Genomic DNA, 72089 nt, shown 5'->3' with positions numbered 1-72089 from the left:
TTATGCCTCTTCGTTGTGTGGTCCTGCAGATTGCAGTGAACCTCCACCTACAGTTTGGCCTGTCGGGCTTTGCTTTACGCCGATGAGCCGAATGAACACTGGAGACTTCTGTTCTTTAAAAGCTCTATACAGTGAAATAGCATGTTTCTTTCTGAAACTGGCACTCCTCTGGTTGACTCATCACACAAAAACAGTTGCAAGGCCGGTGCAAAACAATCCACAACTGCTGGATGACTGCTGCATTTGTCTGGAAGGCCTTCAGATTTGAAATGGGGTGCTTGTGGACAGATCAACCAAGATCATTTTGCTCTGTCTGCTTGGTGATGTTGGGAGTTCAAACTGTCATATATGCGAACCTCGTGGGTTCACAGAAAATGTTGCTGGCTGTGATCCAGTGGTTGTCATTTATGTTCATGACTTGCACAAAGAGTGTCTGTGGTGTCGCCAACCACCCCTTGGTGAAGATTCTGATACAGTAGGCAGGACTGAAACCCATCTATATAAGGGAACTTCTGGCGAATGTAAAGCGAAGCTGCATCCACTTCGCCATGCTGAGCCAGGTTTGAGGTGCAGGATGCTTATAATTTCTTCTTGCTTGATTCTGCTTCTTTCATCAACTTGAGTGGCTTGAGATCATTTCGCTTTGGAGGTATGTCTCAAAAGAGTTCCATCAGGCTTGTTTGCTGTTTGTGTTGAAAATGCTTATATTTCTCACCATGGTAATATTGTGCTTATATGGTAACACCAAAACTATTTCTGGAGGTGAGCAGCAATGTTTTTGCAATGAGTCTAAGCCACCGATCTCACAGTTACAGGAACAGAGAATCAAGGATGATCTTTTTGCTTGCGAGGAAGCCTTTCTCCCTCTCTGTCCACACAGCGCCAAATATCTGATTCTTCCTCAGGGCCAGTTTGGCTAGAGTCTTTAGAACTGAAGTGTCTATAAAGATGTTTCACATGTTGTGGAATAAAGATCTGATCATGGCTTTGATCAGCTGCATTTGGTGTCATGTGCGGTGGATGTTTTATGGGTAGGCACGATGAATATTTCAGTGTTTATTTGAGTCCATTTACACACACATTTAGTCAAAGCCAATTCATATCCTAAAGTCTTTGCCAAAAGCAAAAACAAAAAACAAAACAGCAACTGAACATTTCCTCCATTTTTGCTTAGAAAAATAGAAGTTCCTTGTCGTCACAATATATGGGGTAAGAGTTTGTCTAAGAGCAAGCTGACATTAGAAGCAAAACATCCAGATACACTGAGACTTTTTGGTATTTGACTACACACAGTATTCACTTTCCCTGATATCTGAGATAGACATAAAGTGGGGCGATTGGGTGGTTTATCTGGACACATTATCATCAGAAACTCACACAAATGAAGATCCAAACTCACACAGACACTAATGAAGACAAAACACAACCACATCAGTGAGGAAGCGCAAACCCAAGAGAACAAGAACGATGAAAATATAAATAATCTCAATTCAAAAACATCTTAATCAACTTAATTTTTTCTTTCCCAGGACATCATTTCTTGTTTTTGCATTTTTCTTTTACATTTTTTTCTCTCTTCTACATGTGGTTGAAAATTTGGGAAACTTTTTTTTTAACAGTACGTTCCTTTTAAATTGTGTTAACAGTACGTTCCTTTTAAATTGTGTTTTTTTTACAGCATTTTGCTTTTCAATTCAACAAATATCTGACATATGTTTCGTATAATTCTTCCAAATATTGTGAATCTCAGCTTGATGGAGTGGAAAGCGTCATCTGCTGTAATCTCTCACGAGAACTCATGCAGTGATCTGTATCATGAATCTGGTTGTGCAGCTCTTGTTCACAGAAGCGTAAAGTTCATAGCCTGACTCATTTCTGTTCCTCTGATGTGGCGTAAGTCACTGAATCATCTTGATCCTGAAGAACAGCACAGAGTTTCTCCGTCAGTGTTTGAACCACAGCCACATGTTGATAAAGCTTCATTTATCTGAGATTCCGATTCAGAACTACCTCTCAGCAGCGTGAGAGAAGCTGCTGTGCTTTTCTCTGAACAGCAGTCAGTGATGAAGAACAAGAGAATGAGCTGCTGTCTACTCACTTTGGTGATTTTACTGGATTTTTACTGGAACAGAGACTTCAGAGTAAGATCACATCATCTGTCTGCTCCTAAACATTTAACACAAGGCACAGACATGTCTGTCACTGTAATATTTCAAAAAATATGACATTATAGAACAGAACTGAATGTCCTGTGGTTTTTTTCTTTGACTCTTGCGTTGTCTCTGCGCGGCAGCAGGGAGTGGACATGTTGATCGTCTCATCGTCACTTTATCTTCATTCTCATCTTTTACGACCTTCAGATACAAACAGTTAAAACTGATGAATCACACTTTGTGCGCTTTTAAAGACAGAAATCGAATCTAAATCACTGTTATTACTTTGAACTCACCACCGATTCATCAGTCTCTCTTTTATTACCTGAAAAACAGTAGTACTTTCTCATATGATTACTTATAATAAAAGACACATAAAGAAACACAGAACGTTCACAAAGCTAAATGATGTTGAGGCAGAAGCATTAAGTGGATAAACAATGTTTGTTTGACTTGATAACTCTTTGAGATTGACATTACAGGAATAAGCTGAGTTTGAGAATCTCAGAGTCACATAATCCATGTTTCTGTGATACACACAATCTGACCATGATGTGCTTGTTTTGCTTTGTTGATCATTACGAGTGAGATCTGAACGGTTTTTAATTGTTATAAGGAGTAAATCTGAAACTCACCAGCTCTTTTTCTGCAGATCCAGCCAGAGAACAGCCAGGAAAACAGCAGGCGCGGCAGCAGCAAGAAATCCACTAGCACTGAAGAAGAGACAGTCATGATGCAGGGGCGGGGCGGCCACTGATCACCATCATACTCACAGTGAAAGACAAAAAACCATCGCAGCGTCGGTGGAGGGGAGGAATGTTTCAACCACTGTGACCTCTGACCTGATTGATGTCCTGTGACTGATTTATTATCTATTGCTCTTCTTCATGCAGCTGAAATTCAGAGCTTTATGCTTTAGATCTAGGCCGATGTTCTGCTGGAATCATCTTCACTTAATAACATGGGATGCAATCTGCCTGTTTATGTGCCCCCACCTCACCACCATTTAATAAGACGCGGCATATTTCATTAATGTTTATGGGATGCGGTACCGAGTGTAGAAGTTACTGGTGTGTTTGTAGTTGAGTTTGTGCTGTTGACTGGAGTCACTGCTGTCGTTGATTTAGCTGGATCTGTAAAAAAAAATGAATGTTAGTTCAGATGAAACACACTGTACAATATGACAATCATATTTTAATCAGTTAATACAAGATAACTCTAGCATGATGCACTGCTGGAGCTATGATGATGACAATGTACCTGTAGTTTTGTGTGTGTTTGTAGTCGAGGGATGCTGAGTTTATGACTGCTGTCATTGTTTTTAGCTGGATCTGTAAAAGATGAATGATGAGTTCAAGATGCATACAATAGAATATGACAATCATATTTTTAATCGGTTAATACACAACATAACTGGCATGATACACTGCACAAAAGACTATGATATTGACAATGTACCTGTAGTTTTGTGTGTTGTTGTAGTCGAGGGGGATGCTGAGAGGTTGTGACTGCGCTGTCATTGTTTTTATCTGGATCTGTAAAGATGAATGTTAGTTCAAGAAGATGAATCACTGTAGAATATGACAATCATATTTAATCGGATTAATACACAACATAACTCTAGCATGATGCACTGCACAAAGACATGATGATGACAATGTACCTGTAGTTTTGTGTGTTGTTGTAGTCGAGGGATGCTGAAGGTTGTGACTGCTGTCATTGCTGACTTATCTGGATCTGTAGGAATGAATGTTAGTTCAGATGAATCACGCGCCAGATATGACAATCATATTTTTAATCGGTTAATACACAACATAACTCTAGCATGATACTGCACAAGACTATGATGATGTTTCAAATGTACCTGTAGTTTTGTGTGTGTTGTTGTAGTGAGGGATGCTGAGAGGAAGGTTGACTTTGCGTAAATTTGTTTTATCTGGAGCTGTAAAAGATGAATGTTAGTTCAGATGAATCATACAGTAGAACAGGGATCTCCAAAGTGTCCACGAAATCATTTTCTATACTGTATTTTCAGTTGCCTTTTTTTTAATGATCTGAAATGTGCTGATTTACTTTCCAAAGACACTTGTATAATGCACAAAATGGCAAATAAACCATAGACACTTAAAGTACACGCTAAAATAAACATTTTTAGTTGTCATTGTTAATTATTTCTTGTTTTGGCGAAGCGACATTACTACATATAATTAGTTGTTTGAAGTATTTAGACCAGAGTATATTAAAATCAGTGATTGTAGAGATAACAATGTGTTTGGAGTTTTGTAAGGGAGGAGCCGTTGGAACCGTTGAGCAGCGGTGATGTTTTGAATTCCGTTCATTCAGAACCGGTTCTGGTTTTTTGAAAGAGCGAGACCGTGAACAATTTCTAAGTTCGGTTCTGGTCGCGACCATTGACCAGCTGTGGGCAGCCTTCGCCGCTGTTTCCTGTAAAGGTGTCACAAACAAATAACAGAAACACCGTCCTGCTCTTTAATTACTGAGCACAGTGATTTCAATGTGGCCTCCACAGGCGCGCAGCGTAACTACGGTACACATGTTTGCGACTGTACCATCTTGGCGCCTTTGATAACTGCGTCGGACGCAAAAGCAAAAAAAAAGCAATATGTTATTGATCGTGTAAAGACATCACCTTTGAAGCACATGCTGATTGATGGACTAACGTACTCAGCATTGCTTTTACCTTCCAGCAGCACACATTCAATGAAGGTAAAATAGTAAAAAAACATAATAATAGTTCATTTTAAATGGAACCAGAATGGAAATTGTATACTTTCGTAAATATCATGTTGAATTTTGACATTGCCAACCTTTAAATTCTTGACGATGGTAATAAGCAGTATTGAAGCATTGAGTATTATGCATTTTCCTTTCCACTATATTTTATAATAGTTTTGTTTAATTATTTTAATGGAAATGGAATTAAGGTCGGAACAGGAATTTCTAACGATTGCGGGGCTGTATATTAAAGTTAATAATGCTGCAAATGTTGTTCAGTTCTTGCACAGACGGTTGTTTTGCTTCATATTGTGCTATTAGTGTGGTTCGTCGGTTGTGTAATGGTTAAGTGATGGTAGCCATTAGCATTAAATGAAATCACCAAGGACAGAGCTAAAGCTCATAATATTTAAGGTTCTACTGAAGAAAAACTCAGCTGCGTCTTGGATGGCCTGAGGATAATGTAAATTAACAACAGATTTTTCATTTTTTGTAAATTGTTTATAATGGAACATCATAAGTTTCTGTTCCTACATTAAAGTCCATGTTACCAAAATGTAAATAATCCTCCGTGAACAGAACTCAGCAGTGAAAACAAGAATGCTAACATTACTGATGGTTGCCAAATGATAAATTTCGTGATTGTGTGCTCTTATGTTGTTAGACTCTGAAGACACTAGAATCCTCTTCATTGAGCACGAAGGTGACATGCTCTCATCTTCTCTCCATCTCAGTCCAGCCTCACTGAAGATTATCATTATCAAGGAGAAGTTGTGATGGACAATATTGATGACTTGCCAAAAAGCTATATGTGCATTCTGAATGGACTTGCACGCACTACACATCTCAACTATCTAAATCTATGAAGAACACATTTCATCAACAGGTACTTCTCATGTTGGACCAAACCCAGGCCCATAACACTAAAAAAAAAAAAACACAAAACAAAGAAAACAAGAAGCTTTAATGAGAAGCTACTTGTGTTTTTTTTTTTTTTCAAAAGGTGTTCTGTCCTCTATATCTGTGTATGTTAGTGCTCAGTTAATGTGTGTTCTGGTCTTCAGCCAGTTTAAAGTTACAGAGGCTTGCCTCACGTTTTAATGCATGCCCAGTCTTTAATGCATATCAGGCATTCTGGGGACCATAGCATATATTACTGAATACTGTGTTCATGACTGTTTTCTACAAAATAGTTACAATTGTTAGTAAGCTGTTTCAAAGCTTATTTTTACTTATCTTGTGGCTGAAAAAAATTGTGCATTGAGAGTATTTTTCTTTTCAATTTATTTGAAACAATGTTTAAGCCAGAATAAATCTCAAAATCTGTCTAGTACATTGACATTACACTTGGAATATAACATTTATCATTACTAAAAACATTTGTTAATGTTATTTGCTAAATATATATATAGTAGTGTATGGTTCAGTGCAACAGGTTTCTTAGCAAATTTCTAGTGAAGTCAACTAATTTGGGTTAGGCACTAAAGAAGGTTTTTATAGCTACTCCTTTCTCATGTCTGGCGAGCATTTCACTGATGGTTTGGTATCACGTGAAGATAGTTTGAGGTTTCAGTTTTTTTTTTTTTAGTGACTCTTAATTTTTATAATACATATGGCTGCAAAGAAGTTGGACCAAACATGGAGTCTGAGACAAGTGTCATCTTGACCAAAAATAGGCGTTCTTCACTGTTCACAGTTATTTCCAACAAACATGGAGTGTGAGACAATCCTTAATCACTTGTTTTATATAGCAGCCACGATGTGTGAGACACTTTCATTCAATCACATCTGATCATGTTTCAGTCGTTCTCACTACTCTTTTTCTTGAGTAATAAACACAAACAGGCTGAGCCAGTGAATAACGATGATCATCTAGTCATAAGCTCATTTACACTTTCTCAGAAACTCTTCCCTGATTCTTTGAAGGGGTCATAACATGTTATTTATTTTTTAAATATACAAGGAAAGCCGTCATTGACAGATAAAGCATTATGAAAGGTTTGCACTGCAGCTGCTGTTAGATCTTAATTGACACACATCCTACTTACTTTACGACTTAAAATAGTAAGGAACCCCAAAAAAAATAAAAAAATAAAAAAATAAAAAATAGAAAACTGTTGCAGGATGCTGACCACATTTCCAATTTATCATTGACTGGTTTTATATAAGGGTCTATGTTTTTGGATGAATATTTTTGGTGATCTGCAACTCTTGAAAAAAATATAAAGCATTTGGTAAGATAGTCGTAGGTAGTTGTGGCAAGTTCTTATTCTGCCCGAAAGTCATGTGGCGTCTTCATTCCTGATAAAAAAGGCTCGAGGCGACAATGAGTTCTCTCTCTGTTACTCTGCTTCCCTTTGTTCTGCTCACAAAGCGTCGCCTCTTGGAGGCTGTGTATGTTGTTTGGTTTATGTTATGCTCAGGTTTAACTTGTAAATTTGTGTTTTGATGAGGTGGTATATTTCTTATTTATCAGTAGCGGGTGGTGTATTTATTTATCAGTTCAGGTTTTGTTTATTTAGTAGAACTGAGGCGAGGGGGAAACAGCAGAGACTCGGAAGACTCACCTGTTTGTGTATTTTTTTATTTAGGGAGTCAGATGCTTTATTTTGAGAACAGGTGTAGTTAGGAGGTTTTAGAAATATTCTTTGTGAATTGTTGCACAGTATTTTCTGAATGTTTTGATTTTGAATTCCATAAATTAATTAGAAATAGAGGCACCTTTAAATTCACATCAGGGGTTGTGCTTCTTTTAATATGTTGATTTGTGCTTTGAGTTTAATTGTTTTGAATTAACGAGCCTTAAAATGATTATGGGCCATAAACCAAAAGGGTATTCTTAAGACAGTATAATGATGCATAATGCATTATAAAAAATCTTATAATATGTTATATCATTTCATGAATAAACATAACTACAATTATAATACATTATAATATTTATGTATTTGTGTGGTTATAACTTTTAAAGGTATGATTATTTATAACACCATCTACCTTTACATGTATAATGAACTATATCATATGCTGACAGGTTTATTTAAGATCTGCAGTTTCTTACAACTTTTATCTTGTGAGTGGTTGAGTGTTGAGTGTTATTTAAGAAGTGTTTTTCTGTTTGAGGCTAATGTTCATTTTTATGTGAGCTAGTTAATACTTTCAAATGAAAAAAATACCAAAATAATCAAAACTGACATTACAATAAAAGAAATAATTAAAACAACAACAAATGTGTCACATTACATTCATCTGATCTGATATCTACGATCTTTAAGGTTGTTTGAGAAACAATTATTAGTAGTATTACTTATAAGTGGTCTTTGTCTGCTTTAAGTAAGTAACATAAAGTAACATGGCAAAGATATGAGACATAATACATTATTTCTATGAAATATAATCTATTTTAAGTGGATGCAATGTGTTCATTGGTATGAAATCATCATACTCTTAAAGAGTTATAACCACAAATAAGAAAATATTATAACACATTAAAACTTATCAAAATAAAATACATGATACAACACAACATACAATACATTATAATACAATACACAATCAACAAATCATAATGAAAATACAATAACAATATAATATAAAAAAAATACTCACATAAAATGTAACCATAATTTTTTTTTACACCCAATTTTTTTCCACAGTAATTTTACACTTGTCTAGAATTAAAATGCATCACTATGTTTCATAATTACCCAGTGTATCGTTTTCTTTATTTACCCTCAAAAAATGGAAGTGAAATGTGACAACATGCCCTGTAGGTGGGGTACATTGTAACATGACCATATGACAACTAAAATATTATCTGATCTAATGAAAATAATATACAAGACAAACTAAAATATTTTGTCAATAAAATAAAATTATTAACTTTTTTAAATAAAAGAATGGCGTTTTTTAAGGATAAGGATCTGATTTTAGAGTTTGGCGATGAACAAAATTGCATCCATGCTGTGGCGGTATAAGCGAGCAAAAATGCATATTTCTTGAAATAATGTTTTACAAACATTAAACACTGGCTGTCAGTCTTTATTCACCTGTTCCTCGTGGTTTCTCATTAAAATACATTAAAATCAAACAGTGTAAATTACATCGTTAAATGTCTCAGAATATCAGACTGTAGCATGGTGTTGCCGAGCATCTGTGCAACTGTGATTTAAAACTGATTTTGTCTTCTGCCTTTAGTTATCAAAGCATTAAAAACAATCTAAACTGATAAATAACATATTGGAGATTAAAATAATAGCAGATTTGGCCTCATTTAAATGAACATAAAAACTGAGATGGAAAATGGCTTTTAATATGGTAAAATACATGTTCCGTGATATCTTCAAAAGATTTTTTTGAGTTTTGTCTGGTTTTCCTCTGCTAATACTACATTGATATAGATGATATGGCCACTAGTAAATACAGTCAATTTTGTTCTGCTAGCATGTGTGGAAATATTCCAAACCGTGTGTTACAACCTAACCCTGGATTTACTCTGTGCCACGGCTCCCCCTACAAACCCTGTATAATAAATAATAGTTCAACAAATGAAAACTTCGACTTCACGCTGAAAGAGGAGAGCACTCTCGGTTGGCTTTAAATACCAAGCCAAATACAAAAACTTATTTAAAGTAAATGTTGTTTTGTAATGAATGGCACTATAGGCAGCCTATAATTTTTTTTTTTTTTTAATTTATCGTATATTTTTCCATTTTATTTTCTGTATTGAATACCATTAAATGTAAAGGATTTGGAATGAGGGGAAGTAAAATACATATTTTATAATGTTTGTTAATGTTTAGTGTTATTTACTGGTAGGACTGTTTTAAATTTCCTCTGAATGTAATAATAAAAATATGACTTCTACCCGATGAGACTTATCTGTTTCTGTTGTTCTTAGTTTTTTCTATCAACAACTCAAGTTTGACCTGTAGAGACTTATGTTCTGGAGAATACAATATAATATAATGTGGACCGTTTGTATCAATAAAACAAGCGCAAGCGTATGTTCAACACTCCCACCATTAACTTTAGTCTTAAACTCTGGTATAATTATCAGGGCTTTGGAAAGGTTTGGTCCCGGCTCTAAAAATTGTCAATCATATTTTAACTTTTGACAATCATATTATCATACTACAATCATATTTTGCTTTGATCACATCACATAAAGGAATTAATTTTTTGTAATCAGGATTTCATTTCCTTCATTCCCCTGCAGCAGTTTCTGGACTGTTGTTCATTCGTTGCAGCAGTGCTTTGAGTTTTCTCGTCTGTCAGACTGAAAGAAGCTTTTGTTCCTCAGTTTTTTTTCTGCTTCAATGGCACTAACAGTCCTTAATGTTAACATTATAGGGTCTAACACTGATTAATGAGCTTGTTTTCTCACCTGAACTCTTGACAGTGTATGTGACTGAGTCTTGAGTTGATCTCTCTGAGGAGTAACATTGCATCTCCACTCTCTATTGTTGTGATCTTCATTCAGGGTGTTATATTCAGAGTGATGATACAGGGATCTGATGAGGATGATATCTGATAATAATCACGGAGTCCTGATATGTTCAGTTTAACACCAGCCTGTTCACCCAGAACAGCTGAATTCTCTCCAGAAACGAGGGGATCCCGATACATCACAGAGACTTCGAGGATATGAATACAGCTGACAGAAGAGAGTCTGAGAGAGACCTGCACTGATCTCAGTCTGTGAGACTGAAACACACAATAACACACACATCACACTCTTCAAATCATCATGAGAGATTAAATCAAGGAATTTGCTTTTAAATTTTTTAAATTGACCAAATAATCATAAAATTACCCTGAAAGAACATGCAAGAAGGTAAACACGGCGTCAGTTCTTTGTTTGGGTCCATTCACGCGAACCATTGTTGGCAGATGTAAAGATCCATAAAATCTTCTGTTGAGATGTTGTTGATGTTCAGAGAGCAGTCAGACCCCAGACTCAGTCTCTCATGTCTCTGTGTGTCTTTCTTTTTCCCTAAACCAATCAGTTCATCTGTTCCTGAACGACTGAATCCGTTATAGAGCCATGTAGTTGAGTTGCAGTCATGAAGAGTATTATTACAGGGCAGACGGACATTTTCACCAGAACTGATGAACACGCTGAGGCCTCATCTACACTCCACTGGCACCTGAAACACAAAAAGAACATCCTGAGTGATCATTATGTTATATATTAATAAATGAAAACATAAAACATACCATCATAAAAAGCAGAGGTTCAGATCACAGTCTTTTTCTCCGGAATTACAAACACACTCTCAGAATAAACTCTTGTTCTTCATCAGAGAGCTAATCACAAACACTCTTCATATGAGAATAATTCAGAGGCGTTTGAGAGTGAAACTGTCCTGAATTTTAGTGCGTTCCGGGAATAATGCAGTCTGTTCTGTATCAAACACAGAATAAACTGATGGTGTTCAGATGAACTGCTGCACCTCGAACTGAGTCACTGAATGTCTTGAAGAAAACACAGATTTCTTTACCTGTGAGAAGTGAAGAAGCGATCAGTCCCAACGAACACGGTGACACTCAGACATTTCTCTTTCTCTGTCTTTCTCTTCATGATTTTGCTCTCAACTCTTTCTTTAAATACTCTCAGCTCCTCCTGTGGTTTTAACTTTCCTCTGATCTGACTGACCGGTGTTTAGGGAACTGCTAGAGCTTTACTATATGTCTGGTATGTAATGAGCGTGCTGCTTTTACATTGTGTGGCTCTGTTTGCTTCAGTGTGAGAAAGTGCATTCTGTCAAAAACACATATGCTCTGAGGCTGCTGGTTTATAAAACTATTCTTTCCTTCTGCACACGAGTGTTTCACTGATAGTTTACTGATAGTGTTCTGAAATGATTAGCATCAGTTATATCTTGATACACAAGCAGTAGCTACACCTGGCCGTCAGTAAAGAAGACATTGACTGCTGGATATGTGCTGTGGCTCAGGAAAGTTGTTGCATCAGCCTGCAGTTTAAGAGCTTCAGAGATGATTTTCAGGCGTGTAATAGACTTTCACTTTCACAGACTCTGATACGTTTCAATTTTAAGAATGACACAGTAAAATGATTTGAAAATGAAACCCCAGTCATGCTGGGGACATGTAGTACAAGAGTCTGGTGGAATTTGTAGAAAACAATTTGATTTTGATTTTTTTATGAATTTTCAAATATGACTGTATTGTGAACATGCTAGCATTTGTCATGATTTTGGCATGCAATTATTAAGTAATGATACAGTACATTTACATGAAAATCACAAACACTGGTTCTTGGGGATGTGTAGAATAAGTGTGTGGTGAGTTTGCAGAAAACAATTTGATTTTGATTTTAATGAATTTTCAATATTTGACTATAGAGTGAAAAAGGTACCATTTTTTCATGATTTTGCATGACATTATTAAAGAATGATACAATAAAATGATATGAAAATCACCACAGTGGTATGTGGGGACATGTAGAACAAGAGTCTGGTGGAGATTGCAGAAAAGAATTTGATTTTAATTCTTAATTAATTTTCAAATATGCGTGTATAATAGTGACAAAGATAGCATTTTTCATTTTAGCATTCAGTTACTAAAAAATAATACAGTAAAATGATATAAAAATGACCACAGTCGTACTTGGGGACATGTAGAATAAGAGTCTTGTGGAGTTTGTAGAAAACAATTTGATTTAGAATTTTTATGAATTTTCAAATAAGACTGTATTGTGAATAAGCTATCATTTTCCATGATTTTGGCATGAAATTATTGAAGAATGATACAGTAAAATGATATGAAAATCCCACAGTGGTACTTGAGGACATAATGGGAACAAGAAGACTGCTGGAGTTTGTAGAAAACAATTTGATTTACATTTGGTATGAATTTTTCAAATATGAGGTGTATAGTGTGAAAAGGATACTTTTCCTTGATCTTGGCATGAAGTATTAAGAATGATGTGAGGTAAATGATAAGAAAATGCACAGTGGTTTTCAGGGGTTGGCATGTAGAATATGAGTCTGGTGGGTTGCAGAAAGCAATTTGAGTTTAAAAAAAAAAAAATAATAATAATTTTCAAATCTGAAAAAGTAGTGAAAAACAGAATTTTTCATGTATTTGTCATGCAATTATTAAAGAATGATAGAGTAAAATGATATAAAAATCACCACAGTGGTACATGGGCACATGTAGAACAAGAGTCTTGTGGAAGTGCAGAAAACAATTTGATTTTATTTTATGAATTTTTCAAAATCTGACTGTATAGTGAAAAAGATAGGATCTTTCATGATTTTGGCATGCAATTATTAAAGAATGATAGAGTAAAATGATATAAAAATCTACTGATGGTACATGGGCACATGTAGAACAAGAGTCTTGTGGAGATTGCAGAAAACAATTTATTTTATTTTTGGATGAATTTGCAATCTGACTCTGTATAGTGAAAAAAGATACGGATCTTTCATGAGTTTGCCTGCAATTATTAAAGAATGATAGAGTAAAATGATATAACAATCACCACAGTGGTACATGGGAACATGTTAGAACATGAATCTGGTGGGAGATTGCTAGAAAGAAACAATTGAGAATTTTTTTTTTTTTTTACGGAATTTTCAAAATTTTAAATGAGTGTAGCCTTGTGATAAAAGGATTAGCAATTTTTCATGATTTTGGCATGTAATTATTAAAGAATGATAGAGTATAAATGATATGAAAATCACCACAGTGGTACGTGCGGTACATGTTAGAACAAGAGTCTTGTGGAGATTGAGTTGGCAGAAAACAATTTGATTTGTAATTTTTTTATGAATTTTTAAATCTGACATTGTATAGTGAAAAACGAAGCAGCTTTTCATGAGGGTAGCATGACAAATTATTAAAGAATGGATACAGTAAACATGATTATGGAAACATAACACAGTGGTACGTGGGGAAATGTACAATAGAGGGGCTGGTGGGAGTTTGCTGAAAAACAATTTGAATTTAAAAATTTTTTTGATGATATTGGATTTTTTATATTTTGTTTATTTTGTTCCTGATTTTGGAAATGCAATACTTAAAGAATGAAACAATGACATGGCAGTTTGTTTTGTCCCTTTTAATATATATTTTTTAATAATAATAATTTGTAGATTCTCTGCACATAAGACAGGATAAACCATAACAATTTAGCAGGTTCAGATTGAATGATAAAACAATGCACTTATACACTTAAAACGTGATAAATTCCATCACAGTCTTCCATGCTTTTTATTTATAATGTTCTCCAAATTGGCTGAAGTAGTCTTTTGTCTCCTGAAGAAAATGAATAAAAATTTGCTTTGGATCTGACCATGTTTCTTGTGTATATGAAATTTTCCAAAAGTAATAAAACAATTGTACACAATAAATTTAAAATTATTATTATTATTGTTGTTATTTTCATTGGAATAATACGTTACATGTATCAAAATTATTTAATTTAAATACCATTTGTTTTCCTTCTAATGAAATTTTCCAACATCCACCCCAAAAATGTTTTTTGTGTATAAAATTACAATTAACAAAACAGATGGACAATAGAGTTCTTTTTCCATTGAGCAAAAAATCACATGAATAATCAATCTCTAACGGTAAACCTCTCTAACACACTTTTAGCTGGACTATATTACATGTAAAATTTTTAAATTATCCATCCGTAATGAGGACCTACATCTTAAAGATATTCTTCTCAGCCAATGTCATCAATTTGCCCTTAAGCGAAAAATCTCCTGCCAATCCATTGTCTTGATTGACATTTCGCAAGGATTCCTGGGTAGTTAAAGTGTGCGAAGCCTACATTTATGCAGCTTCGCGGAAGACCGCTTCAAGGGTACATACGGAGGCGCTGCTGAGCAACACTTCAGAGTGTTAAAATGCTGAATGGGATGGCCTACAGACTCGTAGACTCGGCGATCAGCACGCGCGCAATTAAGTCCACAGAGATCGAAAGTCCACATGAAGTGCGTCATTTGGGACAGGGCCAGAGACTAACCTGTAGCAGGGTGGCACGGCAGAGAGGGAGAGGGAGCGAGAGACCTTGCGTATGCATGCTAGTGTTGCGTTGTGTTGCGAGCGCATCGCTGTAAGACGATAGCATCCGGATTGGCCTGTTTCGGCAAATCAACCATCAATTGTCAGTGTGGATGGGCTTTTTATCTCTTCGCCCGAACCAAATTAATCCAGTTATGTCTATCTAGAAACAGGAGCACCATGACAGAGGGAGAGTGCCAAAAACAAAAAAAGTATAAGACACATTTTACGGCAGACTACATGAAAAAGTTCACCCCTGTCTTATAAGTGTCAAACATAATGACAGTCTAGCCTCGCTGCACTATTTGTACCAGCGCTTCAGCATTGCCCATGGTGCTGTTAAATTATTGCAAAAGGCATGTTGAGGTAGTGTGACACGTTTCATTTCATGTGCATATTATTCAGGCTAGTTGCCAAGGCTACATGAAAACAACAAACTGCTTAGACTTGGTTTAAAATTGTAAGGGAAAATAAATAAAAGCAAGTTTTACATAAAATAGTAAATAGCATCGTAAATAAATAGTAAAAGTAATCTACATTTTTTAAAACAAAATTAACAAAATAATTGCATAGGCCTATAGCTTATAATAATATATTTTTAATGCTTTTATATTCTTTTTAGTAAAGTCATATTCTGTGGTAAAATGACATATCTCTGGGGAGGGGGAGGTACTGGTCTCCGTATCTCAAAAAGAATGGAAATTTGATCTTCAACCATCTCTTACAGGACAACAGTTCATTTGAATCACAATACAATAACTATAACCCCACCTGTTAAAATCCACTTTTGTGGTCCTTACATCGTCCCCCAGGTCAACTGAGAAACTTCTTTGAGGAGTTGGATGTGTTACTAGCAAACTTTCCTGAAGATGGTACTCCTCTGGTACTGCTTGGTGACTTCAACATCCACCTAGATAATCCCCAGGCTGCTGACTGTTGCTCCATGGACAACACTTTAGTTGTTTCCACTGCACACCTCAGACAACTTCCTCATAACTGCAAACCTCGCACTTAGTCCTGAAGCGGCACACACTCCACCGCAGGTCACCTTTCGACGGAACCTACGGTCACTCTCTCCATCTCACCTATCCTGGTTTCATCCTCACTTCCTTCAATCACTCAGTTTTCAGCACTGGACACGAACAGTGCTACTGACACTCTTTGCTCCACTCTAACCTCTTGCTTGGACAACTTTTGCCCACTGTCATCCAGACCAGCACGCACCACCCATTTGCCCCCTGGCTGGCTGATGTTCTCCGTGAACATCGCTCTAAACTTAGGGCTGCAGAGAGATAATGGCATAAATCAAGAAACTCTACCGACCTCAGTGTGTATCAGTCTCTCCTCTCTTCATTCTCTGCAAATGTCTTCACTGCTAAAACATCATACTACCACAACAAAATTAACAACTGTTCTGACTCCCGCACACTTTTCAAAACTTTCTCTTCTCTTCTTAGTCCGCCTCCACCTTCATCGACTCTTACACCGACGACTTTTTAGTTTTCTTCACAAACCAAGACAAGAACAATCAGTGACCAATTCTCCACACCGCAGATGGATGATAACTTCATAACGACTAATACACACTCTCCTCTCCTTCTTCTCTCTCCACTCTCAGAAATGGACGTTTCCAACTTTATCCTGTCCAGTCATCCTACTACTTGTACACTTGATCCTATTCCCGCTCACCTCCTTCAAGCGATTTCTTCTTCAGTAATACCTTCACTTACTCACATTATCAACACCTCTCTTCACTCTGGTACAGTTTCCTCAGCATTTAAGCAGGCTCGGGTAAGCCCACTGCTTAAGAAACCATCTCTAAATCCAGCACTTCTAGAAAACTACAGACCAGTATTCTATACAGGTATCCAAGGGCAGGCTTTAAGATGGTTTAGATCCTACCTGTCTGATCGCTACCACTTTGTTTATTTAAATGGGGAGTCATCTTCATTTATCACCAGTAAAAATATGGAGTGCCACAAGGGATCTGTCCTAGGTCCTCTGCTATTTTCAATATACATGTTGCCCCTTGGTAATATTAGAAAATATGGGATTAGTTTCCACTGTTATGCTGATGATGATACTCAACTATATATCTCAATGAGACCAGATGAAACTTCTAAATTATCTAAGCTAACAGAGTGTGTTAAAAATGTAAAAAATTGGATGACCAATAATTTTCTCCTATTAAATTCAGATAAGACTTACACAGATATTACTTATTGGTCCAAAAAACATTACACAGAATCTCGTAGATTACAATTTGCAATTAGACGGATGTACTGTTACTTCCTCTACTGTCCAAAAATCTGGGTGTTATATTAGACAGTAACTTGTCTTTTGAAAATCATATTTCCCATGTTACAAAAACAGCATTCTTCCATCTTAGAAACATTGCCAAGCTACGAAACGTTACCTGTTTCTGATGCAGAAAAGCTAGTTCATGCGTTCATGACCTCTAGACTGGACTATTGTAATGCACTGCTAGCTGGTTGTCCTGCATCCTCAATAACCAAGCTACAGGTAGTACCAAAATGCAGCGGCTAGAGTCCTTACCAGGTCAAGAAAATATGATCATATTACCCCAATTTTACAGTCTATGCACTGGCTACCTATTAAGTTCCGTATCAATTACAAAATATTATTACTTATTTATAAGGCCCTTAATGGTTTAGCTCCTGCGTACCTAACTAGTCTTCTACCACGCTACAATCCATCACGCTCCCTTAGGTCACAAAACGCTGGACTTTTGGTAATACCTAGGATAGCAAAGTCCACTAAAGGAGGTAGAGCTTTTTCGCATTTGGCTCCCAAACTCTGGAATAGCCTTCCTGATAATGTTTGGGGTTCAGACACACTTTCTCTGTTTAAATCTAGATTAAAAATACACCTCTTTGGCCAAGCATTCAAATAATGCATCTCATAATTTTGGACTGCAGTTATATCTGATCAAATGCGCCATTAATGTTCTTTTAGCTTGGGTTAAATGAATTAATTTTACTTGGCTGGAACAGCAGCTACGCTAATTATTTACATCCCGTGGTAACTAGGATTTACACAAGCTCCAGTCTGGATCTAGAACACCTGAGAAGAGATGATGCCAGCCCCTCAGAGGACCTCAGATGATGCTAACCCAGAGACAACATACAGAACTACCACATTTTGCTATATATTTGATTGCATAATTGCTGTTAATAGTGTTAATCATCTGTTTTTTTACGTCTTTTATTGATTTTTTTTCCCAAACATTTCTGCCATATGCACATAAAGTGACAGTCATCACTGAAAACTTAATTTTCTGTTAATCTGCTTTGCAATGATTTGTATCATAAAAAGCGCTATACAAATAAACTTTAATATGAATTGAATTAAACTGTTTACATGGGCTGACCATTCCTTAATAACTATTTATGGGTCCTTCTATCCGGCATTCCAGAACTTTCCGAACCAGATTTTCTCTGAATGTTTGTGTGGTGGGTGTTTGAAGAGTTTCCTGACAACCCACTCTTTAGAGTGTTTTGGGAAAAACAACCGAGGTACACCTAAAAGAAAAAAAACATTCACATTACAGTACAAATATTAACTACCAATCTAATACTTACAATTAAGTGTACTGGAGAATCAATAGTCTGTCAACATTTATTCTTTGTAGAAAGCTGTATCAATTTATTTATTATGCTAAACTAAAATAAAAATAATCTGAAGACAGTTAGGGGCACTGTTGGCTTACATAGTAGGTGAATGAAAAACTACAAAAGTAAATGGTGACCCATTGGTTTCCCACACTTTTAAAATTGTATTGTCTTGTTAAAATAGTATTGTTCACTCTAACAAAGAAATTTATGTAGGTTTGCAACAAACTCAGGGCAAGTAAATAATGAATTTTCCCTTTTGGGCGAACTATCCATTTATCTACTGACAACACTACATGATGTTTTATTAACAAGGTTTGGGAGGAGCACGTCAGATACTTAGCCTAATTAGCACAGGTGGAGCACACTTAAGATAATCAACACTAGGGTATAAATACAGCTGACTTACCTCTATCCATTGACGGTTTATCAGCATCTTGGTTCGCTTGTATAGCACCATGTCCCAAAGCCAAAGCTCTTCGTCCGAAACCCATCAAGCTCTCCTCTGGTGCCATCGCCACAACTATCTGGCTCCAAGACCACTCCTCCTCAGCGTGGCACTCCAATCGAGCCCCAGGCTCCATCTTGCGGGTGCTGTATGGTGCAAGCAGCCACTCACCTCCCAAGACGCCTAGGCCTACCCTCGCCACCTCCAGTGAGAACCCTGGTCGACTCCCCGGTGTCCTCCTACCGCTCGGCCAGGCCTACAATTCCGCCAAAAGAAAAGTGGACGGTGTCGAGTCTGAGGCAAGCGCTGGTCAAATCCGACGCCCAGCCTTCACGCAAATTGAATAAGGCAGAATTATATGACTTGTATACAAATCTGCAACTTACTAACATCTCTCCAGAGTCCACCCCAATTCCAAAGAAGAGCAAAAATATAGGAAAACTTACAGATATGCCTCGCTGTACTCCACCGTCCTCCTCCGGCGCAAGGCCTAGCTCCCAGCATCTATCAAGCCACGGCAACTAGCCATCAGCAAGCCTGGACCACACCCCCCGGATCCAGCCGCCGCAAGGGTGCATGCAACATCGGCCGCAGCCCAGCCTCTCACCTCGACTTCCATTTCAACAACGCAGGGGGCCGTAGCTCAAAGAAGCACTTGGCCGCCTCCACCGCCGATCACAGCCCCGCTGCATGCAACTTTAAATCCAGACCCCGCAGCCCAAGCAAGCGCTTGGTCGAACTGGCTGTCAAACACAGCCCCGCCGCCCGCTCCTTCCAGCTTTTGGTCCACGGCTCAAACATGCGCTTGACCGTACTGGCCACAATACACAGCCACGCCGCCTGCTCCTTCCAGCTTTGGGCCCGCGGCTCAAGTAAGCGCTTGGCCGAACTGGCCACAAAACACAGCCCCGCCGGCCTCGCTCCTTCCAGCTTTGGGTCTGCAGCTCAAGCAAGCGCTTTGCCGAACTGGCCACAAAACACAGCCCCACCGTCCGCTCCTTCCAGCTTTTGGTCCGCGGCTCAAGCAAGCGCTTGGCCATACTCGCTGTCAAACACAGCCCCGCCCCTAGTCCCCTTCACCACTCTCCTTCAAGCGAAATCCCAATACTCACTCTTCACTGCTACACCAATGCCCGCCCCATCAAACGCCGTCACCTCTGAACCTCCACAAGTGGCTCACAACATCCAAGCGCAGATATTAGCAGAAATTCAGGATGCTGGCTCCAGAGGCGGACCAATTCCCTACTCCAGTACCTCATTATTCAGAATTAATATTCCCGTAACCCACCCGTTTAAACCCTTCCTCGATGCATCACTCAACACTATCCTCCAAGCAGTTTCTCCTAGAACCCTCCAGTCATACGTGACGGCATGGAGATGCTTTAAAGCATTCCACCTCTCATACAACATACTGTTCCCCGATTTTTCCATACTTTCAATCACCTCATTCATATCCTTTCTCAACAGGGTTAAAGGTCTCCAGGTCGGGTCCATCAAAGGTTACCTGAGTGGCCAGTTTTTCCACAAAGTGATGTTCAGCGCTCCCTCGCCTAAAATTAACAATTCTCAAACCTCCCTTCTGATTAGGGGAATCCAGCAATCCCAACCCATCTGTCCTGACTCCAGGCAACCCATAACATTAGACATTCTCACAAAATGTATCCACACTCTCCGCACAGGTTACCAGCCTCTCAGTACAGCCCGTACTCTCGACGCCATGTTTATACTAGCTTTTTACGGTTTTCTTAGATGCTCTGAACTCACCATCTCTTCTAAATTCGATCCAAAAATCAACCCCACCATCTCAGACCTAACCATACTTGATAGTGAAATGATTTCATTCTTAATCAAACAAAGCAAGACGGACCAAGCCAAGAAAGGTCATTTTATCTACATTTTCAATCTCTCTTCTCTAATCCAACCATACCAGTCCATCTTTGAGTACCTCCGCCTTAGAAATTCTCAGACTCAATTCCCCCACGAACCACTATTTTTAGACGACTCCCCGTCAAAACGTCACTCGCTTCTGGTTCCAAAAACATCTCAAATCCGTCCTGCCATTATCGGGTGTCCCAGCAGAAAACTTTCTCTAGCCACTCTTTTCGCATTGGGGCAGCAACATCAGCAGCCCAAAAAGGCCTCTCCAAACAGCAGATCCAAACTCTAGGAGGATGGTCTTCAGAAGCTTATCAAAGCTACATTATAACCAATCAGTTTCACATTAAAGAAGCCCACCAAATCCTCATCGGTCACCACTTAAGTAATCACAACTTTAAAAAAAAAAAAAAAAAAAACCTACACTGTCTGGCCAAATACTGACCATTCAACTTTACCTTTCCGTCTTACAGTCGGCGAGGCTTACCCATTCGACGCCACGAGTATTGAGCTCCCATCAGACGTCGGCGAGAGCCTCCCGTCTAGACAACTTACTTTTTCATCCTATGGTCAACAAAGGCTTACCTATCCGTTCCTGTGAGTATTGAGCTCCCATCGGATGCTGGCAAGAGCCTCCCGACCACACAACCTTACCTTTCCCTCCTACGATCAGCAAGGCTTACCTGTTCAATATCTTGAGTATTGAGCTCCTATCGGACGTCGGCGAGAGCCTCCCAGCTAGACAACCTTACCTTTTCCTTTCTGCGGTTGGCGAGACTTACCCATTCGATGCCTTGGGTATTGAGCTCCCATCGGACGTCGGTTAGAGTCTCCTAGCCACATAAACTTTACTTTCTCCATGCAACAGTCGGAGAGGCTTACCCGTTTGATGCCTTGAGTATTGAGCTCCCATCTGACGTCGGCGAGAGTCTCCCAGCCACATAAACTTTACTTTCTCCATGCTACAGTCAGAGAGGCTTACCCGTTCGATGCCTTGAGTATTGAGCTCCCATCGGATGTCGGCGAGAGTCTCCCAGCCACATAAACTTTACTTTCTCCATGCTACAGTCAGATAGGCTTACCCGTTCGATGCCTTGAGTATTGAGCTCCCATTGGACGTCGACAAGAGTCTCCCGGCCACCTAACTTTACATTCCTGTTTGACGAGTGACAATGCTCAGCCGTCCGACGCTAAGAGTCTTGACCTCCCGCCAAACGCTTACCAAATATTTTCCCCCCGCCTGGTGAGGCTTACCCATTCGATGTCCTGAGTCCTGATCTCCCATCGGATGCTGCAAGAGCCCACGCAGTCAGTTTTTTTTTTAGCACCGAGACTCGAACCTGCGACCTTCGGGGTTACAAGTCCAACTCTCAACTCTCATATATACATTTCGTATGATTTTTTTTATGACCTTTGCAATGTACTGTTTTGAACTAATGTAATGAAAATAGTCAGGTAAGTTACCGTGAGATATGATCCAAATCAGAGCACCTTTTAGGTGTTTTCAAGCTTCAGTGTGAGTCACTATTACCATTACCTGTCTCCACAAAAGCTGGCATGGCAGGTCTACTTCTGACACTGGAAATGTTCCTGTGCATACTGGGCACTGGATTTCAAGTGCCTACACATTAAAGATAAAAATGTATGCAGGACAAATTTTGTAAAATTGGAATTGATAATTGACAATGTTCAATTTAGCTTTTGCTTGTGTACCTCCTAAAGGGTGATTTTGACACTGGATGATGTTGCATCAGGTCTAAGGTTTTGCCTTGAAGATGTTGCCTCCTCCATCAACACCAAACCTTCTTCCTGCAAACAGAAAAGAAAAATGTGATGTTCTACTGATAGAATTCTAGGATGTTTGGAGTAGTCACAAATATAAACACCCCTTACAAGTCAGGGGCATATTGAAATGTGGAAGTTATTTCATTAAAATGTACTCAAAGCAAAGTCTTTGCAAGGCTACAGTGGTACTGACTGACAAGTCCTGAATATCAGTTGTCATTGCATAGGTCTTAAAGATAGTACAAAACAAACCCGTTATTAAAATGCACAATAAACAGTTCTGTAGACTAGGGTGAAGTCAGAATGTACAGACATCAGTCCCAAATCGTTGTATTTTAGAAAATGGAATGGCAGACTACAGCTGTGGGGTGCCGCGAATAGACTTGAGTGCACATACGGTCATGATTTATGAATAATAACCCGCCAAATGAGCCAGTTATTTGATGTGCGTTACTCACCTTACTTCACTGGAGCTATAATAATCTATAATCTCTGAAAATATTGGCCTGGCGCTTTACTATTGGGGGCTCTGGCAGCTAGCTATTTTGTTGGCTAATCAAATTTACAACGGGCTTAGCTAACGTTACGTATTTAGATGGGAGAGCATGAGAAGAGATAATAGGTAAGTTGACTTGTCACTGAGTTTAAGATGTTAAGTTAGTTATCTTACCCAGTACACAACCTGTTGCTCGTCACGACACAACCTCGCTCATTCTCTGTCAGACTGCGGCGCCAGTGGCGTGGATTCCGGGGAAACTGAGTGGGCGTGATCAACCTGTGACTTCAATCGAGAGTGACCAATAGGAAAAGTCTTTCATCCTGGTGGGTAGATACCGCCCACTGAGAGATAGCTTAACTCGCAAGCAAAACTTTTGAACTAGCAAGCAAAACCTTTCAACTCGCAAAAAAAAAGTTTTAGACCCACAAAAAAGACGGCAGAAAAGAGAGCAACATTTGTGGTTTTGCGATAAAAAGTATTAAAGTGCACAAAGAAAAATAAAGATTTTCAAAGATTTATATGCACTGCAAATAATTTTATCAATTTCTTTATTTTTGAGCCTTAAGAAGACTTTTTTTTTTTTGCAATCTTTTATTTTTTAATTAAAAAATAATTAGTTTTACTTTCAAACACAGAATGTTTGATTGAATAATAAAGACAAAAAAAATCATTCCTTATTGATTCAGCCCAGAATCTGAAAGTGAGTACACAGGCATCCAGGCCGGTTGCTGCAGATGGATCCGGCCCAATGGACAGGTCTCTAGCAGGTGAAAATATACCTGAAAATGGCCCGAGTGTACGGAGAGGGTTTGTGTATGAGGTAGATGTAAGTAAATAGGTGTAAATCAGCAAACGTCAAATTTGTAAGTCTTAACTAGACTTTAGTGGAGTCAGCAGTTCACTTGACAGAAAATAAGGATCTAATCCTAAAGTATCTATTTTGTTTTTAAATACCATTGTTTTCCGTTGTTGGTGGAGTGTTATTTTGGTACAAGGTCCTAATGATGGCTGCCACAACAAAAAGTCATGTGACTGAAACCCATGAATAAAAAATAAACTTGAATTGAATCGAATCTGAATGGCTCAGAGTTTCATTCAGTTTAAGCTGCTTTACAGCAATTTTCAGTTTAATCCAGTCTATTACATTCAATAAAGTCTCTTTTTCCAATTCATGTTATTCATTCTTGAGTGATTTTCTTTCAGAGTGATTTTAATCTGTTTAAATATTTAACAAAAACTTTCACTTCAAACTTCATTTCAAAAATAATCTAATTATTACAGTATCTCTCAGTTTGATTCCTCTTTAACTGTTTTTATTTTTTTTACAAACATCTCAACAATTAAGTTTACACAAAGGGTTTATAAAGAACAAATTCACAATATCTTAACAGGGTATTTCTATTGTTAACAAGCATTGTTCAATACTAAAGCCACATTTTCAGAACAGTTCACACATTCAGTGGTACAGAAGTCTATGCTAAACAAACTGTGAATAATTTTTGATTGCTTTCAGACAAAACGCATTCAATGAACACATTTCTGTTGGTAATGCAGGCTGTATTAACAGTTTTGAAAATGTGGCTTCAGTATTGAACAATGCTTGTTAGCAATTAAAAAAAAAACAACTAAAAAAAAAGAAAAAACAACAACAACTGTAAAAGCATTTTGTTGTAAGAGCCAGTAATTTTCATAATACTCGATTGCAAATTTCAAGCATAAGCTCAATTAGTGCACAAGCTAAGATGTTTATAATTTCATATGCTGCTATTTCTGATTTATTTCAGATCCAAAATTGTTTACAGTTATCTAAGCAAATGCCTCATATAGTGATTTTCTGATTTTCTTGTCAGTTATTAACCCAATATCATGTAAATACAGCTGTGAAATAGATTCAAATAAGTGTTTATCACATATTTGAAGACAAAAAAAAAAGTAAATCGTGACTTTATATTTCCACATATTTGACATCAGAACATGTTGAAGCATGATCTGTGGGGAAAATCATTCATATATTCATATATTCATACAGCTCCATAAGTAAGGATTTAGCATTGAAATGATCAGTGAAAAAATATAAAAGACATCAAAATATATCATCAAAAAATACCTATAAAAAAGTCGTATATGATAATTAACAGACATTTGTAGCATCATCAGCTAAAATGGACTATTACAACATTTAGAAAGCCTTCTGTAAAAAGTTTAATGTAATGATCAGATGAATCAAGTTTAGAAAATGACCATGTGTTTATATTATGATTTCTGTAATAATCACTCATGTTCATTAAAGGTACCTTCTTGGTCTGTTGATCACTGTATTTAATATTATATTTAAAGGATTCAGTACAGCAGGGATCTCCAACCCTCCTCCTGGAGAGCTACCATCCTGCAGACTTCAGTTCCAACCCTGCTCCAACACATGTCTGTAATTATCAAGTAGCCTTGAACACCTTAATTAGCTGGTTCAAGGGGGGTTTGAATGGGGTTGGAACTGAAATCTGCAGGACAGTAGCTCTCCAGGAGCAGGGTTGGAGACCCCGGCAGTACAGTATGGAAAATATTCCTGAAAGTTGCATGCAAACATCCATAATAGCATTGACATGAAGATAAATCTTGCAGTTTTCTGTTATTTGTAGAGTATTTTACTCTAATATTGTATTAATCTCTATTTCCTCTGGATGCTGCGAGTCCTTCCTCCCTGCAAAATAATTCAACACAAAAGCATTGACTGAGCTCTCATGAGTGCAGATCGTTCCAGATCAATGTGAATCATCTCAAAAACTCACCAGCTCTTCTTTCACACAGATGATCTGAAGAAGAATCACAGTAGGAGCAGCAAACACTGCAAACTCTACAATAATCACAATCACTGCAGGACAGATGGGAGAAAGGAAAAGAAACTGTAAATGACTGAAGTCAAGGCTATTAAACTATTGTTTTTGTTTGTTTAGTTTATTTATATAGCACACTACAACAACAGTCGTTGACCATTGTGCTGTACAAAAATTGTAAAATCAAAATAATAAAACTACACACAATGACAAAGTATATACAGAGGAAAACAAGCTCAGGACAACACAAATATTATAAGCCTTGTCTAAAAGGTGGGTTTTAAGTTTTACTTTAAACAGAGATTCTGTAGTGATTATCCTAACAGATAAAGGAAGGCTGTTCCATGATTTGGTGCCAGCTATGGAAAAATCCCAGTCTCCCTTTCTTTTTAACTGTGACCTGGGAACCTTTAACAGTTTCTGATTTGATGACCTTAAACATCTAGCAGTCACAAGTTTAGCCCATTTAAAACCTTAAAAAACAAAGAGTAAAATATTAAACTCTCTTCTAAAACATATCGGCAGTCACTGCTGTAACAGACACGCCAGGTTCCATCACCAACCAATCACAGCGCACTCCCTCACCTGAGTACTAATCACTCCCACCTGCTCCTCATCCACCGGCAATCATCACTCCCCATAAAAACCACACACACGCACCCAGTCAGCGTCCGGTCTCGTTTGCAACAAGGTCTAACCTGCATGCTTACTCTAAGGACTAACCCATCTCTCTGCTTACCTCTCTCCAGCGATCACCAGTATATCCAAGTCTCCATTGTGTGCGTGTGTGTGCCCACTACCTCCAGCGTCTTGTGTACTCCACACCAACGGATCCGATCATCACCACTACCTCCAGCACCTTTACCTCACTGTGCACTACCTGCTCCTCTGCTTGTGCCTCAATAAACCGTGTTCTCCTGTTATTACAGCCTCCTGTCCTTGCTTACCGTTACAGAAGACCGGACCTAGACCGATCGGCACAAGCATTAGCCTCACGGACCCCTTCCAGGACCTTGTTGATGCTTTGCGTCGCACCCTCACTACTCTTCCGGCATCCCCATCACCTGCGAGCACTTCCGCTGACAACATCAACACTTCCTCACCTGCTGTGCACGCCAGTCCCATGGCCAAGCCGGCGCCCTTCTCTGGTTCGGCGGAGGATTGCAGCGGATTCCTGCTCCAATGCTCGCTGGTCCTGGAGATGCAACCACACTTATACCCCACTGAACGATCGAAGGTGGCCTTCCTGATATCTCAACTCCAAGGTAAAGCGCTTCAGTGGGCCAATTCTATTTTGACACAAAATAATCCTGTTATCCAGTCTTATTCTAGCTTCATCGACCATTTCCGAGAAGTTTTTGGCAGACCCGCATGGGATTCTTCTATTGGTGAGAAGCTTTATAATTTAAAACAAGGAAAAATGTCAGTCAATGAATATGCTCTTAAGTTCAGGACTCTTGCTGCCACTAGCGGATGGAATGAGCAAGCCTTGCTGACCACCTACCGTCAGGGATTGGAACCTCGAGTGCGGTTGCATCTCGCTGCATACGAGGATACCATCGGGCTCAAATGCTTCATTCAACTCTCCATCCGCTTCGCCACTCGTATGCAGTCGTGCCTCGAAGAGCACCAGGGCCAGGCGTATTCCAACTCGCCACTCTGCCGTCCAGAGACCGTCAGCTCCCCAGAACCAGCTAGCGAGCCCATGCTCGTAGACTCATACCGACTCACTGCTGCTGAAGGGCAAAGACGGCTGGCCCAGAATCTCTGCCTCTATTGTGCATCTCCGGGGCATATAATCTCCGTATGCCCCGTCCGCCCTCCTCGTTCCATGGTGAGTGCCATTCTCCCTTCGAAGTATCAAATGAAACCACTCACCACTATAGTGACACTTACTGCCGCTGACATCTCTCTTCCAGTTTCCGCCCTCCTCGTTTCTGGGTCAGCCAGCAACTTCATCTCCGGCGCCCTCTGCCGTCAGCTCAACCTCACTATGCCGTCAGCCTACCAGGTCCATACAATAACCGGCAAACCATTGAGTCGAAGATGTATTCGTCACAGTGTTGGCCCCATCACCCTCCAAAACCGGGCTACTTCATAAAGAGGAGATCTATGGCGTTATTTTTTAGTCAAAAGTTATGAGCGTGTTAAGACATGCTCACGAGCACATTATGTTATTTCACACGCGCAAAAATGAACCTTCAGCTGGCATGATAAAAAGTACTCGCGCACAAATTCAACAACCGAGAGGTGTACATGTAGCTGCGAGCGAGCGCCTGGCATACTCTCATAGGTTAACTCTGCTTGTACAGTGGAATCCTGCTCGCGCGCAGCGGGCTTCTGCTCGTGGAGTGCTGTTTTGCTCACGCAGTGGATTTCTGCTCGCTCAGCTGATTTCTGCTCCCTCGAGTCTACACGACTTTTGACAATTTGGGGGCGGAAACCAAGGAGGGCACTGACCCTCTTATGATTGGTCACTTTCACACAGGGACATCCTTGTACCTTGATTGACAGCTCTCATTACAGGAAGCACAGAGTTGGGTTAAGTTACCACCAAAGAAGAGTGGGAATGAATTAGAATGAGTTTTCTAATATACATAAAATGTCTCTGCACGTATAAAATGCTGCGCAGATCATAGTTAAATCAATTACCATCGATGTATATATTTGCGAACGATGAAGCCTACGTTTTGTTAAGTAGGTGTCACCGCCATTCCGCCCACTGCGTGTTTTGCGTGAATTATATTTGAGACTAATCTGCTTCCGTAACTGTGCAGTGTTAATTGAATGATTGAACTCCGTCAGATACTTTGACTCCGTGCTTCCTGTAATAAGAGCTGTCAATCAAGGTACAAGGATGTCCCTGTGTGAAAGTGACCAATCATAAGAGGGTCAGTGCCCTCCTTGGTTTCCGCCCCCAAATTGTCAAAATTCATGTAGACTCGAGGGAGCAGAAATCAGCTGAGCGAGCAGAAATCCACTGCGCGAGCAAAACAGCACTCCGCGAGCAGAAGCCCTCTGCGCGCGAGCAGGATTCCACTGTACAAGCAGAGGAGAGTTTGCCAGGCGCTCGCTTGCAGCTACATGTACACCTCTCGGTTGTTGAATTTGTGCGCGAGTACTTTTATCATGCCAGCTGAAGGTTCATTTTTGCGCGTGTGAAATAACAATGTGCTCGTGAGCATGTCTTACACGCTCATAACTTTTGACTAAAAAATAACGCCATAGACATCCATCTGCTGGTTCTGGAGGAATCCACCGCTGACGTTATCCTAGGGCGCCCGTGGTTGGAGCAGCACAGCCCAGTTATCTTGTGGAAGACGGGCGAAGTCCTGAAGTGGGCCGAATCCTGTTTCCAGGGCTGTCTCACTGGACTCCCTGTTCCAGCCAAACTCTCCCCAGAACCTCTACCCGTCTGTACCACATCCATTGAGAGCCCTGTTGAAAAACAATCCATCAACATTCCACCCTGTTACGCCCCCTTCAGTGACGTGTTCTGCCCCAAATGGGCCTCCAAGCTGCCTCCACACCGGCCATGGGATTGTGCCATCGATCTGCTTCCGGGTAAGCCAATGCCTAAAGGAAGGATCTATCCCCTTTCCATCCCATAAGAGAAGGCCATGGAGGACTACATCAAGGAGGCGCTGGCGCAAGGTTACATCCGTCCATCTACCTCCCCTGCTGCTTCAAGCTTTTTCTTCGTGGAAAAGAAGGACGGAGGCTTGCGGCCCTGCATTGATTACCGTGCCCTCAACAATATCACAGTCAAATTCCGCTATCCTCTTCCTCTCGTCCCAGCTGCCCTGGAATATCTCCGTGGTGCCACTGTCTTCACCAAGTTGGACCTCCGCAGCGCTTACAACCTCATCCGGATACGTTTATTTTTATCACCCCTACTGGCCACTATGAATACCTGGTGATGCCGTATGGACTAGTCAACGCCCCCTCCGTATTCCAGGATTTCATCCATGAGGTGCTCCGGGAGTTCCTCCACAAGTTCGTTCTCATCTACATTGATGACATCCTCATATACTCCCGGAGCTTAGCGGAACATCGTCGCCACGTTGCGGAGGTCCTGCAATGCCAGAGGGCCTTCCACCTGTACCTCAAAGCCGAGAGATGCTCCTTCCAACAGCCCTCAGTGCAGTTCCTTGGGTATAACATCGACAGCAGTCAGCATCCGGATGGACGAGGGGAAGGTGGACGCTGTCAGAAACTGGCCCACTCCTACCACCATCAAAGAACTCCAACGATTCCTCGGCTTTGCTAATTTCTACTGTCGATTCATCCAAAACTACAGCTCCATCATCAACCCACTTACCAGTCTCCTCCATAATAAGCCCAAGTCTCTGTCCTGGACCCCTGCCGCCACGGAAGCTTTCAACTCTCTCAAAGAGGCTTTCACTACTGCTCCACTCCTGGTACATCCTGACCCCAATCGGCCCTTCATCGTCGAAGTCGACGCTTCCACCACCCGGAGTAGGAGCGGGTCCTGTCCCAGCAGCAGGGGAATCCCAGCCGCCTCCATCCATGCGCCTCGTAAGCTCAACCCGGCGCCGGGCGGAGGTCAACTACGACATCGGTAACCGAGAGCTACTGGCCAACAAATTGGCACTGGAGGAGTGGAGGCATTGGCTGGAGGGAGCCAAACACCCTTTCCTAGTTCTCAAGGACCATAAAAATCTCGAGTATCTACGCATGGCTAAGAGGCTTAATCCAAGGCAAGCCCACTGGGCGCTATTCTTCACCCGCTTCAACTTCTCCATCTCGTATCGACCAGGGGCCAAAAACATCAAGGCCGATGCTCTGTCCCGGTGTCACACTCCTGAGGAAAGCCTGGAAGAACCCGAAACAATACTTCCCGATAAGGTAATCATCAGTCCTATCACCTGGTCGACCGAGACCCAGCCCTCCTCCAATCCCTCCACCAACACTCCGCCGGGTTGCCCCCCAGGATGGCAATACATCCCCAGGACACGGCACACTCCACTCATCCACTCTGCACATACTTCTCTTGGCACTGGCCACCCAGGGGTCAGTGAAACCATCTCACTGCTGAGGGAATGCTTACTGGTGGCCCAATATGGCATCGGACATCAGAAGGTACGTGCACGGATGTAAGGACTGCGCCATCTCAAAGAGTCCACGCCACCTAACATCAGGCAAGCTCCTCCCTCTGCCCGTCCCGAACCGCCCGTGGTCACACCTGGGGTTGGACTTCATTTCGGATCTGCCTCCCTCTGATAACAACACATGTATCCTTGTTATAGTTGACTGGTTCTCTAAATCATGTCGTCTTCTCCCCCTGAAAGGTATACCCACGGCCATGGAAACGGCCGAGTTAATGTTCAACCACGTCTTCAGATACTTTGGCATTCCCGAAGACATCGTCTCCGACAGAGGCCCCCAGTTCATCTCCCGGGTTTGGAGGGCCTTCCACTCACTCCTAGGTGTGGTCGTCAGCCTGTCCTCTGGTTACCATCCCCAATCCAATGGGCAGACGGAGAGGAAGATACAGGAGATCGGCCGCTTCCTGTGTACCTTCTGCCATGGCCACCAGGACTCTTGGAACCAGTTCCTAGGGTGGGGCCGAGTACACACAGAACTCTCTACGACAGCCTTCCACCGGACTCACTCCGTTCCAGTGTGTGCTCGGCTACCAACCACCACTCTTCCCATGGTCAGGAGAACCTTCAGACGTTCCATCGGTCGACTACTGGTTCCGAGAGAACGAGAGGGTCTAGGATGCGGCCCACCACCAACTGCAACAGGCCCTACGTAGGCGCAGGATGACAGCCGACCTTCGCCGCTCAGACGCTCCGGCATACCAACCTGGACAGAAGGTCTGGCTGTCAACCCGTGACATCCGCCTGCGCCTACCATGCCGCAAGTTGAGTCCCAGGTTCATTGGTCCGTTCACCATCACCGAGCAGATCAATCCGGTCACCTTCAAACTCCACCTGCCACCTGAGTACCGAATCCACCCCACTTTCCATGTCTCACTCCTCAAACCTTACCATCCTTCTGTTTCTCCCTCCACAGAGCCTGGCGTAGCCCCCTACCTCTCCTCCTTGACGATGGAGCTGCCTACAAGGTTCATGACATCCTGGACTCCCAGCGGCGTGGTGGACAACTTGAGTATCTAGTGGACTGGGAAGGATACGGTCCAGAGGAACGCTTATCGGGGTCCTCGGCCCTCAGGAGCAGGTCGTGGGGAGGGGGGTACTGTAACAGACACGCCAGGTTCCATCACCAACCAATCACAGCGCACTCCCTCACCTGAGTACTAATCACTCCCACCTGCTCCTCATCCACCGGCAATCATCACTCCCCATAAAAAACCACACACACGCACCCAGTCAGCGTCCGGTCTCGTTTTTGGAACTTCAAGTATTGGAACTTCAAGTATTCTTAGTACACTTTAAGTACACCTCAGGAGCAGGCCGTGGGGAGGGGGGTACTGTAACAGACATGCCAGGTTCCATCACCAACCAATCACAGCACACTCCCTCACCTGAGTACTAATCACTCCCACCTGCTCCTCATCCACCGGCAATCATCACTCCCCATAAAAACCACACAGAAAAGTATACTTGCAGCCAGACTAATTGTCAGTATACTTCAAGTGTGTTAATGATTAGTTAACTTGAAACTTGCTATTTTGAAACAACTATTTTTGTACTAAAGTGTATTTAGTGTATTTTTGTGCTAAATTGGAACTTCAAGTATTCTTAGTACACTTTAAGTACACCTCAGGAGCAGGCCGTGGGGAGGGGGGTACTGTAACAGACACGCCAGGTTCCATCACCAACCAATCACAGCGCACTCCCTCACCTGAGTATTAATCACTCCCACCTGCTCCTCATCCACCAGCAATCATCACTCCCCATAAAAACCACACACACGCACCCAGTCAGCGTCCGGTCTCGTTTGCAACAAGGTCTAACCTGCATGCTTACTCTAAGGACTAACCCATCTCTCTGCTTACCTCTCACCAGCGATCACCAGTATATCCAAGTCTCCATTGTGTGCGTGTGTGTGCCCACTACCTCCAGCGTCTTGTGTACTCCACGAGAGCATGTGAGCGGAGTGGAGCGGGAGCGAGCGGGGAGCGCGAGTGGGCGGGTCTTAGACTGAGCGCAGAGCGGCATTTTTAAAAGGACGGAGCGTCGCTCTATTTCCCGCTCCATTTTCGCTCCAATTTCGCTCTGCTCACCACGAGTCTGAAGCATGCTCAGTCAAGCCTGACCCAGAATCCATCTGTCTTTTACTGTCATCAACAGACTATTTTCATTTAAAACTCGGCTCAATAATGGAGTTCAAAAAGTACTTCAAAAAAGAAAACGAGAAATCATACAGGTGTACTATTAAAAAACGAACTAACAGTGACAATGTGGTACAAGAAAACGAATGTGGAGACATTGTTTCAGTAAGTAAAGTTTCCTTTTGGAATCTAAAAAGGCACATTTCCCGAAAGCATGAAAGTGTGCTACGTGAACACGCTGGGAAAGAAGCCAAAGGTTAGCAAATTGAATATGGTAACTTGTAACAAAGTGTAAATTAAATATAGCTTAATATTCAAACAAATTCGTTTTGTCATTCAAGTAGGCATAATGGTTCATTTTATTTCATTTGTGTCGTCCGTGAATTTGTATTTGATAGAGCGAGAGGAGGAGCAGCAGCAGCAACAAGAGACAACGGTTAAGGAATTCAAAAGTTTCTTCACTGCACGCAAAGGCCCAACCATAACAAGGGAGAGAAAAAGAGAGCTGGATGTAGCATTTTTTAAAATGACTTACATGGACTATGAACCGCTGAGTATAGGAGAACGCGAAGGGATGCAACACTTCGCCAGCGCAGCTCAACAAGGGCTACGCACCCCCATGCTACAACACCGTACGGGACACGCTCATGCCACATGCTCTGGAAGAGATGGAAGCCAAACTGCGAGACCTACTGCAGAATGGTGATGGGCTCGTTCTGTCAGCGGACATTTGGACCAGTAGAAGAGGGCACAGCTTCCTTGGCATCGTGGCCAGTTTCATTGATGCGACGTTCCGGGGGCACACGGTTTTGTTGGGCTGTGAGCACATACAAGGACACCACACCGCAGATCGTATTTATCAAAAGTATGAAAGTGTACTGAAATATTGGAACCTGCAACGACGTGTGATTTGTGTCGTCACTGACAGTGGCAGCAACATGATCAAGGCATTTAACCTCCTCCCTGGCACTGAAGAGGAGGCGGAGGGTGAAGTGACCGTGGATGCCAGCAGCAGCGCTGAACATGAAGAGGAGGATGAGGAACCACCGCCGCCCTCGCAAGTCCATGTGGAAGTGATAACAACTAATGTAGACACTATGATAAATCAGTACTTTACTGTGTCAAATTTACATCTGAGATGCCCCATTCACATGCTTCAGCTGGCGATCAAAGATGCCGTTAACGAGCACGACAACATTAATAGGCTGTTAGTGAAAGTCGGCAAGCTGGTGAAAAGTGTACGCAAGAGCACCCTGAACACAGAGGAGCAGCCAGCTTCGGATGATTCAGTCGGTCATCCGGCTGTTCCAAAAAGACCCGTTATGGCAAAACAAACTCAAGTCTAATGTTGCTAACATCACCCTGAATCAAGTACGCCAGCTTACGCACCTTGTCAGTGTGCTGACACCTCTGGCAGACCTCACAGAAAAAATGCAGAAAGAGCTGGGGAACCTGGGGATGATCCTGCCTGCTGTCACAGAAATAAAATCCCTGCTCACCGATGACACTCACGCTGCACTTCCAATGGGCATCGCTGCTTTTGCAGAAACATTGGCAAACAACGTGTCAACTCGCTATGGAATATACTATACTGATAAACATCTCATTTTAGCATCAGTGTTAGATCCCCGTTTCAAGACAGAATGTATAATCCGAGATGAGTCTGTATGCAACAAACTCGGGGAGATCCGTGACCTCCTCATAAAAGAAGCGGAGGAAATTAATGCTCCCAGTGGGACACCCGAGACCGACACACCACCCGCCGCTGACCTGAATCCCGAGCCTGAACCAAAAAGAGCTCGCCTCTTTGGGTCATACTTCAACGAGCAGCAACGCATTACCGGAGACGCCAAAGGTGAAGTTGAAAATTACCTCTCATCCCCGAGACAGAACCCGGACGCAGATGTCATTCGATTTTGGAAAGAAAACTCAACATCTTTTCCCCACCTGTCTAAAGTGGCTCGCATTGTGTTCAGCATCCCAAGCAGGTCTGCGAGTGCAGAGAGGGTTTTCTCCGCTGCTGGCTTGCTCTCAAGAAACCACCGCATGAGTCTGAAGCCTCAGACATTGTCCAAACTTGTGTTCTTGAAGGTGAACTCAAAAGAACTGTAGATAAGGAAAGCAATTCATTTTTTTTTTTTTTTTTAAGTTTGACAACAAAGCCAATTTAAATTGAAATCCACGTGCACACTGCGCAAAAGTTCAGTTAAGAATTTTGGCCTAATAGTTCATTTTAAAACTTTGATGTAGGCCTATAGCCTGTATATTTTTATTTATATAATTAGGCCCATTAATTCATTTAATTTTACAGCAGTTTTTTGTACAATTGATATAAGCCAATTTAAAATTTAATCCTGCGCGCTGCGCAAAAGTTCATTTATAAGAATGTTGGCCTAATAGTTAATTTACTTTTAAAACGTTTATATATATTTTTGTTTATATAATTTTTATTAAATTATTAGGCCCATTTATACGTTTAATTTTACAGGAATTTTTGTGACTAATTTGTCATTTGTAATTTGAAATAAAACATTTCTATTTGAAAAATTTTGTTGTTGCTCATTAGTTCTTTAGGAGGTAAGGCTGTGGTCTAAGCTAAAAGTCATATATAGATTTTTTTTCTTTTTTGGAGCGAGCGGGGGGCGATTTGAGTGGAGCGCGAAGCAAACTGCGTTGAGCGCTGAGCAATAATGAGCGGAGCGGCCTGATGTAGCTTTGAGCGGGGGAGCGGAGGGGTGAACAGTTCCGTGAGCGATGAGCGGAGATTCTCACCGCTCCACTCCGCTCACATGCTCTGTACTCCACCAATGGATCCGATCATCACCACTACCTCCAGCACCTTTACCTCACTGTGCACTACCTGCTCCTCTGCTTGTGCCTCAATAAACCGTGTTCTCCTGTTATTACAGCCTCCTGTCCTTGCTTACCGTAACAACTGCTGAGTAAGATGGGGGTGATGTGCTCAAATTTATTGTGTGACATCAAGAAGTCTGCCAGCTACAGATTTACAGATTTACTGACAGTTTCAGTGGTGTAAAATTATCTGCTGGAATGAACTGCATTCAAAGACATTTCATTTCAGTTTTTTTATTTTATTTATTTTTTGCTTCAGAGATTCAAAGCTCATGATCAGCAGCTCTAACATCTCTAGAGAAAACTTAGTTTAGATTAGTTACTACAGTTATACTGTAAATGTGACTGTAAAGCACTGAAATGAGTAAATACCCTTCTGTGGAGTAACTGCAGGTCTGTGAGCAGCTGTAGTCGTCTCAGAGTTTGAGGTAATGATCTGTTTATCTGTAGAAGTTGGAGGATTTTAGTTCCGATGCATATTGTCGAAAACATTAAATAAACATTCATCTCAAAGAGTCTGGTTAGCAAAAAGAGCCCTGTATCCCCTCAGATGCTACAGACAGCAGACTATACCATGATACATTTCTATCAGAGCCCTGCACTGAAGTGAGAGACTGCTGGTGTGTGAGTGATCATGAACCTTTTGTAGGAGCTGCTGCTGTAGTTCGGCTTGATGTCGTCTCAGAGTTTGAGCTGCTGACTGGAATCAGTGTTGAACCTGGAGCTGCAGAAAATGAACATTCAGATGCATCATAAGACTGTAGAACATCACATTTTCATACTTAATCACTGCATGACATGCAATATTAGAGATTTTTCAAAGTTTGTGTTCCATCATCAGGTGAAGAAAAGAATAAAGAGTGGTGTTTCTATCAAGGCTCATTCTATCTATAAACAGCTGTTTAAGACCATGAGCATCCAGCTTTTTACCAAAAGCTGCCCTAGTGAAATAATATTATAATTAAGCACAATTTATTCATATTTGCTTTTTAGTATAACTAAATGTATTTGAGGCACACTATAAGTTAGTATACTTAAAGTCTGCTAAACTGGAAGAACTATTTTTGTGCTAAATATATTTTAGTTGTCCTAAAGCAGTGTTGAAGTTCAACTAAAGTTGTATTAAATATACTTGTTTGTGCTAAAAAATAATAGCATTGACATGAAGATAAATCACACTTTAAATATCCACACTTGTATTTAAGTTTTGAAATGCAGAATTCACTCAGAATAAACTTCAAATGTATTTTGGTGACATTACAATTACAATTCAGTTACACTGTAAGAGTGTTGAACATACATTAATATTATACTAACAAACTGAGCTCAAGCTACCCTAGTGTAAGAAAAGTATACTTGCACCCAGACTAATTGTCAGTATACTTCAAGTGTGTTAATGATTAGTTAACTTGAAGTGTGCTATTTTGAAACAACTATTTTTGTACTAAAGTGTATTTAGTGTATTTTTGTGCTAAATTGGAACTTCAAGTATTCTTAGTACACTTTAAGTATATACTTATTTACATGCTTGACTAGTAATATTAAATTGTTCTTTTTTGTATTATTAATGTCTTTGAAACACACAAGCAATACACTATAAATGTATATGCTAAAAAATATGCTAATTTCCCCCCACTGCTGAATCCACTTTTCAAGGTCATTACAATAAATACATAACTTCAATGACAGACAGAGACAAATTATTAACAATTCAAACAGTGTTTATTTAAACCTCAAATGGTTTAGCATCGCAAAACATAAAATGCACCAAAAGTTCTTAAATAAAAAGAGCACTGAAAGAAACAAACATTTTAAAAAAAAACATTTTGTAACAGCAGCAAAACACAAACTTCACTTTTTTGCTGAATTTGCTTTAGATTTATTTTAAGACTTTATTTCAAACATGTAAAATAAAAACACACAAAAAAACACAACACAATACAAAACAATTTTAAATTATACATGTCCAAAAATTATTGCAATTCTGTAAAGAACTGGCCGCTCACACATCAGATGTACTTGTGTGTGGAAATATATAATTTAATAATAATTTAATTAATTAATGCATTTATCAGAAAAGTGACTTACAGTGCATTCAGGCTATAAATTTTTTACCAGTATGTGTGTTTCCGGGAAATTGAACCCATAACCTTCTGTGCTGCTCATGCAATGCTCTACCACTGAGCCACAGGAACACTATACTGGTGTGACGATTTATCACGGTTTGAACATGCACGGTTATCATCCTGCAAACATTTGCATATCTACCGTAAAAAAAAAAAAAGAATGAAAAAAAAATAAAGAAAAAAAAAAAAAAATCTCACCCCCGCATATGCAACTTATTTCCGCTCGGCTGCTTACACACACGTGCAGCGGAGAAAGAGACAAAGACAGAGATTGTATCTCATGTCCATCCCCACCAGAAAAACAGTTAATATCTGCAGTACAGGAATACTTTGGATATAAAACAAAAAACCAACTTGCAAAAGAATGTGGATGCAAAGTGGCTGCAAAAGTTAAAACAAGTTAAAACCGTATGACAAGTTGAAAAGTGTAGTATTTACAGTACAGATCAGGCTAAATTGTAATGTAGACGTGCATTTTCTGTAAAGCTGCTTTGAGAAGTTAGTGTACTCTAAATGAGGGCATAAAGTGCAAAAACAGCAGCAGCAGTGCACTGACCCTAGACTTGTTTGACATCAGCTCTTCATGTTCAGAGACAATCAACACACCCAGTGAGTTCCCTCGTGACATTTCCTCTTCCTCCTCAACAGCAATGATGGGGACTGATGTCTTCTGCACCTGCTCAGGATCCTTTTCCTAAATGCATTAAAAAAGTCTTAGTATGTGTCACAACAAAATCATAAAATTAACCCTTGTGTGGAAAGACATTTAAAAACATCATAAATGGAAATAAAGGTGTGAAGGATCAGAGTCGAGTTTATTCAGTAGGGTGTGTGTCCATTTAAAACCCTGTAGTACTTGTCAAAAACTTGTAGTAATTTCCACAACATGTCTTCCGGAGTTGTTGGTCAACTGGATTTAATTTGGAAAAACTTTCAGGGGTGTATCAGCTGAATGTTCTGAGCTTGAATTGAATCTTTATTAATAAAACAAACAAACAAAAATTAATCAACAAATATACAATAAATCAAAACACACCGTTATACAAATCCAAAGCAACTTTAAGATAAGTGCAAGTAGAAATATAACACAAAATACCTTTTTTTGTAATCCATATTAAGAAAGTCTACTATAACTATAACTTTCAAGAACTAACTCGTATTCTTCTGAACATAATGACTCTGAATCAAAGGCAAACTGAAATTTAATGTTATTCATTCTGCCAATACAGAATAAAATGTTGGCACACTGCATTACATCAAACATCACTGATCCTGGGATATCATGATGTCCTTCATGTGCTGTGAAAGAACCAGTGTTTGTCTGAACTGTGTGTGTATGAGCTGATCAATGTTCAGATTTACATTTCATTATAAAATATTGTACCGCTTCAGAAGACCCATGTGTGCTGATACATTTGCAAAACTAGCAATTCATCCAGAAATGAAGAAATATATTTAAAAACCTTTCATAAAGTGATGGTTTACATCTCACATAATACTAAACCCATCAATTAAATCAGTGTGAATTCTACTTAACTTGCTTCACTTGATCGTGGTATTGCAGCCATCTTGTTTTCTTTGACATCCAGCACTCCACGCTGCCTTTACTCTGAAAACATGATTTAAAAACATATGCAAGGATGAGTTTCTTAAATTAAAAAAAAAAAAAAAAAAAAAAAAAAAAAGTGACACGCAAATATCAGTCCGAAATAAAAAAGCACATTATTAAAACAGCCATAAATGCTCCTGGAGCCGCTTTGTTTGTCTGTGTCCGACTGAGAAAAGCACAAATAACATTTTTTTATTTTCTCACTCACAAACTGTGGTGTAAAACACTGCATATTTAACACTTGCACTGATAACTTTGATCTAATACAATGTTAGTTTCTCTTTGCTAGCTAATACATTAGTGTTGTTGAGCTGCTTAATCTTCAAATAATATTATATGACAATAAAACATAAACGTTCAAAAGCTCTTTAAATAGTAATAAAGAAGCTTGAAATGCTTACCTGTAGTTTGTCGTGACTCTGAGTGAAGCTCAGCTGTGATTGGACGCGCTGACGTCACGAGACTGACTAGAAAACAGCAAGGGTTCAGATAAATCGGCAGCTGGCAGCAGGAAGTGGCTGCATTGACAGCCGGAAGGTAGGCGGGACCGCTCTGTTTCTCCAGCGGTAAGTTCGGAAATTGGTGATCGGAGTAATTAATATTTTTTGCATTGTAAGTTTGATTTTAATTGTTATCTTAGTGAACGACAGTGTAACTTTGCCTACTTTAGTTTAATTGTTCAGTGTAATTTAATTAGTGGTAGAATCGTAGTTAGTGTACAATGTTACACGTGTATAATTGTTGCTGTTAGTATGTTAGGAGTCTACCATTAACTTCAAATATTACGTTTAACGTACCATTAAATATTAATGTTCAGAGTTGTGTAAACAGAGTCTATTGAATAATAACAAAATTAAAATTTGTTTGACGGGAATTATAGAAGATACACGTGCAACACTAACCATATATTTCTGTGAGTTTAATCTTTCAGGAGATTGTCTGATATCCATTAACTTATTGATTCTTCTTTTAAGAACTGTATCTATGTTCAGGTTTACATACTGTATAATTCTGTTTCATGAGGAAAAACTGTTCTGTGTTTCAGATGAAGGTCTAAGCACGTGAATGCAAAAACACTTGGTTGTCTTATTTATAAGCATTTTTTTTTATCTATACAAAATATAATGGAACTGTTCATCATTATTATAACTTTTAGGTCTGGTTTCACAGACAGAGATTAGATTAAGCCAGGATTAGGTCGTAGTTAAATTAGAACATTGAAGTAGCTTTTATAAGCATGCCTTAGAAGAAAAACATTACTGATGTGCATCTTGAGACAAAACCATGGCACTGACATATTTTTTGTTTTGTTTATGATGCCCAATAGTTGCCAGTGGTCCTGGAGGAGGGTGATGCTGCATTATTAAATCTGTCTCTGGAGGGCACACTTCTGCTGCATGGCTTGACAGTATGTATTTTCTTTTACATATTTGATTAGAGGTTTAAAATGCTGCCATACCATTCAGTTTCTCAGATGCCATGTCTGAATGTTTATCTTTGTAATAATGCTGTTTTTATGCTCCTCATCTCGATATACAGGTGTAACAAAAGTTTGAGCCACGCCAGGAATTCCTCAAAATGTACACACTGCAGCCCTGCGATGAGGTTTACAACAACTGCTTACCAGATGTGCAAATTAAGCATGAAAATGTGATCACTGCTAGATACATGATGACAAAATGCAATGGGAATAATCATTAATATGGCTGTGCATTCATGTCTACTGTTAATAAAGCAATTTAGGTATTAATGTCACCGTTTTCTTCTGAATAATAAAATGCAGCAGCTACAGTTCTTACTAGAACCAGGAAGTATGATCATATTAACCCAGTTCTGTCAACACTGCACTGGCTCCCTATCAAACATCGTATAGATTTTAACATCTTAAATTATATTAATCTGTTTCTCTCTTATTCCGAGGTCACCGTAGCCACCAGATCCAGTCTGTATCCAAGTCAGAGCAGGGCCGGCCGAGGCATAAGCGAACTAAGCGGGGGGCCCCCCAATCATGTTTTTTTTTTTTTACAATTAAATAACTTAAACAAGTGATATAAATGAATGAATGAATGAATACGAATGAATAATTCGAGACGAGAAAATTTCTGATTTGCCGAAAACTGCTGCTGTGTCTGCTAGCGTTTGAGTCATGCGCAATTGCGCATAGACACCTCGCGTGCATTGACAATTCGCGCTGGCACGCAAGTGCACTGTAATAAATGATAAGCCATGTCACAAAAAAGGATTTATCTGTCTGGTGCCGAAAAGAGAAAGAAGAAAAGGACAGAGGATGAGAAAAAAGAGCAAGATAAAGGTATGTTTGCATGATTATTTACAGTATGTTTTGTGCAGCAGCAGCACAAATTGTGCTCACGTCACTTGAGGTAGCAGCTAGTCATGACTCATGATCTTATATAAGCCATCACCAGAGCTAACGTTAAATCCCCACCATCAACAGTGAAATGTCTCGCATTATTAATATACATTTATCTAGGTGTATTTCACGTATTGATTATAGATATCAGTTTAAGTTGGAGAAAACATGGGAACTTAACCTTCTAAGTGAAAGGGATGCCATATTCTCTTTATTATTTATTTATTAATATGGTGGCGAGTGATGTAGCAGTGCTATCCTCATATTTATAGGCTGCAGTAGATCACCATGTTAAGTTTTCACCATACTGCAATTATGCCTCATTTGCCAATAGAATATGAATTGTTAGGTGTGGTCACTGGTGTGGAAATGCCTGTTGTGTAAGTAATGATGGCAAAACAAACTCATTCTGCTCGATCAACTCTGCACTTATGCAATGCTATTTTTTTCTTCAGGAACACTGTTGAAGTACTTTGGAGCACAACCAACTCTACCCGCCCCTGATGTTTCAAGTGTCAGTGCCTCCACAGCTGATGATACAGCAGGTGAGGTTTTTCTTGATGGCAAATGGTTACATAGCCTGTTAATATGACATGACACATTTAACATAGCTTTTTATTTATTTGTTTGTTTGTTTGTTTGTTTGTTTATTTTATCATTGCAGGTTCATCCACTGCAGAGTTACAAGCACCTGAAAGTGAGAAGCAGTTACAAGCACTGATACATCGGTTTCAACCTCAGCCGGCATGACAGGTCAGTTAATCTAACAGTTTTTGTTTTGTTTTAGCTTTACTGTACAATATCCTGTGTTATGTTATAATTCTATTTTTTTATCTAATGTCCCTACAGGTCCTTCTACATCTGTACCCACTACTATAGATTTATAACTATATATATATAACTATAGATTCCCCATCCACTCCCTCAACAAGCTCCAGCTATCAAGATAGATCAACAGCTCCTCCAGTTGACCCAGTTGAATGGTCAGAATTCCTGTCAGACTCAGAAAGGACTGATCTGGTAAGAAGAGGGCCAGTGCCAATAAGTGACACCCTTCACCTTCCCCAAGAAATCAGATGGACGAAGCTTTCACTACCACTATACATACAGACAATTAGTTAATGGGGAAAAAAAATCAAGCGAAGCTGGTTAATTTATTCAAAAAAAAAAAAAGATGCGGTTTACTGCTTCTGTTGCAAATTATTCTCGAGGAAGTCCACAAAACTGTCAACAGAGGGACAGCGTGATTGGGTAAATGTAGGTGCTTTGCTGAAACAGCATGAGAATAGTCCAGATCATTGCAATGATATGGTGAAGTGGAAAGACTTTGCCCTCCATCTTTCTAAGCAGAAGACTATTGATGCAACAGAAATGGCCCTTTTGGAGGCAGAAAAAAAAAATCGTTGGAGAGATGTTCTCATCCGTTTTATTAGTATCATTCAGTCTTTGGCAGAGAGGAATCTTGCACTCAGGGGGTCTGTCGATACTTTGCATCAGGCCAACAATGGGAACTTCCTTAAAGAGGTGGAACTGATAGCAAAATTTGACCCAGTGTTAAAAGACCACATCAGACGAATTGATAGTGGAATACAGCACAACACGTACCTAGGTAAGACTATCCAGAATGAGCTGATAGAGTGTGACAGTGACAAAATAATTGAGTTAATGGTGGCAGAAATCAAGGACTGCAAATATTATTCAATTATTTTAGACTGTACACCTGATGTTAGTCACCATGAACAAATGACTGTTGTGGTGCGCTCAGTCACTCTGGGCAGAACACCAGAAATACAAGAGCACTTTTTAGGATTTCTGATAGCTCCAGAATCCACTGGCCTGGGTTTGTCCAGTCTAATTCTTAACAGGATTGAAGAATTGAACATCCCTTTTCAGGATTGTCGGGGGCAGTCCTGTGACAATAGGGCTAATATGAAGGGAAAAAATAAAGGTGTGCAGACTAGCCTATTGGTTAAAAATCCAAGAGCTTTTTATGTGCCTTGCAGTTCTCATACCCTAAATCTGACAGTGTCAGATGCGGCTAAAGCATCAACGGATGCTTCTTGTGTTTTTTGGAAATGTGGAGAAGTTGTACAATTTGTTTCGCTGGGTCCACTCAAAGGTGGGCCATCTTACGGAAGTTTGTTGACCTCACCCTCAAGTCCTGGAGTGAGACGCGCTGGGAAAGCCGGATAAAAAGCATTGAAGCTTTGCGCTACCAGTCAGAGAAGGTGAGGGAAGCCCTGCTAGAAGTTAGAAATAAAGCGACTGACCCTGTAGTGGCTGTTGAAGCCAACTCCCTTGCGGAAGAAATAGGTTCATTTTAGATTTCAGATTTGTTGTGTTTGTCTGGGTGTGACATTTTGTCTAAAATTAACATCACTAGCAAGCTTCTACAGTCAACCAACATGCAGCTTGATGTAGCTGTTAACCTTGTACAAAAGAACAAAGGCGAAACTCATCAGTTACCGAAAAAAACAGGCTTCTGTGATGCACAGACATCTGCAAAAGAAATTTGTGAGCAGATGAACACAGAAGCAGTGCTGAAAAAAAAAAGCGATTGCGTTCTACAGAAAGGCACTTTGCCTATGAGGCTGCAGATGAGCCGATAGTGGATGCTATGAAGAGGCTAGAAGTGTCCTTTTTTAATGCTGTAGTGGACTGTAGCATTCAGTCGTTGGAGGATAGATTTAAGTCTCTAAGTGAGGTTAAAAAGCTAGGAAGGAACGATTTTGTGGTCATTGTTGTACAGTTGTCCTTGTTGAACCCTTGCTATTCTTATGTTTGCTTTCATTATTTATTTATCTATTTTTTTGTAACATTCTATTTTTTTGATTATATTAATGTTTGTCTGTTTTGGTTTTATTTAAAAGATTGCACATTTAATGCACATTTGCATTTGCAAATTATTTATTTGTTTTGTGACAGTTTGTATTCAGAAGTTTAAGAGTAAAGTATTTTATTTAAGTATCGTTTTTTATTATTTATTTTGTATTAATACATAACCTCACTGTATTCATTTATAATGTAACATTATAGCGTGACACTTGTGTCAATAATCTTCAAGCACAGGTGACTTCACGTGGTGGGAGGGGGGCCCCCACCATAAGGGCATGGTGCCAAAGACACATACCAAGTTCCGTAATGATACCAGAGGGTCACTGCAGTCACCCGGATCCAGTACGTATCCAGCCCAGATGGTGGATCAGCACCTAGAAAGGACCTCTACAGCCCTGAAAGACAGCTGAGACCAGGACTAGAGCCCCAGAGACAGATCCCCTGTAAAGACCTTGTCTCAGACGACCACCGGGACAAGACTACAGGAAACAGATGATTCTTCTGCACAATCTGACTTTGCTGCAGCCTGGAATTGAACTGCTGGTTTCGGTCTGGTCAGAGGAGAACTGGCCCCCCGACTGAGCCTGGTTTCTCCCAAGGTTTTTTCTCCATTCTGTCACTGATGGAGTTTTTGGTTTAGAGCTGAAACAACTAATCAATTAAAATCGATTATTAAAATAGTAGTCAACTAATTTAGTCATCGATTAGTTGCTAAATAACATTTATTTGCCGTAAGGGGCTCATTTCGGGCTTATTTGTGCATATTTTAAATCTGCGGTGACCAAAGTGTGGCAGTAATGAGCCACTGGAGGTTTTACTCAACCAGTACAGCAGGAGAAGTAGCCAATAGCCAATAGCTGGCCTCGTTTAATGTCACGTGCTTCACGCACAGCGTCTCTGCAGCATTCAGCGTGATGGGTGAGGCAGGCGGCAGTGGAGTAAGCTCGAGAAAGAAAAAGAAAAAAGCGGAAGATAAAACTAATCGTACAAAGTCATCCAAAGTGTGGGAAAACTTTACTTTGAGCCTCCAAAAAAAAAGAAGAGTAACCTGTAAACTGCGCAGGCAGGAAACAGCCTCTAAAAAGAAAGCAAGCCTAAGCCCTGAACATTTGGACATGATGTTGACCTTTTTGCACTGCAATGCAAAGTTTTTTCTCAAATAATGAGTGAATAGTGTTCTGCCTCATTTCCAGGGGGCAGGGTTTCATATTTTATTGAAGCATCCCTGGGCGCCTCCATTGGCTAGCGGACCCCCCCTGCTGTTAGCATCCCATTGACTCCCATTCATTTTGGCGTCACTTTGACAGCGAATAAACTTTACATCTGAGGCGTTTAAAGACTCCATTTGTCCATTCATTATTTCTAAAGACACACGAAAATGTATAAAAGGGCCCCATTACCTTGTATCTTACGTTATGGCCCGTAGAAGCAGCTTTTGTAAAAATAGGCTAACGATTGCATCATAACCTGCGACACTCTGTCGCACAGTAGAGAAATTACCGTATGGACAGGAGGAGAAGCTCGCAGGCAATCTTTTACTGTCTATGAGGCTATCGGGGGAACGTGGAGGCATGAAGTCAAGGGAGAAGCCCATAGAGAGTCCAGAAAAGACACAGGACAAAAATTATTCAACAACGTCTGCAAGATTTGGTGGGTGATTCAGATTTCTCTTGGCACAGCGATTAGAAGACTTACAATAGTCAGACAAAATGGTGTCTTCGGATTAAAGGGAAAAAAGAAGATGTAAATGAAGACATCAGAGCCGATATCGTCAACCTGCTGTGCAAAGTGGCCCCAGACCTGGCTGACAAGATGGAGGACGCGGTGGACATCGTCCACAGGGTAGGTAGGAGAAAGATAGAGAACAGGCACCGACAGGTAATCGTTCTATTCTCAAAAAGAAATATACGAGATGACATCTGGAAAAGAACGAAAGTATCAGCGGCGTGCAGGGAGGCGGGGGTCCGGTTTGCAGAGGATCTAACTAAGAATGACCTTCTGGCAAGGCACAAGATTGAACAAGCGAGAAAAGAAGGGAAAACCGCAGGTTTCCGAGGTCCATATAGATACATCAATGGCAAGCGCATCGAGGTGACCACCTAAAGGAGCGGGCTGAGTATGTGAAAAAAAGGACATTATGGGGAAAGACTTTTCTAAAAATGGGACGTTCACAGTTATTGCTTTTACCTCCTTAACTGATTTTTTTTCTGTTCTTTTTAAGTGTTCGATGTTTGCCACATCAAAATGTCATTTCTTGTTCATCATTTAATGCAAGGAGTTTAAAAGACTCTGTTAAAAGAAAAGCGATCTTTCTTTTTTGTAAGGGACTAAGGTCAAATATTTTCCTTTTTCAAGAAACTCATTCTGATGAGTCGGATGTCAAATTTTGGTCCCAGCAATGGGGAGACAAGATTATATTTAGTCATGGTTCTAATCGTTCCGCAGGAGTTGCTATTTGTTTTTATAAGTTTTATGGTGAAGTTGTTGCACAAAGGACAGATAGTTGAAGGTCACTGGGCAGCTTGTGTTTTGAAAATAGAAGAAGTAATTTTCATTTTGATTAATATTTATGGTTACAATAACGAATTTAGAAACAAAACTTTGCTTTACAAAATTACAAATGTTATAGAGGAGCTAAAAACAACCTATGTTACTGATTTTGTAGTAGCAGGTGGGGATTTTAATATGGTTGTAGATGAATGGATAGATCGGTGGCCCTCAAAATATACTCAGTGTCATCCAAACACCATTATTGGTCATTTTATGTACGAAAATTATCTTGTGGATATGTGGAGAACAAATAACCCTAACATAAGACAATTTACATGGTTTAAACCTAATGGTAACAACAAATCAAGAATTGATTACTGGTTAGTTTCTGCTCCCATGATGCATTTCAAAATATCTACTAATATTTCTGTAAACCCACTTAGCGATCATTGTGTAATAAGCTTGACCATCTCTAATCAGACTATTTCAAGGAGTAGGAAGGATTATTGGAAGTTTAATTCATTCCTCCTAAAGAATGAGGTTTACTGTCGTGAAATTAAAGAATTAATTTTAGACATTAACAAAGATACCATGTTATCCCGGTCACAAAAATGGGAATTTTTAAAATTTTCCATAAGAAAACGCTCTATTGCTTTTAGTAAAAGACTACAATTGGAAAAAAAAAACGAGAGAAGGAAAACCATTTGGTGAAAAACATTGCTCGATTACTACTCTAAATTGGATTGGTCAGAAGAGGATATAAAATAGAAATTTTCAAATATACAGACTCAATTAGACCAGTTTTACCTTAACAAAGCCCAAGGGGCATTTGTTAGATCACGGGGTGAAGTGGATAGAGGTTGGGGAAAAAAAATCAGCCTTTTTTAATAGGCTTGAAAAACGAAGACAAGAAGAAAAAAACACAATTTCTTGTCTATTAATTAATGGGGAAGACTGCACAGAATCCAAATCAATAGCGAGAGAAATTTATAACTTTTATAGTAACATTTACTCTCCTAGTTACAATGAACAGGAGTCAAAAAAATTTTTTTCTAACAATAGAGGATAAGATCCCAAAATTGATAATGACTTTAAAATGTTATGTGAAGAAGGTTTAAAATTAGGGGAATTAGATGAAGTTATTAAAAAAATAGCATCTGATCGTTCGCCTGGTCCAGATGGATTAACTGCTAATTTCTATAAACATTTTTGGGAAGACATAAAGGATTACTATTTGATGCAATTATAGAGAGTATTGATAAAAAAAGAATTGATGACAACGATGAAACAGGGATTAATTAAACTAATACCCAAACCGGAGAAAGACAAACGAATATTAAATAATTTAAGGCCTATCACTCTCCTCAATACAGACTATAAACTCCTTACCATGGCATTGGCATTTAGATTAAAAGTAGGTCTCTCAAATCATCATAAGCAACTCGCAATCAGGATTCATGAAATTTAGATTAATTCATAATAATATTAGATTGGTCTTAGATCTAATAGATTACAATTATTTGGTGGAAGATGATGCTTATATTTTAATTCTTGACTTATAAAAAAGCTTTTGATTCGGTTGGAACATTCTTTTATTTATCACGCATTAGAATACTTTGGATTTGGGAAAATATTTTTTGGATATAATTAAAATGTTACATACAGATATTAGTAGCTGTGTTTTCCCTCCCTGAGGGTACAACCACAAGATTCAACATTGGTAGAGGGATAAGACAAGGGTGTGCAGTTTATCTCCACTGTTGTTTATTATAGTTGCTGAGTTATTGTCCATCTGGTTAAAAAACTCTGAAATTGAAGGCATTAATATAGACGGAAAACAAATACTTATCAGTCAATTAGCGGATGACACTATTTTTGAAAAATAAAGATCAAATACCTATCGTTCTTCAGAGGATGAGATTATTCTCCCAGGCTTCAGGCCTAACACTTAATCTTAATAAATGCGAACTTTTAAGTATTCATGACAGTTCAGAAACTATGTTGTATAAACATCCCAGTGAAAAAGGAGGTTCGTTATTTGGGTATATGGGTTTCCAAAGACTCTAGAACAAGTAACAACAAGAACATCCAGAAGCCCATTGAAAAATCCAGAAAAATATTAAATAATTGGTTGCAGAGAGACCTAACATTATTTGGAAGATCATTATTGACAAAAAAACTGAACTTATCTCTAGACTAATATACCCAGCGTACTCATTACCGCTTTCCATTAAAAACCTAAAAGAAATAAACACTCTCATCTTTAACTTTATTTGGAAAAATAAACACCATTATATTAGAAAAGCAGATATGATTAAAAAATATGAGGAGGGAGGAAGAAATGCAATTGATTTTAAGACCATGGATGGTGTACTTAAACTAAAATGGCTCCAGTCGTTTTTGAATTGTAGTGAAGACTTGTGGTTCTCTTTACCTAAGTTTGTGTTTAAAAAAATTAGGCGGTATAGATTTTCTATTGACATGTGATTTTGAGGTTTCAAAGTTACCCGTGAAATTCTCTGCCTTCCACCAACAAGTGCTGCTCTACTGGAAAATGGTTTACAAGCATAACTTTAGTCCACATAACGTCCCGATTTGGAATAATAGGGTGATTTTAAGAAGGAAGAAATCAATATTTTTGGAAGGATGGTTAGAAAAACAAATTTGGTCCATTGTTCATTTGATGAATGAAGAAGGAAATCTATTAAAATGTGAGGAATTTAGTAATAAATATAAAATAATTTGTACGCTGGAGGACTACAGAAATGTAGTTGATCACATTCCACTGGCTATGATTAATATATATAAGGAATAATTTGGATCAGTCCCTAAACCTGAAATTACATAAAGCAGATCAATGGTATAAATTTTGATGACAAAAAAATGCAAATAACCGGTTGCTGAGAAAAATTTCTAATTGATGAGATCTATCCTGGGTCCTCTAAAAGAACATATTATTTAAAAAAACTTAAACAGACAAGAAATTAGATCAATTAGAACTAAGTTTTTGAAATTTCCTATTCCTCCTAAATTTAAAGAAATTCATTTTAAAATGATAAACGAAATTTATCCTTCACAAGAATTTATTCAAAAAAAATATTCAAATTTTGAAACGGAGAACTGTTATTATTTGTAAACCATTGTCGGAATCAACAGAACATGTTTTTTTTGAGTGTGAGATTGTACATAATTTGTGGAAGGAAATACATAACTGGATGATTTCTAAGTCTATTCAAATAGATTTTTTTTCCTGGAATGGGGGATCAAATATGGACTTTTAATGAAGAATAAAAAAGTTGAATATTTGATAAATAATAATAATACTATAATACTATTTGTTAAATTCTATATCCACAAATGTCGTTTCACAAAATCTCTTCCAAATGTGAATGCATTAAAAAAATGACTTTTCTTTATTTTGTAAATCCTTAAAGAAAATTGATACAGTCCCTGCTATCAACTTCTTCTCACTTATATCAGAATATCAGTTGATATAAACCCCTATGTTAGGGAATTTGAATTGTTCTTAAGTTTATTTATTTTTAGTTATATTTCCTTGGTTAAGTTGTTTTTGTTTTTTATGTACTTATTAATTTAAATACATTATAGCTGATAAGGTCTAACTATTTTGTTTAAATAATTGGTGCTTATTACATTTTGGTTAGGGAAGATTTTTTCCTTCGCAGGTTTTTTGTAAGAAGATGTAATGTGAGATCCAACGGGGTCACTGTGTCCATTTCTTTTACTGTCTATGCTCATTTCCCATAGGTAGTCGAACTTCTGTCAATTCAGGCATAAGCTGTGTTGTTTAACATTTTATCGCTTTATTACATTTTTGAATTTTGCACTGTTATAAGGACCACTAAATATTTAAATCCGATGAAAATCACGGTGTGCAAAGACTTATTTGTGCAGATTCTGCAGTACAATGTTGTTTGCAAATGTTTAGTCGTAAAAGCTGATAACGTTGCTTTTTAACAATTAACATTTAAAGCTTTACAAACATGTTCTGTGATAAGTTTGTCGTTTACCAGTTCATAATTCAGTCTTGCAGTCTAATTATGGCTGAATGAGAGTGGTAAATGTTTAAATGTATTTGAAATGCACTTTTTTCTAAGCATTCACTGCTCTTTTTCACACAGGAGGTTTTTTGTGTGTGTCCAATTTTTTTTTCTGGACAACCTTTTGATGGATTTTACTTTAAATTTTTACTTTAAAATGTGAGTTCCATTCAGGTTTCATGCCATTGGCACTTTATTCGAAGGATTGTTTACAGTTTCACAGCATAAGCTATAAAGCTGTTTCCCAGGTATAAGCTGTGTGTTTACAGGGAAAAAATAATAAAATGCAATTTACTGCAATTTTATTCTGTTTTATTCTTCGTGAAAATATGTTCTGAAAGATTCCTTAATAAGCTTTGTTCGGGATGTTAAACTACTTTAGGAGCCCTAAGGACTGTCATGGTGAAAAACATTATTTGAAATCTCCTTGTGAAATTTGCTAGAGTATGTATGGGTCAGTGTTTTGATTGGAGAAGAGTTCGACAAAGGATAACCAACACATAATAAAACACAACTCCAGGTATGTTTTTGATGAGGATATGACAATGCAAAATGGTTAAAATCTCTAAAGTCTATGTTGAATGATAAAGACCCTTTGTTAATCATTTACTTGGGGAAAAAAATGGGCAAAACTAAAATATAAGTACATAAACCGATTCATCGATTAATCGTAAAAATAATCGACCGATTAATCGATTATCAAAATAATCGTTAGTTGGAGCCCTATTTTGGTTCCTCGCCGCTGTCGCCTCTGGCTTGTTTAGTTGGGGACACTTCATTTACAGCGACATCGTTGACTTGATTGCAAATTATTACACAGATACAATTTAAACTGAACTGAGCTGCATGATGACATCACTGGATTCAATGATGAACTACCTTTAACTAAAAAATGAGTTTTTACTATTGTCCTTCTGCATTATTGACACACAGTATTTTCCTATTTAATACTGTTCAGTTGCTTTGACACAATCTGTATTATTAAAAGCACTGTATAAATAAAGGAGACGTGACTATGTTGAAAGATGAAAACGAGGAGAGATGCACACCCATCCAGGGTTTTGCAGTGATTGTAGTGACTGGAGGAGTAATAACTCATCAGTTCTGATCTGAGAGTCTTGTAAATACCTCAGGATTGTTGTTAGTGATTCTGATTGATATTTCCGTTATTGGATGTACTGGTTGTATTTTTATGCTGTTTACATTGTACATTCTTGAAATACTACAAATGTAAAAAAATATATAACAGCAAAACTATGATTTTAAATAAATGTAAGTCCTGAGACCTCTCTCTTTTTGATCATTTAGGCAGGTGTGTGTATAAAGTCTTTATAATAAATATACAACGTGTGTGTGTGTGTGTGTGTGTGTGTGTGTGTGTGTGTGTGTGTTTGTGTACCTATCTTTATTTCACACAAACATTGATGTACACGCATGCATTCATACATAAACATTCAGCTGGAAATTAACGTTTACCCAAATATATTTTTTCTTTGTTTATATTTGAAAAACCTTTTTAATTAAATAATATACAATACTGACCTTTATAGGTATTTAACTAAGTATCAAAAATAATAAATGTATATAATTATTTATTTGTCTCGCTGCCGCTGGCAGCCTCCTCTGATTTCCGGTTTTAGTGGCAGCCACTTCCTGCTGCCAGCTGCTGATTTAACGCCGAACCCCCTCTCCTAGAAAGCGGGCGCGGTTTTTCTCAATCTTTTTAGAAAATACACTAAAAATATATATTTTGCCATAAGTAAAAGTTATTACATTTAAAAAATAAAAGCTTGATGTAGGCTTTATTTTAGCTACAAACAGATTCTGTGTTTAGATAAAGAGCTTGTGTGGAGGAACATGTTTTAGAGATGTTCAGCTAAATATATCCTCAACATTCATAGAGTGTCTCAAAATGTATTTGCTGTGCATCCTCAATCACTCAAATGGAAATGTGTAATTATTAGCTCTAAAGACAAACTGTATGTCATTCCACTTCCAAACAATACTAAAAGAGACTAAAACTGATTCCTCGGGAACCTCTTCTGCAGCTTTATACAGATATCAATGCCAGTTTATGTTGTTTTTCAGCTTTATTTCTCCATAAAATGTATAATGATATGTAATAATAATGCAATGATATAATATTAATGCAGACTGAGTGAACTTCAGTGTTTACTTGACTGTAAACTTTATAATGCATTCACTTTATTTATTTGTTTTATTACTTTTTGAAAACAATGTATGTCCAAGTAATGAAGTGAATTCCAAGCATGCAGAAATAAACTTAAAATTTACTCAAAAAATGTGACTTAAAATATACTACAACTTCAGGTTATTAAATAATGTACTTTGAATGCATTGTTACAATGATCACTTTAAGCACACAGTGTAAAAATATCCTAAAAATATATTTAAGTAAAGTGCAAATAAATATACTTATAAAAATAAACAGAACTTTCAATTCAGTTATATTTTTGTAAAATATATTTGTAGAAAATATACTAAATTGCAGTTGTTTTAAAGTGAACAAAAATATATAACAAGAAAATAGGCAAATACTTTTTATATATTTAAAGATATTTTAACGATTTAAAGTACATTATTTGTTAGTATATTTGCAATGTACTATTAAAACAGGGAATATATCACAAATACAATAAAGTATATTTTATTTTCACTAGACTATCAGAGAGTCTTCTGAAATTGAGTTAGGAAGGTTTCTCACCTGAACTCTTGACAGTGTATGTGACTGAGGTCTTGAGTTGATCTCTCTGAGTAACTTCACATCTCCACTCTCTGTTGTGATCTTCATTCAGGAGTGTTGTATTCAGAGAGATGTTACAGTGTCCTGATGAGGATGATATCTGATATCTGGAGTCTGTCATCAGTTTAACACCAGCCTGATTCACCCAGAACAGCTCAACAAACCCACAAATGACCGAATCACCACAAGAGACTCGAGGAAATGAATACAGCTGACAGAAGAGAGTCACAGAGAGACCTGCACTGATCTCAGTCTGTGAGACTGAAACACACAATAACACACACATCACACACTCTTCAATCATCAGGAGAGTTTAAATGAAGAATTAGCTTTTTAAATTATTTTTAAACTGACCAAATAATCATAAAATTACCATGAAGAACATGCAGATGAACATGAGCATCAGATCCTTGTTGTTTGTCATTCACATATTGTCTGCAGCTGTAAAGTCCATAATCTTCTGTTGAGATGTTGTTGATGTTCAGAGAGCAGTCAGACCCCAGACTCAGTCTCTCATGTCTCTGTGTGTCTGTCTTCTTTATCCCTAAATTAATCAGTTCAACAGTCATTGAATCTTTATTATAGAACCATGTAGTTGATTTGCAGTCAGGAAGAGCATTATTACAGCGCAGACGGACATTTTCACCAGAACTGATGAACACATGAGCATCATCTACTCCACTGGTACCTGAAACACAAGAACATCTGAGTGATCATTATGTTATATATTAATAAATGAAAATATAAAACATACCAGCATAAAAGGCAGAAGGTTTAGAGCACAGTCTTTTTCTCCAGTTATTACAAACACACTCTCCAGAATAAACTCTTGTTCTTCATCAGAGAGCTAATCACAAACACACTCTTCATATGAGAATAATTCAGAGATGTTTGAGAGTGAAACTGTCTAGTTTTAGTGCGTTCAGGAATAATGCAGTCTGTTCTGTATCAAACACAAGAATAAACTGATGGTGTTCAGATGAACTCTTTCTCAGACTGAGTCCACTGAATGTCTTGAAGAGAAAACACAGATTTCTTTACCTGTGAGAAGTGAAGAGAGAGCGATCAGTCCCAGCAGACACAGATGACACTCAGACATTTTCTCTTTCTCTGTCTTTCTCTTCATTATTTGCTCTCAACTCTTTCTTTAAATACTCTCAGCTCCTCCTGTGGTTTTAACTTCCTCTGATCTGACTGACCGAGTGTTTAGAGACTGCTAGAGCTGCACTATATGTCTGTGTGTAATGAAGACGTGCTGCTTTACATTGTGTGAAACATGTTCTTCAGTGTGAGAAAGTGCATTCTGTCAAACACACATCTGCTCTGAACACAGTTTATAAACTATTCTTTCCTTCTGCACACGAGTGTTTCACTGATAGTTTTACTGATAGTGTTCTGAAATGATTAGCATCAGTTATATCTTGATACACAAGCAGTAGCTGCACACGAGCGTCAGTAAAGAAGACATTGACTGCTGGATATGTGTGCTGTGGCTCAGGAAAGTTGTTGCATCAGCTGCAGTTTAAAGAGCTTCAGAGATGATTTTCCAGCGTGTAATGAACTCTTTCACAGACTCTGATGATACGTTTCAACAGTCATCAGCATCATAAATCCTGATAACCTGATAATTAATCCTTGTTTGCTCTGTGTGTTTAAGTTCCCCTTGTTTCAGTTCTATTGATACAAATCCGATTCATTTCTGTGAACCGGTTCTTTCTGGACAGATCGGATCATTGAACCGGTTCAAAAAGCTGATTCATCAGTTCCTGATCTCATCAAGCAATAACGTCTCTACGCATTTATTTTCTAACAACTCAGTGCAGTGTTGTATAAATGAAAAATTAAAATAAGTCATTGTGTCAACACATAATGAAACATTCAATAAATAAAGTTATTTGAGTGAAATCATATTGCTGATTATTACCATATAATTAATTTAAGTTACTGGTGTTTGTGGTCACAGTTTCATTCGTGATCTTTATGTCAGATACGACTGACTGATCAATATTGACAAACCTACAACTCGGATAAGATTCCTAAAGTTTCACACCTACAGTACACATTACACACACTGATGCACAAACACAGATATGATCTACATGTCTACAGGATAAAGAATCAACATCATTGTCTTACAAACTCCTTCATTATAAACAACTTTAACTAACGAGCACGCGCTAGTGATGACGTCATCGCCGCGAGGCGACGGCAACCTGCGACACGTCAACACGTCCGCCATGTTTGTGCGGGCAAGACTGCCTTAAAAATAAATGGATGGAAACGGGGATAAAAACACACGTTTACATTTATCAACCGATTTCTGAGGTTTGTGATCTACATGAAGTAAAAAAAAAAAACTATGCCTCCAGTTATTTAGTTAGGCTTGCAAAATTATTAATTTTCGTAAGAAACTTGTCTCACTTATTAATGTGGTTGATTTTTTCGGTTAATGATTCTAATGTTAATGTAGTGTAATGGGACCATGGTTTGGGCACTACAAGTCCCAGCAGCCCCTGCGGTATATAAGGAAGTAGTGAAGATTGAAAAGAATGGAGGGCGATGTGATTTGTTTGTGAGAGGCGCTACTTTTATTGATTGTATTTCATGTATGAATTGATGTTGTGGCAGATATAACACTTCAGAAGAATGGCAGCAGAAGCAGTTAGATTAAATACTGCGGGAGCTTCGTTGAGAACTGAACATATCCACCAGCACCAGACTCCTTCACTGCAGTCACGCTGTCTGCGCTTCTGTTCACTGCGCGTCTACTCGACGGTGCTACCGTCTTCTTCTTTAGAAAATCCTCCTTCGGTTGTCATATTTATTCATATTCATGGCCTTCTATTTAAGTTTTCACCATTTATTTTACTATAATTATGTGTTTTTATTTATGTATTTTTGGGTTCAAAGCTGTATACTTTTTTTTTTATGTGGAATGCTGCTAAATTAATGCATAATTTGGATTATGTTTTGTACAACTGTCTTTCTACTTACAGTTAACATTGTTCTAAATCAGTTGGATCCATGGATTTTTATTTATTTATTAAGAATGACGGAATTCATTCACGTTTTAAGTGTTATAAGTGCATGTTATCATTCAGTCTGTACCTGCTACTGTATGGTGTATACTTATGTGGAGAACATCAACATAAAGTGAGGGGGATAAATTATTAAAAAGGACAAAACCAAACTGTTTTTATGTCATTTCACTGTTTCATTATTTAATAATTGCATGACAAAATAAAGAACAAAATAAAATACATGTACATGTCCGTACATACATGTGGTGGTTTTCATATCATTTTACTGTATCATTCTTTAATAATTACATGCCAAAATCATGGAAAATGCTATCTTATTCACAATACAGTCTTATTTAAAAATTCATAAAAAATCAAAATTGTTTTCTGCAATCTCAACCAGACTCTTGTTCTACATGTGCCCTGTTGAGTTAATATCTCGAGGGAAATCCACTAAATATCTAATGCACATTCCCTACTCTCATTGACTGTCATAATTAATCTGTTCTTACCACTGAGGTCCGGATCTGCGATGAGAAGATGTGGCACCCGTCAGCTGAGCTCGGTCTACTTGAAGCTCGTAGGATTATTCACTTTATAATGATTTATTATTCATAAATGAATTACTGAGACTTTATCGTTTAATAAAGTTTTTCGCATCACCATTTGTTATGGTTTCGCTTTATTAATAGACAATAATTCATAAGAAATCAAAAATGAAAAAATAAAAGCGAGTAAGTCTTCACCATCGAAGTGTGGCCCCACACTCAGATTTTCTCTCCCTTTTATAGCCTTGCATATCTTTTGTATCCCTCCCCTACATTCTCCCTTATTTGGTTATCACGTGTATTCATACACAAACATGACCTTAATCACATCTAATACAGAGTGTCAAAAGTTCAAATGGAAGAATGGCAGGGGTGGTCAGCAACACACATGCTAATACAAAAATATCTATAACACCTTCTTCTGTATAGGTACAAGTGTTCGGTTCAACCACAGAAGTCACACCTTCATGCACTGCAAAATCAACACTGCTCAGTTGCGGTTTCATCTCCCAAGCACGTTGGAAAATGCAACCGCGTCCTTTTACACTCTTCAAACAAGCAAAGCATACATCAACTCTTAAAAAACAAAAATCAAAAACTATAAAGATTAGAAAAACATGAAAGAAAGAAAAATGAAACATGATCATGTTTCCCCCCAAAAGTAACTCTTACATCTTAAACATTGGAGCTTTGAGCTTCAAATACTCTAAACCATTTGTCAGTGCTTGCAGCTTGAGATGGATCTTATTATACTCAGCCATCTCTCTTACCAACTTCATTTTCTTATTCAAAGTCTCCTGCTTGCGCACCAACTTCATCACCGCTCTCAGCTTGAAACTCATGTCCTGCTGGTATTCCAGATTTCTTCGTTGCTCGGCGACGCTTCTCAACTTTCGCTTGCTTTTTGGCTTTTCGGCTTTCTTTCCACTTGCAGTCCTTTAATGATGAGATCACCAAGGTCAACATTCACCTTTGTTTTACAGTCTCTGTTCCCTAAAGTAACGGGCTCAGCGGGAGATTGGTCAAAATACTCCACTCCTATATTACATCCAAACCCAACACCCCCACATACCACTGTTGTGATTGTCATCTTTCTTTACTGTATATATATTTTTTTTAATATTTGCTTACCAAAATCCTGACCAATGCTAGTTACATTACTACATGAACACATTTTAAAAAATCATTAAAAAATGTAATCAAATAGTTTTCTGAAAACTCCCCCAGATTCATGTTCTACATCTCTCAGGGTACCACTGTGGTAAATGTTCTGTCACTTTACTGTATGATTTTTTAATAACCAATAACAAAATCAATGACAAACACAAACATTTATAAAAAATCATAAAAAAGATCCTAAAAAAAAAATCAAATCAAATAGTTTTCTGCAAACTTCACCAGATTATTGGTTTACATATCCCCAGATACCACTGTTGTGATTCTCATCTTACTTTAATGTTTCATTCTTAAATAACCGCATGCCAAATTCAAGACCAATACTATTTTCCTCGCTATATTGACATACAAACTAACCTGTAGACTCTACTTTTGGCTGGCTTTGTGATAACCATGAGGTTTGGATATTGACTGTGTATTTGACATTATGTTTGGCTTAGTGAAGGTTTTGGGTAATTCTCATCTTGCCTTGTGTGTGTGGTTTCTCAGTCTTGACACATAACATTAACATGTCATGACTTACAGGTGAATGTTTACAAATATTTAATGTTAATTTGAAGAAACATTTATGTAGTCTATTCCAATATAATATTGTATCTTATTGTATCTTCCAGTATAATATTGTATTGTTTCATCACAATTTCACCATCCAGTTCGGCACATCAACCATAACTCCTTCAAAAACAGCCAGAAACCTTGGAGTTATGATTGATAATCAGCTAACTTTCTCAGACCACATTGCTAAAACGGTCCGGTCCTGCAGATTTGCTTTATTCAACATCAAGAAGATCTGGCCCTTTCTTTCGGAACATGCTGCACAACTCCTTGTTCAATCTCTTGTTCTGTCCAGGCTGGACTACTGCAATGCTCTCTTGGCAGGTCTTCCAGCCAGTTCTATCAAACCTTTACAATTAATCTAGAACGCAGCAGCATGATACATTTTTAATGAGCCGAAAATAATACACGTCACACCTCTGTTTATCAATTTGCACTGGCTACCAATAGCTGCTCGCATAAAATTCAAGGCACTGATGTTTGCCTACAAAACCACCACTGGCTCTGCACCCCTTTACCTAAATTCATTACTTCAGACTTATGTGCCCTCTAGAAGCAAACGTTCAACAAAATAACAAATCAAAATTTTTAAATCAAAAATAACCTCCTGGTGGAGTGACCTGCCCATTTAAATGAACTGTTTCCTCCTGGAGGAATGACCTGCCCAACTCAATCCCAGCAGCTGAGTCCTTACCATCTTCAAGAATCTCTTCCATCTTTATTTGACCCTCTAACTCTAGCACTCTCTATTCTAATTCTATTTAAAAAAAAAAAAAAATGTAACTACCTTTCTAATCTTTTTGTATTCTATCTATTTTCTTTTCATTTATACAATTATAAAAAAGACCTCTATCACTAGCTTGCTCTATTCTTTTTCTATTCTATCTGTTTTCTTTTTATTTATTATATTATTTAAAAGCCCTTGCTACGTGTACTGCGTTTAAGCTAAGCTCTCTTATATCATACACTTATATATCATTGCTCTTTTGTTGTTTTTGATTGCTTCCATTGCTCAAAAAAACACAAAAAACACTATATATACACATATATCACACTTTTATACGCGCACAATGTATCTGGTCTTCCAGATACAACTTTCAGTGTTGTGATGTACTATAAATTGTCCAAATAACTGTACTTTTCCATTATCACTAATCTTATGTTATTGTCCTGATTCAACAAGATTACCACTGTCACAAAGGTATTACTGTTAGTAGTGGTTGTAGTACTAATTTGTATATTGTGGCACATATCTTCATTATGGTGACTTGTAGAATTTCTCAACAATTCAACAAGTCAATCCAGTATTCCATCCAAAAGGTTCTATGGCATCATTCTCATTTCAGAAGGATTTTCTATATATTTTTCAGTGCGAATGTATTGAATATTTACCCATTGTGACATTTTTTAAAAAGAAATATATATACAAAAAGCATAAAGAAGAATATATATATTACAATAAACACCTTTTCAGCATCTTTTCAAGATCACAGGACTCAGAGAACTATATATATATATATATGTGTGTGTGTGTGTGTGTGTGTGTGTGTGTGTGTGTGTGTGTGTGTGCGTGTGTGTGGTGTCCAAATGATTACAACACTAGAGTTTTCACCAGCTAAAAATGGCTTTTATGTCAGTCATTTCTATCTTTTGCTGTAGTGTATACAATATACATTTCCAAACATTCATTTAGCCATTAATTGTAATCCAGTGAGATTTTGGTCTGACAACAGCCAGTGCTCCACACAGAGATCTGATCTGATCATCATCAGTCTGTCAGGAATGACACGAAGAAACAGAACAAACTGAGACAGTTTTAATCCAGAAGAACTGTGGCAACGTCTCCAAGACGCTTCAAAAAACCTACTGAAAACTATGCAGTACTGTTAACAGTTTTAGGCACTTTTGTAAAATGCATAAAAAAAAAAAAAAAAAAAAAATATATATATATATATATATATATATATATATATATTTATTTATTTATTATCAATTAACTTCTAATAACTAAATTATCTCAACATTAGGTGTGAGCATCCTTTGCGTTTAAAGGTTTTCAGGTAGCTTTGGAGGAAGGTTTCTTGAAGCGTCTTGGAGACGTTGGCACAGTTCTTCTGGATTGAAACTGTCTCAGTTTGTTCTGGTTCTTCCTGTTATTCCTGACAGACTGATGATGATCAGATCAGATCTCTGTGTGGAGCACTGGCTGTTGTCAGACAAAAATCTCACTGGATTATTACAATTAATGGCTAAATGAATGCTTGGAAATGATAACTGATATTTCCTGACACACTACAGCAAAAGATTGAAATAACTGACTTAAAACCATTTTTGCTGCTGAAAATATTTGTGTTCTAATCATTTTAGCCACCACTGTATATATATGCACGTGTGTTTGTGTGTGTATGTATATGTATGTGTGTAAAGATAACAAGAAACTAAGGAACTTTGTTTACTTTGAATAGGTTAAACTCCAAACAAGCACTACAAACTAAAAATGTAATTTTAGTGCAGTTTTTACAGTTCCACTCTTCTGCAGTGGTGTGGGACAGATACACAGTTGGGGTGGTACCAGTTATTGCAGTTGCTGCACTGCACCATCACCTCTTCGTTGGGGTGGTATCAGTTACCAGTTCAAGCTGTCATATATGCAGACCTCATTAGGTTCTGGCTGTGATCCAGTGGTTGTCATTTATGTTAATGACTTGCACAAATGGTGTCTGTGGTGTACCAACCACACCCCCTTGGTGAAGATTTTGATAGAGTAGGCAGGACTGAAACCCATTTATATAAGGGAACTTCTGAGCAATGTAAAACGAAGCTGTATCCACTTCATCGCTGCTGAGCCAGGTTTGAGGGTGCAGGATGCTTAACATTTCTTTTCGCTTGATTACTGTTTCTTTCATCATCTTAGTGGCTTGGATAATTTCCTTTGGGGAGTTATGTCTCCAAAGAGGTCCATAGGACTTTTGCCTTTGGGGTCTTTGTGTTTTCCTCCTTTTCTATGAGATAAACACCATAAAGAAACATTTATTTTAATGTAAATTATTTGACCTCAATAGGCATCTTCAATTCCCCTATGGATATTCAGTCCTTTGACAAAACATTATTTTGTTAGTGTATGTTACTACTTTATGGCTGTGTATAATATCAGTTAAGTTATCTTTGGATAAATCGTATAATGCGTTTTGTCGCCATAATATACTTTGGTAACATTACAAAGTGAAAAGCATGGTAACTCCTTAATATTGATTGACGTCATTGTAAGCTTTTAAGATGTATGTAAGGTATTTGATAGAAATTACTCAAGTGTTATTGCATCTTTATAAAGAAATGACTAATTATTTGGATCAGTATTCTAAAATGAAGATCATGCCAACCCATTAGTAATGATTTAAGTGTTACCAAATCTAGCAAAAGGACTTACTAACCAGAATCTTACTAAAACCTCAAAAGCTTACAATGACTTAAGTTAGTACTAGTGTGTTATCATGATCTTCACTTTAGAATACTGATCCAAATAATAAGTAATTCATTTAGAAGGATGTAGTAACACCTGAATAATTACTGCTGAATAATACTTTTCAAAACCCTCAAAAGCTTACAATGATTTCAGTGATCACAGAATTATCATGTTATTCACTTTAGAATACTTATCCAAATAATTAGTAATTCATTTAGAAGGATGTAGTAACACCTGAATAATTACTGCTGAATAATACTTTTCAAAACCCTCAACTAGAGGATTAACAAGATTATCACACAGAATTATCATGCGTCTCACTGTAGAATACTTATCCAAATAATTTGAAATTTATTCTGAATAATTTGATAATAATTCAGTCACTACTAGTGGGTTACCATGACCTTCACTTTAGAATTAATCATACATTATGCATTATTCACATTGGGGAAGTCGTGGCCTAATGGTTAGAGATTCGGACTCTTAATCCAAAAGGTTGTGAGTTCGAGTCTCGGGCTGGCAGGAATTGTAGGTGGGGGTAGTGAATGTACAGTGTTCTCTCCACCCTCAGTACTTGAGCAAGGCACCGAACCCCCAACTGCTCCCTGGGCGCCGCGGCATAAATGGCTGCCCACTGCTCTGGGTGTGTGTGTTCACGGTGTGTGTGTGTGTTCACTGCTGTACGTGTGTGTGCACTTTGCATGGGTTAAATGCAGAGCACCAATTCTGAGTATGGGTCACCATACTTGGCTGTATGTCACTTCACTTAATTATGAACCTGTATACAGTAGTTCTTGGGTATGTGTGAAAAAAATAGTAGTTATTGATTAGCTGATCGTAAACCACCAGTTTCAACTGAGCACTATTACTTACTAAATCATTAGTCAGAGAGTCTTGGTAGTTAAAAGTAGTTACTACAGTGTTAATAGTGCATTACTCATTTGTTCCTGTTTAGTTATTCTGAGGCTTTACACATATTTTTTTAATTTGTCAAACTATTGTGATTGTAAGAGCGCATTAAAAAGACAGCACAGTCAAGTTCACCTTCAAAACTTCTTTTGGCTGTCTGTCGTTGGGTCTTCTGCTGCCACTGAGGTGGTGGTTGTCTTTGAGTAGAAGGTGTGCTTGTTGACCCTGGGACTGCAGACAGGAAACGCATCAGAATCTAAAAATATCTTTGAAATGCTTGTGTTCTTGGTTAAGTAATGCACCCAAATGTGCTTCATGTTACCGTTGTTCTTTTGAAATTGAATGGCTTGTTGATGGAGGTAACATACACTCCTCTCCTACTTTGCTTTCGTTGCCTCCACTTCTCCTTCAGGATGCGGTGTTTCTATGTAATTACACATATAGTAGGACTTTTTATGTTTTATGTTTATTTGTTCAAGTTAATTTGTGTGGTAAACATTCTTTAACATTTGTATGTATCAGATTTACCTTTAAATAACACTAAATAAAATTCTCAGATACAAATATTCAAACTTTCCTGATGGTGGAGCTAAGGAAAGTGTGCATGCTCATTTTCTATTTTTAACTGTTTTAAAATTCATTTTAAATAAGTCCATTTTTAAACCATTTTCAAAGTTTTAAAATTGCTTGTTTTATTTAATTTATTTATTTTTTATTTTTTTTTTTTTTTTTTATTATATTTCTTCATGATTATTTTACTTTCTATTATGCAAATCACCCTGAATTTCCATCTAATAAAAAAAGTAACAAATAAATTTAAAAAAGCTACAGAAATTCTATTTGGCAAATTGGCCTGATGGTGGAGCTAAGGAAAGTGTTATGTAGTCTACTTAAAAAAGTTACAGATACTTTTTTAAAAGCTTTGGAATTTCTGGCCAAATGTCATGGTAATGAGCTATAAGATTGTTTGTTGTTGTTGTTGTTGTTGTTGTTGTTTTCATTACAACAAGGTAGTGAAGACAGTTGGACAGCTGCAGAGATGAAAAATGCATTCTTAGGCCTGTTTTACAAGATGAGTCATTTCTTGTATATCTGTATTTTGCGATATATTAACGTGTGTGAAGCATAGCACTTACCAAGACACATTGAAATACAAACCCGATTCCAAAAAAGTTGGGACACTGTACAAATTGTGAGTAAAAAAGGAATGGAATAATTTACAAATCTCTCATAAACTTATATTTTATTCACAATAGAATATAGATAACATATCAGATGTTGAAAGTGAAACATTTTGAAATGTCATGCCAAATATTGGCTCATTTTGGATTTCATGAGAGCTACACATTCCAAAAAAGTTGGGACAGGTAGCAATAAGAGGCCCGGAAAAGTTAAATGTACATATAGGAACAGCTGGAGGACCATTTTGCAACTTATTAGGTCAATTGGCAACATGATTAGGTATAAAAAGAGCCTCTCAGAGTGACAGTGTCTCTCAGAAGTCAAGATGGGCAGAGGATCACCAATTTCCCCAATGCTGCGGCGAAAAAATAGTGGAGCAATATCAGAAAGGAGTTTCTCAAAGAAAAATTTGCAAAGAATTTGAAGTTATCATCATCTACAGTGCATAATATCATCCAAAGATTCAGAGAATCTGGAACAATCTCTGTGTGTGTAAGGGTCAAGGCCAGAAAACCATACTGGAATGCCCGTGATCTTCGGCCCCTTAGACGGCACTGCATCACATACAGGAATGATACTGTAATGGAAATCACAACATGGGATCAGGAATACTTCCAGAAAACACTGTCGATGAACACAATCCACCGTGCCATTCGTCGTTGACAGCTAAAACTCTATAGGTCAAAAAAAGAAGCCATATCTAAACATGATCCAGAAGCGCAGCCGTTTTCTTTGGGCCAAGGCTCATTTAAAATGGACTGTGGCAAAGTGGAAAACTGTTCTGTGGTCAGATGAATCAAAATTTAAAGTTCTTTTTGGAAAAAATGGGACGCCATGTCATCCGGACTAAAGAGGACAAGGACAACCCAAGTTGTTATCAGCGCGCTCAGTTTAGAAGCCTGCATCTCTGATGGTATGGGGTTGCATGAGTGCTTGTGGCATAGGCAGCTTACACATCTGGAAAGGCACCATCAATACTAAAAAGGTATATCCAAGTTCTAGAACAACATATGCTCCCATCCAGACGTCGTCTCTTTCAGGGAAGACCTTGCATTTTCCAACATGACAATGCCAGACCACATACTGCATCAATTACAACATCATGACTGCGTAGAAGAAGGATCCGGGTACTGAAATGGCCAGTCTGCATTCCAGATCTTACACTCATAGAAAACATTTGGCGCATCATAAAGAGGAAAATGCGACAAAGAAGACCTAAGACAGTTGAGCAACTAGAAGCCTGTATTAGACAAGAATGGGACAACATTCCTATTCCTAAACTTGAGCTACTTGTCTCCTCAGTCCCCAGACGTTTGCAGACTGTTATAAAAAGAAGAAGGGATGCCACACAGTGGTAAACATGGCCTTGTCCCAACTTTTTTGAGATGTGTTGATGCCATGAAATTTAAAATCAACTTATTTTTCCCTTAAAATGATACATTTTCTCAGTTTAAACATTTGATATGTCATCTATGTTGTATTCAGAATAAAATATTGAAATTTGAAACTCAAACATCATATCATTCTTTTATTAGTCTCAATTAACACTCTCTTATAAATTCTTTAAGTCCGGTAAAATACAGTATAATGTTGACTGTTTTACCTTTCTCTTAGTGATACGTTATGCATCCTTAAATTCTCTTAGAAGTGCATTGTGTGTCTCTGTAGGCCCTTATGAAGTCATCAAGTCTGGTCAGTCGTCTTCCTTTAAAGCAAATTTTCTTCAAGTCTCACTGACTCTTTTCCATAATTCCTTGTGTCTTGTCCTGTGTGAAATTCTGCAAAGAAAATAAAAGTAAGTAATAAGTTTAAACATTTAAACACTCAATTGCATATATTCATCCAAATTATTCAACACCTGGCGTGTTTTCTTTGAAATCTTAGAAAATTTCTTTGAGAAAAGCTGGTATGGGGGTCCTTCACCATGCCTGCCCAGGTCTCCTGAAGATACAGTATAACACATTAGTTTTACATCTTGTTTGGTCATGGTTTAAGGACACATTTCTGCATCCATCATACTCTACATCATATCTGTACAGTACTTCGAACACAAGCTATGTACAAAGTTGAAAATTTGCTCTGATGGTGAAAGCAGAGGAAAGGTTATGAAACCAAAACTGACCATATCAAAGACCCTTGAATAATTAATTTGCATAACAAATGTAATTTGTATGTAATTAATAGATTTTGATATTTGTTGTGGAGCAAGCATTTGATCAGCTGACTGACCCACATGGACATTATTTGTCCACATCTAGCAATGGGCCAAATGTACTACTGACATCTGACATACATACTATTCGGTCAAGTACAACTCTACACCTAAATTATTGTGAATAACCAAATATACGTTTAAGCCTTTATCTGAGTATCAGTAAAAAACATAAAAAGTGTAACTGACCCAGCATCATGCTTGTCCAGAGAGCTGCATGAGGCAAAAAGTAGTCAGCCAATGATGAGATGAATGTCTCGCTGTAGTACACATTAGGATCCCATATTTGCACTACATATGAACTCCATAAAACCTCCATGAAAAGTTTTTTAAAAGCATGTTTCACAGAATAAGACATAAAACAAGACATTTTAAATTAATTCTAAATTGATTCTAATCATGTCAGCAAAAGACATTATTTCAAGACATATTTAATGTTTTTACTGTGTACCTCAAGGTCCTCAGAAAACTTGCTGTCATCAACAGCGGATTCCCCAATGTTGGTTAATAAAGTCTGGATGTTGTTAAAGTGCTTTTCAACATTGTCAGAGCTGCATGGGCTTGAGAAGACGACAGTGCAGCTGAGGAGCATTTCATCAAACTCAACAATGGAACTTGCTGTGGTCAAAAGTCCAAAAACATGCATGGCCAGCTTGTAGTTCTTGGGTGCACTGAGACAGAAATAACAATAAAATCATTGTCATAAATACTCATGATTAATTTGTTACCACAAATATGATTATCTGCTTTATGAAACAAAATAAATTTATTTACTGCTTTTTGCACAGGGATTTAGCATTTTTCATTATGTGGCTTAGACAACGGTGGATGATAGGAAAACTGAAGTCTTCAGCAGTGCCTTTCCCTGTCAGTATTTGATAATAACTTTGGAGCAAGGCATTGAGGTTGGTTTGGCAAAAGCCGAGTGAGATGGCATGCATGAGGACCATCGATCCATCACATATAATCATGAGTGGTCTGATGTTTTTGTGTCCATATTGCTTGGCATGGTCTGTCTGGAAAGCACTGAGAAAATACAGAACAGATGAGGTAGTGTGGTCACAGGTCACATACGTAGCTGCTGGAAAAGGGTAGGAACCCTTATTTGAGTTTCTGACCATCAGTTCATAAACGCAAAAAGGACCTGTGCTGTGTTTTCTTTTCTTCACAATGCTTCCTGTTGCATCGAGATACACTATGTCTTCTTTACATCTTTGGTGGAATATGTCAATGCTTTTCTTTGACCAAAGCATCACACCCTTTGGATGAAGGATCACCTTCTGGATAACCTCATTCGGTTCATCTTTTATTTCTTCTACCATCATCTGGAGACTGAGAGTTTCATTCTTATGTTTCCTTTCCCTCATTCTTGTCTCCATGAAATGGATTTGAGAAACATCTGGCGATGGTGCCTCATCTCGACAGCCAGATTCAAACACTGATTGCTTCAGGTTTTCCATTTTCTTAAGATAGAGTGCCCTTGGTAGTGTTGTTTGCAATTGCTGACTTATAACCTTTTGGTCATCAGCTCTTACAGGTCGTCTTTGCAGCTCTGTTTTACTGTGCACTAACATGTCACCTTTGAAGGACACCTGTGCTTTAAGTGAGTTCTCATTGTGAACAACAACATCAACTTCTACTGGGCAGTCAGTGAACAAGCAGTAGCCACAGCATTTAAAAACAGGTGAGTTCCTGGTTGATCCTTGTTTTTTAACCCTGTGTCCTGTAAAAGCAAAACTGCAATGTGGATGGATTGTGCGGATGCCTGAAGAGATAATGTTTGTCCACTGCAAACCCCTTGAAGTGATCCTTTTTTTTTTTTGTTTTTTTCCTTAGTTTTTTCCAGGCTGCTCGAACTAAAAAAAAAAGGAAGGTGGAGCAGGAACCCTCAGTGTGAAAAATTCATCTTCTTTGTCTATAATGACATCATCGTCACTAACACTCCAACTGTCAATGTCTTCCACCTTCAGATCTATCTTCTGGACCTAAAAGAGAAATATTAATAATAGAAAGACAAATATTTTATTATTTTATATAATTTAATTTGTGTTTCAACACCTGTGGTAATTTTCTAAAACAGCATACTGCTGGTATATATAGTAGTAAATGTGTAGAAGTTTACATGTAAGTAATATGATATCATCCCTTACATCTTTCTCCTGCAGGTCAATTTTAATTTCCTTTGCAGTGTCCACTGTTACATTTTTCTTTTCTTTTATTATGTCATTCTCCCTCATATGTTCTTTTTTGTCTTCCTTTTTGAAATTTTGTCATTTCTTGTCTAACTTCTTCCTCCTTTACAGCTTCAATCTTCCTCTTGTAGTGCTGTCTTTACATCCTTTAAGGCCTCTTTCTTAACATCCATCTGCCCAAAGTCTTTATGTTTTTCAGATTCTTTCTTTCCCTCTTCTGCTTTTAAATCATCCTCATCTTGTATGATTTTTTTTCTTAGTGTGTTCTTTTTCATTTTCTTTTTGAGAATCACTCATGTCTTGTGTAACTTCTTTCCCTTGTGCACTTTCACTCTCTGGTGCATCTTCCTTTACATCTTCCTCGTTTTGGACCTTTTTCATATATTTTTCTTTGTATGCCCTTTTTAACTGATATCTATTTGGGGATGTATTTGGTAAACCCAAAAATGTGCAGAGTTCTGCCCAGAACTTGTGGTCTTGCAGAAGGCATTCCCCTGTTTTCTGCTCATATGATGACTTCTGAAGCTCTTGGATGTGTTTGAAAATGTCCTCAAAGGATAAATATGTTTTTCTGGACTGTAAAACCAAAATTATATTTTTATTTTATTTTTTAGTTTTGGTTTATTTTTGATTTAGAAGTGTGTTTTATATACATACGTTCTACTACACAGGAGTAATTACATTTAAAGCTTTTTTTTTAAAAAAAATTTAAAAATGCTAAATTAGTTTAATTAAAATAAAAGCTTTATACTACAGTCCTTACCTTTCCAAATGTTTTGAAGACAATTCTATAAAATTGAAATAAAACACGCAATCAATGTTTTTGTTCACTTAACTACTGTACACCTGTTTAATATCGCACTGTTCATATAACCAACTGCATACATTACCAGTTGTACAAGTTGCTATACTCTCCAAACTACATGTAAACTAATTTGCATAGTGACAATATACTTGAATGTAATCTAATATAATCTGTAGATATATTTTCATGACACAAATACAAATAATCATATTCATTAATAAAGAAGCACTAAACATTAATCAAGCTTAACACAGTCTCATATATTTGAAAAAAGCAAAAACGAACTCACCCATTTTTTCGTCCCTTTGACATTTTCAGTTTATGATCAAGTCAGTTTTGCTCAAAACAATTAGGCCATATGTTTTAACACTTATATATCTGATAACATTTAAACGTGAAAAGAAAATTTTCCAAACGAACGGTATTCGTATCTCAAAAGACAGAGTGAAAAATAAGGCGCAGTCGTCGTTTTAAATAATTTAACTTACACCGTTTCTCATTTGAACAAAGCTAGATATTAGCTCCGGCTCTAGCACAAAGCCACGTGATTAAGTCATGAATTGCACTTGATGAAGTGAATGATCACAGTGTGTTTGTAAAATACAAAAGTGAATGTTTTGCACATGCTACTGGATATTAACAGATGGATGATTAAGATTGCCTAATTTTATTTGACATTTACTTATTAAGATTAACTAGCACAATTATAATAAAGGCTTTAAGGATCAAGGATAGGCTACATATTGTATAAATCTACTTATTTATTCCAGCAGAAAACAAGGAAATCTCTCATCTCTCTCTTTCTCTCTCTCTCTCTCTCTCTCTCTCTCTCTATATATATATATTCATTCTTTTTGTGTGTCATACGTATTGAAATTTATTGTCAATACATGAAAAAGAATGTGGATTATGTGGATAATAAAGCTAAACAAATTAACACATTGTGTAAGTATATTTAAATTGAGAAAAAATAAGTTATCAAAAAGGAGAAATAAAAGTCCATACAACAAAGTTTCACTTGAACGCCTGACAGCTGAGTATTTTTTTGTTTATGAATGTTTTTATTGGTTCAGGGCATGTCATAGAAAATTACTGCAGTAACGCAACATTGAAGACATGACAACACTGACCGGAATCCTTGTTATCCAACACATATTAGATATTGATAAGTTTTAGATAATTCAATACTGTCACGGTGTCTGGTTTGTGTATCCCTGGGTGTCCACTAGAGGTCTCACTTCCCCTTATCGTCACCCCACTTTAGAACTGCATTTCCCCATAGTCTTGTCTGTTTCATCACTGCTCATTGCACTCAGCCAATTCCCCGTTAGTATTGTAATCCCCTGTCTATATATACCTGGTTTGTTTCTGTCTGTGTCACGGAGTCCTTGTTTAATGTCGAGTATTATTCATGTCCGTCTACTCTTGCCTTGCCTTGCCTTGCTTTGTGATCGTGTCATATTTATGTTGTTTGGATTATGTTTGGTTTTGACCCCGGCCTGGACTGTTTACCCCTTTTGGATTATCCCTAAATAAACGACTTACCTGCAATTGGTTCTATCACCGTGTCTCATTGGATCCGTGCCGTGACAGAAGGAATCCATCATGCCTAGATCCAGCGGTGTGGGATTTCGAATCTGTTCCCCAGCCACCA

The 72089-nt window shown here is 38.2% G+C and overlaps 1 protein-coding gene and 1 long non-coding RNA gene across 2 annotated transcripts; one reads left to right on the top strand and one right to left on the bottom strand.

The window, feature by feature from the left end:
- Window positions 1–22601: 22601 nt before the first annotated feature.
- On the bottom strand, window positions 22602–55787 carry LOC109079874. Its single transcript, XM_042768291.1, has 7 exons — window positions 55415–55787; window positions 54747–55061; window positions 54335–54565; window positions 36758–36841; window positions 36490–36561; window positions 25956–26038; window positions 22602–22694 (listed from the first exon to the last, which is right to left on the bottom strand). The coding sequence occupies exons 1-7, from the start codon at window positions 55497–55499 to the stop codon at window positions 22602–22604; spliced, it is 963 nt and encodes a 320-aa protein (XP_042624225.1). The 5' UTR covers window positions 55500–55787.
- LOC122147168 lies at window positions 41852–42925 on the top strand. Its single transcript, XR_006161446.1, has 3 exons — window positions 41852–42163; window positions 42679–42768; window positions 42888–42925. It is a non-coding gene; the product is annotated as an uncharacterized LOC122147168 (long non-coding RNA).
- Window positions 55788–72089: the final 16302 nt, after the last annotated feature.

The sequence above is a fragment of the Cyprinus carpio genome, chromosome A13 (genome assembly GCF_018340385.1).
Source record: "Cyprinus carpio isolate SPL01 chromosome A13, ASM1834038v1, whole genome shotgun sequence".
NCBI lineage: Eukaryota > Metazoa > Chordata > Actinopteri > Cypriniformes > Cyprinidae > Cyprinus > Cyprinus carpio.
Note: the sequence above shows the minus strand (reverse complement) of the source record. Positions and strands in the feature narration are given on the sequence as shown.

Bases quoted from the DNA above. Each gene is read 5' to 3' on its own strand.
- LOC109079874 (XM_042768291.1), bottom strand. From the start codon at position 55,499: ATGAAGAGAAAGACAGAGAAAGAGAAAATGTCTGAGTGTCATCTGTGT. The intron at 54,566-54,746 runs GTAATTTTATGA...CATTTCCTCGAG, and splicing joins TCATCTGCATGTTCTTCATG to TCTCTTGTGGTGATTCGGTC. The intron at 36,842-54,334 runs GTGAGAAACCTT...CATTTTCTGCAG, and splicing joins ATACACTGTCAAGAGTTCAG to CTCCAGGTTCAACACTGATT.